The sequence below is a fragment of the Pleuronectes platessa genome, chromosome 5 (genome assembly GCF_947347685.1).
Source record: "Pleuronectes platessa chromosome 5, fPlePla1.1, whole genome shotgun sequence".
Taxonomy (NCBI): Eukaryota; Metazoa; Chordata; class Actinopteri; order Pleuronectiformes; family Pleuronectidae; genus Pleuronectes; species Pleuronectes platessa.
In genome coordinates, this window is record NC_070630.1 from 6810053 (window position 1) to 6882141 (window position 72089).

Sequence of the window (72089 nt, forward strand, 5' to 3'; positions counted from 1 at the left end):
AGCAGATTAACCCTCCAGGGGCCTCTGGTGCAGAAATATAAGGTGGGTCCCTGGGTCTTGTGTACGTATAATTAGTTTATGGAAACTTGACGAAGCCTAGCAACACTAACTCCCAACCGTAGCATTGACAGAAACTGCACTTTGAGACTAATGCACTCTGGCTTGTGGCCTCTGACAAGGTAAGGAAAACATCTCAATAAGATGAGTATAAGATGAATAACAATAATCAAGTGTTAATAAACAAATTGAGTGGTTGCCTGGTCAACCCAATAAAAGGAAAAGGAAGATAAAATACAGTGAATGAAAAAAAAGTGATTGTCAAGTGAAATAAAAACAGGAATTAAACATAAAAGTCTTTATATCATTTGTTTATGTTGCCTTCTTGTTGAGAGCTTTCCACAATCCAGTCCATGTTATACATTTCTTATGTAAATGCACTCTGTTACCAAATATATATATATATAATGTTTTTGTCTGTGATTTTGAATATTTGTATATGTAGAATTTTCAGATTATAAAGCCTTTTAATGTTTTGCATGTACTTCAATAAGTGAAATGAAGAATCACTTTAAAATGTCTCGTGGATAAAATTTTGAAATACAATTGAAACAAAAATAAAAACTTAAAAAATAAAAGATTCATTGAGTAAACAAAAAATCAGGTATTGAAATAACTTGTCGATATGAGTCATGAATTCAACGTGGCTGAACCCACAGTGATGCATACGGGTCTCTATCTGCTTCAGATATGTGACAGCTGTCAGGTTCTGCAGTAAATCAGACCTATAAACCAGTTATGTTAAGGCCGCTCTGATGTAGTCGTAACAAAAGAGCACATGTCCAGACGGTAAGCCCGAGCACCAGTGATACATCATCCCGACAAACAGCTGAGTGTGACAGGCTCATCTGTCCCAGTCAGGAGTCGTCTGCCCGTCAGATAAAAGACCGAAGAGGAAGCAAATCAGAGCCCAACAGATGATCAGACATTATAAAACACTCACTGATTTGTGATAGATTGAACCTGTAGGTGTCCAACGTGAGGTTGACTTCCATGACCACTCATCTGCTCCACTCAAGGATTAAGAACCAACAACAACAACAGCCTGGAGGTGGTCCGCCGGCTGGGTGAGCTCCGACACCGAGGCGGGCAACGGTCACATGACGAGCACCGTCACATGCACAAACACACACAGTTGGTGGTAGCAGGGCTGTCAGACTGCACGCACACCACCGGGTCCAGCTGTTTACAGGAAGCATGCGGAGGGCGTCTGGCCAGTCGGATTAAGTGCCACGTCTTGGGCCTTGTGGAGGTCAGAGACTGACGGACGCAAGCAGGTGAAAGAAATGGAGCTTTGGCACTAAAAATACAATAGTGGACGCAGAGAGAAGCAGACGGACAGACATACTGACAGACAGACAGACAGAAGTCCCTGAACGTGATAGATGGTGAAATTCTTCTGTGATGTAACAACTTTTTTTTGTAGCAACTCCAACGGCACAGCTCTGTACGGACGGTGGTGTTGGTCTGTCAGTCCACAACTTCTGTTCAAACTGAAATACTTCAACAGCTCTCTGACGGACTGCTTTGACATTTTGTTCAAACATTCATGCTCCCCAGAGTTTGAACCTTAGGGACATTGGTGAATCCCCAGACTTTTCCCCTAGCGCCACCATGAGGTTGAAATTTTTTCTTTTAGAGTGAAATATCCTGATAACGATTGGATGGATTGGTAGGAAGTTCCCTACAGATGATAAAGGTTCTGGGAAATCACCATGAAAACCGTGAGTCAAAGATTTCACAATAAAGTATTTCAACATCCTCGAACTAAATTTTCAAATCTTGTTCTGGCATTCATGGTTTCCCAGAGTATGAATCTTTAAGACTTTGGTCGTCCTCAGACTTTCTCTCCAACACAACAATGGGATTGAGATATTTTATTTATCAACAACAACTGGATGGATTGGTGTGAAACTTCCTAAGGATAATCAAAGTGTTTAGGAATCATCAAGACAACTGTAAGCTACAGTGAAGTGTCTCAACATCTACTGAATGGATTCTCAAATCGTGTTCAGACATTCTTTTATTGATCAGTGACTTTCCCTCCACTTTCACGAGCAGGTTGACATACTTGGTCCAGAGCAACATTAAATGGCTGCCATGAAGTATTGTGTCACACAGGAAGAATCATTGGGACTCTGCATGGGTCCTGATGTTTCCTCTCTCACCACCATTTGGTTAACATATTAGCTTTTTATTGAAATACAACCCCCACGGACCCCATTCAGACTTTCACATCTTCTGAGTCTGGAAATGGGCAGAACAATGACTGCAGAGCCTCACACCGTGGAAAAAAACATCTACTGACAAATTACAGTAATAAATACACACTGTGCTTACGTACATATTATAATCACATTTAAAGCACTATTTCCACTCTGCGCCATATATGCTTGTTTACAATGTACATAAACTATTTCAATAAGTATATAGATAGTTGTGTGTCTATTTTGTACATTATTGCTCATTAATACATTTGAATGTATATAAACATTATATACTGTACCTTCATTCAGCTTTGCAGCCCTGGTCCTTCGCTGCCCGGCTCTTTACATTGAGCGCAGCAGTAAAGACTGAAGTCACATTCCTCGTGTCTGTGCACATACTTGGACAATAAAGCTGATTCTGATTCAGCTCTTCGGTGGATTACTCTGAAATTTGATCCAGGTGTTCATTATGACTTTTCATCGAGCGTCGCCACCATCGGGGAAACATTTAAATCAGCTGTACTTTGCGTTTAGTGCTAATTAGCAAATGTAACATGCACAAACTATGAGGATGAATCTGGTAAACATTAGACATGGTTGCCATCAGCATGTTGGTATTTTTAATGCATACACTGTATGTTAGCAAGACTCTTTCTCTTGTTGTGTGCAGAATGTAAACTTCCTGCACACATCCTGCACAGAGATGGTCCTGTGCAGTCATATTTCACTCCGTCCCATTCAATTGTGTGTTGTTGTTTCCTTTCTTTATACCCCTATGGACATTTCCCAGGGAGCACTGCATTGTTTTGCGGGGATTAAAATTCACTGAAGATTATATCTGCCTCAGCACTGCAGAACAATGCAGAGGGACGTGGGGGTCTCCCTGTCACGGCCCAGTAAGACAGATGCCCACCCATTCTGATCAGAGCCTGTGTTATGCCATGAGCCCAATTAGAGGCTAATCCATAAGAAAAACTCTGAGCCTCGTATGTAAAACCATGGAACTGTCTGCCCTCTGCACTTAAACATGTGTGTGATTTTTGTTGTCTTTAAAAGTGCCTGTTACAATGTGGCAGCGATGGTCAGTGTGCCAAAGGGAAGAGGGACTCTCAGGATATTTTCTCACCGTCCACATGATCCAATCTGTATGTTTATACTATACCTTACTTATTAGACCCCAGGGAAAACCACTCCATCATCCCCGGTTTAATTTTATATTGTGCAATGAGATATGCTGCTCTCAGTACTTTTCTCTAAACTGTCTCTGGAAAACTTTCTGAGTCAGCAAATACAAACTCCTCTTAAGGCTTCAGAGCAGCAAACTTTTCCGTGGCAGCGGAGCAGGCTGGGAACAGCTCGCACGCAGGATCTCCTCCGTGAATGGACCTCAGTGCAATCTAGAGTAACAATGTGGCTCATTGATGAAAAACCTTTATTGTCTTTGCTCGTGGTCCCGTCGGAGTCGCCGCACAAAAGGGGGTTTGTCCCAGTGCCCAACCTCTCGTCTTTGTCGGAGGTACTCCCCCCTTATAAATCAATACAACGGCTTAAAGGTGAGACGGACAAGAGGATGTTTCGCATAAAGACAAAACATTTCACCCTGAAGTTTTGTTTTGATCAGCGAAACTGGTTAATCTTCACTTTCCTATGAGGAATGCTGCACAGGCAGAGTTTTCAGGGATCAACACTGCAGCTTCCAACAGATTGAGACTGTTTACGTTACGACTGTCGTGTCGGTGGTAAACTGCATTCAATGCTCCATTGTGCTTCACAATGAAAAGCTGCTCTTGTGGCCTATGCATGAATCACACAAGGAGAGTGAAACAGCAGAAGTCTACGAAACAGACCTGAGGCCACAGGCTTTTTGTTTGTTTTCAATTCAATACAATTTTATTTGTGTAGTGCCAAGTCATAATATACATTATCTCAAGGCACTTTAGTTATTAAGGTCGAAAACCAACAGTTGCCACAATGAGCAGCACTTTGCCGACTGTTTAAAAATAATGAATGTAACAAGTAGAGAATTAAAAGAAACAGACAGAAAAAATTTAATGTGGTGTGTGAGTCTTAATCTGAGGTCCTTTTCATAGATGCCTGAAATCTGAAATCGGATCACACAATTTTCCTAAGCAGGAGTTGTCGTTGGGAAATTGTCGAAGTTTCCAAATGCCTCTTTAAAAATCGTGCAATAGAGCACGATTGTTATTATCCGGCAAATCTAAATTCAGACTGGACTTTTCTTTAAGCTCTGCTTTGGTCTCCACCAACACCTGAGGGCAATATCCGGCTCCACCATGTCACCTACACCTAGATCTTGGATCATAGGCTGTAGGACAGCTCCTCAGAAGTGAAGCCAAAACTTCTTGTTTGCCCTCTGTAGTAAAGGTCGTAAATCCTGCCTCCCCCATGTTAGCAGATGGCACAAGGGGTCAAACTAAAAAGTCTGATAACATCGGACTCATGTAAGTTTAAGTGTTGATATTTCCAGTAAGTATTAAACATCTTGATTGAGACTGACTGAGCATGTGGATCGGTAGTTACTCAGAGTCTCCACTACAAAATCACTCCTGCACAGACTCTGGCTCCAAGTGATCCCTGTATCCACGGTATTTTGGCTTCATTTTCCCTTTGAGACCAACTTTCCTTTTTACTCTGTTTTGGTCTCCACCGAAACCAGGGGGGAGTATTTGGCTCTCTATATTCTTTGGATAACGGAGTTTTCTTTTGACTGCAGCAGCCAAAAACTATAGGAAACAGTGAGTGAGAAGTAAAACAGTGAAGTGAAGGCTGGAACCACATTAAACAGCTGCACAGATCTGAGAGGAACTGAGAGGAACTGCAGAGTCGGGTGACAACTCTCTGTGGGTTCCTCACTACATGCGACACCTTCCACATACAAGTCGCCATCGATCTATTGTCAATATGAGACTATTGATCAGAGCAGCTTTGGGTTGAAGCGATGAGAGGGACCTGGCTGTGTGATTGTTTCATCAGCGGACAATACAACACAATTAGCTTCGGTCTATTCTCTTGAATAAAGAGGCAACATCAACACCAGCTTATGACTAACAGAGGCCGCAGACAGTTTTTCCCCAGTGTCTCAGCTGCAGGTGGCTGCTGCCTTGAAGCCTCACACACTTCACACCAGGGAGAGGGCCAGCGAGACCGCAGGCCATGTGACAACATTTTTGTTGTAACTGCTCCGCACTCTCCCACCCTCTGCAGCATTTCATTATTTCCGAACCCATGAGCTCAAACAATTTGTCTGTTCAGCTCAGTCAGCTGTGGCCTTTGATGTGAGCTCCCCGGTGCTGCGGCCGTGTTCATTAGCTAACAATCAGTGTTTCTGGAGAGGAGCAGGAGAGTGGGAGCACAAAGTGGATGTTGCCAACTCTGTTTTCCTCAGTCCGGATTAATAAATCAAGACGAGTAACAAAGGAAAACAAAGAAAGAAAGAAAGAAGAATAGTTCCTAAAGGTTAGAGTTTGATGCCGCAGAACTTCTTTGGGTGGGGTCTTTAGAGAATGTAGAAAAGGAACCGCTGCTGTTTAACGAGGTAACAAAACTAAACGCATTTGCTGACAGATTCATTAAGTGTGAAAAAATGCCCCCTCGCAGCCATCTGCCAAAAACTTAAGAAAGGAAAAAGGAGCGGTAACACAAGCCCACCAACACAGCGTTATTTACCCACAGCGCCTGCACAAACATGCAGACGGCAGCAGTGATGGATTAGGCCGAGGTTACCCCAGCCATGTTAATAGAGTGAGTGCTTTCAGGCTGGGAGGACATGGATGCTGAAGTGATGAAAGTGAAGTCCAAGAAGGGAGATTTCTGCCCAACATACCTGAGAGGATTAAGTATCTGGTTTCTCCTCCTGCTCCTAATCTGGACCAGAGGGGACAATTGTCCCCCGGGTGCAAAACAACAAATATTTATAGTGTGTGCCACCTCCAAAGCCAGGTTAACACTGGGAATTAAACTGAGCCACTTAAGAGCGAGAGGGCCTGGATTAGAGATGCCATCGTAAATTCCTTTGTAAATGTTTTGAGGGCATTATTTAGGTTTGAGAAGTTCAGCCAAGAAGTAAGTGCCACGTCTTACCCTCTGAGGACAGATGGGTGACGGGAAGGAGATGTGGGTGGTCAGTTACCTTCCAGTCGATGCAGGTGTGACAAAGACCCTCTGTGATGAAGAGGGTGCTGAGTTAGACAGGACGGAGAGTTGTGTGAAATGGATCAGTTGCTGACTATCACAGGTGTGGACAGTGGAGGAGGCTGAAGGTGACAGAGACTGATGGTCATTGGCCTCATAAGTGACTCCTCGACCTCATGAGGGGGGGAAACATCTCTCTGAAAAACACTTATCGATGAAAAACAGAAAATGCTGGACCGGCTCTGGTCATTTTACTTAATCAATCATCTAGTGTCTTCTTCTTTGTTTTGAAAAAGTCCACAATCCAAAGATATTCAGATACTAGATTAGATCATAATGTAAAAAAGTAGCTAATCAGCATTTGAGAGACACAGAAATAACCATGTTTTTGTATATATTCATAAAATAAGATTTAAACCAGATATCACACCATGTTGTTCTTGTTATATGTCTGGTGGAAGATTTGGAATTTGATAGAAAATATATATAAGAAAAAAATATATATTAAATATATATTACAATAAATACTTAAAACTGATAAAAGTGTGTCGCCTGGTTAAGATATATATACTATTAAAAAATAATCTCCGGAATTTCTGTCAGGCTGTTTGCATCCAGTCGAGCCAAAGCTAATTTAATAACAATAAAAAATAGAAAAATAAATAAACTTTCAACCAAATCCTGTGGCCATTATTCACTGACATTTAATCATTTTACTCAGATAACTGTTGTTACTAAGTGGTGGTTATCACAAGAACAAACTTAAAAGTAAACCTAATATTAAGCTTTTTGTCAAACTGCTTATTGATTCATTGATTGATTGGTTCACTTCTACACTCATGGCTGTCAATGAAATCCTGACTGTGAAACAATTAACGTTAGTTTCACCTTAGTTTTAGATGTCACCTCAACGTCCTTCAGTAGCCTCTCTGGAAATTTAGTTTGTGTCACATGATCTTCCGGAGTTTGCCGGTTATGGAAATTGTTGACATTCAAATTAAATGTTTCCACTTTTTTAAGAATTTCTTCCTCCATGTTGTTGTTGAGAGTTGATGAACTCAGAAAAAACAGAATGAAACAAACAATCTCACAACAATGTCCCTTTAATGTGTTTTCTGCAGGTTTCGATTAAGTCACTAAACAGACTCTCAGTAGAAATGAGGACGACTGTGTCATTGGGACTAATAAATGCATCTTAATCTTAATGCATCTTAAACTGTATAAACTACAGAGAAATAAACAACTACAGATGCACAGCAACTGTATCTGCAGAGAATGATCTGATGAAAAGCTCCAGAACAGACAGGTACAGCTTCAAAGGTCTAGAAGTAACTAAATGTTTTAATAATAGAGAAAACAGGAGCTACAGCCAAACTGAACATGTAGAATCCAACAGTGAAAGTGATTTTCATCAATAACAATAAAGTAAAATACTGAGACGCTGAAGGTGTTTGTGTCATTCTCAGTGTTTTGTGTGTAGTAAATCAAAAATCATCTGAAAGCAGAGTTCCAGGACACGGTTGAGAGCAATAATGGTCTTTTATTGCAAACAGAAGGAACAAAATACAAGCTACTGCACTTTCATCTCTGATTCCTGTGAGACATCGATCATTCAACCTACAACATACAAAAAACAATTGGTCAGAAACGCTCGAGAACAAACGGAGAGATGCAGTGAAAACAGGATCGCCCTCTACGTTAGCATGAGACACTCCTCGGACGCTTTTAACATGAACTAATACTCTGTGAAAATTACAGACCTCATACAAAAAATAAGATTTCATTTCAATAATAATAATAAAAAAAACAGCCAGCTTATTTACAGGATAATAATATTTTCTTTGAATCTGGCTTGCCTCATTTCCCAGTGAAACTCATCTTTTTTATTTTCTCAGTAACCGACTTGTTACACGTGTCCTTTCAAAGTGTATAAGGCATGACAATCAACCTTTTGTCTGATCTGATGCTTCGATAACAGAAAAACCTAAAATATCAAAGTTCACTGATGTTAACGACGTGAAATCCTTTCTGTAATTGTCTTTTGTTTTCTTTTAAAGTTTCTGTGCATTGCTCAGCCCTTCTAAGGCACCGACTATTCAGTAGGGGAGTCCAGAACAAACTGTACACAAACATAGAAAAATCAAACCGAGAGGACTGCTAATCCTACGCTAACCTATTAGCCGTATGTACATGAATATAAACAGAAGTGATGAGAAATAATGATCGCGGTGGGCAGCGAATAACTTAATTTACATGCAACCGGTCGATCGAAACTCATTCAAAAGGAACATTCGTCGCTTCAGCTCGTTTTTGCTTTAGTTTTCGGAGATCAAGTCGAGTGGACAGCTACGAATCAGCCCCCCCTTTGAGAAAAGAATAACGTGTACATGCAGGAAAGGATGTGCAGAGTATCACAGAGTCAAAGCACTTTCGTTGCCGAGTGCGATGAAAGAGAGAGAGAGAAACAGAGTTAATTAAAAAGCTGAAGGTTTGAGGTGAGGACAGCGCTTTGACTCTGGCCGCAGTGGCAGATGTGTGGCGGACAAGCGTGTGCGTGCGTGTGTGTGTGTGACGATGAGAGCGAGAGCGAGCTGCACAGATTAAAGTGGTTTATTCTCAGACATCTAAACCTTCCACCAAAGCCCTGGCATGGGAAAACATGGGTGGAGAAGGGTTAAAAAAGAAAGTGCACCCACAGTCTATAAAACCCCAATAAGAAAGACGGAGACCTCAAAATATACCCGACCCCCTCCCGTCCCGATCTCACTATTACACACATATATATGGTTCCAACGAACACCGTGATTGATTGAACGGGGATGTTTCCAAAAAGGGTAGGTTTGCTCTTTCATGTGAGGATTTAGCAGAAGCTGCTTTGATCCACGTGTCGTTCCTGAAAGAAAAGAATATCTCCAAAGTGGAAAAGTGAGAGGTGGCATCACGCAGCGAGCGATGAGATCACTCATGATGTCAACGCTTTTGTTTCAGCTCGATGTGGCCGTGGATAGTTGTTTGTAAAGGAAAAGGAGAAAAACTACATATGAATCCCTCGGGGAGCCGTTGGAGCAGCAGCTCTACCCTAGGTGGTTTCTTAAAGCACTTTTTTTTCTCCCTCATGGATTGAGTTTCTAGTTTCCATGATTGCTGTGCATCCTCCGAGGAGCCAAACCCCAACACTAAATCCTGTTCTGTGATCAGAGGTGACGTCAGACCCTCTCAATGTTTCCAATGTATTTGAATATACTTCAAACTCCTCCAAACTAAAGCCCAAGTCTGACTCTGTGTGTCTCTTCTTTCTTTTTCTCCTTCAATAAGTTTCACTTCTTTGCTTCTTTACCCCCGTGAATCACGGCTGTGGCGTGTCGAGCGGCAGCAGTGAAGCTGTTGGTGGTTTATGGAGCCACATAATGTTGGATGATGACAGCTGCTGTAGTCCCAGCTGGTATTTATAACACTTTGCTTTGATCCCCTGCTTAAATAAAAAGCTATAATGACCAATTGGTGTTAGTTTTGCAGTCAGAGCCCGGAGGATAAGAAGGAAGGGAAAATGGAGAAGACAGAGATGCAGCCTGTTATCATGGATAAGTGGAGAACGCCAAGGCCCAGTCGGCTTCTTCTGAACTTTGCTGACAAGAGTAATAAGAGTTGTGCTATTTTACTGCGAGAAAGTGGCTGCAGGAAGACATGTCAATACTGATAAGTGTATTTGATTAATGTTATAATTACATTTTCATTGATTTTTGATGCTATCTGTGCTCGACACTTTCTCTACAGCAGCAATTTAATGTGTCTACATTCAGTAATCCTCTATGAAGTTGTATTTGTTGGTGGAGGCTGCAGCTGAATTCAGCTTCACTACCTGAACACAAGTGATCAATAGAAAAACAATGCATCAATGAAACCCAACTCAAATACATCAGCTACTTTTTTGTCTCTACAAAAACAAGGAGCTGCATTAAGTTACTGCTGCTGCAACACACACATCCTCCTGCCGCTGCTTCACATTACATGTATTCATCTGACGTAACATGCAGTGGCTCTTATTGTGAAACAGCCACAGGAAGCACAAGTGTTAGCACTAACTGCGATTATTCATCGACCATGCATTTGTAAAATGAAAAAAAAAAAGAGAAAAAAAAGGGATTTCCAGCATTTTCAGTCATTTCTCTGTAAGGCAACTTTGTTCTGTCCTGTTTTTTTTGTGTGGAGAAAGAAATCAGATCACAGTTGCATTTTTCAAAGAACAGTTCATCAAAACAACATGAGTTTGTCTGAAAGTAGAGTTACTTTGACTGGGAGTGACCTCTCTCTCTGTCAGGTGACACAGTTACCACTTCATGGATCATTTACAGAAGATATTCAATGTTTTTTTTGGTAATGTCTCATCTTTCTTTTACCGCAGTACAACGCCCGTGTAATTCTCCCTTTTAATCATGTGACTTTCCCTTTAGCTTGATGATACATGTTTGTTTTTCGGAAAAAAAGAAAAACCATGCAATAGAATTTGCTGTAAATACTGGTTGCGGCCACGAACATATCACCCGTGTGAAAACGCTGTCGACAGACCACTTTTTCGAAATGCCACAGAAGATGTGAGGTTTTACGGGAGCAGAGCTGGGTCAGTCAGGGATATAAATATTTCAATAACGAGGGTTTGAACACCTGACCAGTGATCTGATGCCAACACAAACAGGCAGAATACAAAACCTCAGTCAGATCAGTTCAAACTTCTCTGAATGTCAAAGCCTCTGAGGACTGCGCAGTCCAGCGTATTTGTAGATCCGTGAAAAGCTACAAAAGTGTAATACAATCCCAACACACCCTTAAGGTGAAGTGTTTACAATCAAGGCTGAGCAGTATTGATAGAAGAGCTTAAATGTGAAACTCAGCAGAGACACTTTATTCATCCTGTAACTGAAATGACACAACTTTTGATCTTTTCTCCGTCCTGTGTTAGATTATCCTCAGTCATTTGTCAGTTTGTTGTTCCTTTGCTCCTTCGCTCAAACGTACCACTCCCGGCGTGAGATCACCGATCCGTCCATGTGGGCCACATAGTCGCTGTCTGTACCATTGTCATAGCAGTCCTCCGGTATGTAGGGGGAGCCGTTGTTCACTATGGGGCTGTGCACGGGAGGCCCGCAGGGGTGCATGTTTTGGGTGTTGTAGATATCGGGGTAGTAGTTTCCCTCCTTGAGGCCCCTGTGGACATCTCCCTTGTCAGACCAGTCGTCCCTATCCTTGCGCTCAGGGGTGTAGTCAGGGTAAATGATGTCTCCACCCAGTTTGGGTTTCAGCTCCTGGCTGCCCTTGCTGGTCTTGTCCCCGTAGACCTCCTGCAGCTCATGTGGCTGCAGCACATCCAGCTGCGACTCCTTCTGCATGTCCGAGGGTCCCAGGTACTGCTTGGTGTAGTAGTCGCCCCTGAAGGTTCTGCGCTGGCGCATATAACATGCCCCACCCAGGATCAGCAGGAGGATCAGGAACAGAACTCCACCCACTGCCCCGCCTATGATGGTACCCAGGCTGCTGTCGGTTAAGGACGCCAGGGTCGGGGACGTGAACAGGGCTCTCTGCTGGTCCGCAGCAGTGCCGGGTCCAGAGGTGTCGTGGAGCCGGGATGCAGTGGTGCTGGGGGCTGCAGTGGTGGGGGGAGGATCTACAGAGTGAACATGTGATAAAAGTATTAAAGACAGAGAGAACGGATGGCAGAAATTATAAACTGATCGGCAGACTGCACTTAATGTTCTGTAACGACTGACAAAGCAAGTGCGAATGGTTTTCAGATGAATTTATGACGTCACTGCTCAGTATGAGAGCAGAGACATGTCTCCCCCGAGACCAGAGAATCTGTTGAAAGCTGCGCTGCAGAGCAAAAAGGAGAGAATGAGAGAAGCAGAAAGAGGTTAAGTGCTAAATGTCAGTGTGAGCATAAGAGAGAGACACAGGGAGGAGGACAGAGGACATGCACTCATGAGCATTTGAGCGGTGGTGATCACCCCTCCCCCTCTCTATCTCTCTAAACCGTGCAGTGGGGAAGTCATGTGAGAAGATGCAACGCCGTGTGATCGATGTGAGGTTCCTGAATCTGATTTGTCCTCCTGTGACCGAAGGTTGTGATAGCAGCCAGAGCCGCAGATAGAAGAGCTGTGTGGAGCTCAAGGTCAGGATAATTGTCTCCATTCTGACCTCCAGCCTCTGGGGCTAAGAGCAGCCTGATACCACTAGTTGATCTCTGCACCGGCACATCAAAGAGCCGACTACAAAGCAATATGACTCGCACTAGGAGAGGTCTGCAACTCCGGGAGGTTTTCGGGTAAGAGTTACCACAACTGGAATCCCCGTTGAGCAATAATGATTTCCACAATTTGTGTAACTGAGTAAGAATCTAATTATCTGCAATTACACGATGTGTGTGAGCTTCTAGGATCAGGGGTAAATGTGAAAGAATGAGAGATATAGGTCAAAAAAGTGATACACTGACAACCGTCTCATGAAACTGTAGTAAGTGTCACTCCCACCCTGCAGCGGGACCTTTCAAAAAGTTATGAGCATCTGTAACCATGTAGCCGATCATCTGAGAGGAAAGCAGCCAAAAACCACAAGGCTGCAGAGACAACTGGGAATGTGCAACAGCTACACCAAAGCAGCCAGGGAGGGGGAGGAGGAGAGGGGATACAACAGAACTCAACCTGGCTATCTCTGCGGGGGAGGGAGGGAGGGAGGGAGGGAGGGAGGCCAGAGGCCGCATGCCCAAGTCTTAATATTTGACAAGAGAAGCAAGATAATTGCTCAGTGCAAGTTCGCTCTGGACAGGATGTCAGCTGTTCATTCGTTTGGGACTCTAAAGCAGGCCTGAACACAGATGGAGACTGACAGCACTTTTTTGGGGGCTTTTCCAGCTTTTCTCTCTCGACAGTGAGAAACCAAAAGGACTCTGTGTGTGTGTGTGTGTGTGTTAGCGGAGTACGTATCCAAAAGCAGCAGTTGCTTTGTTTGGAAAAGGATTAAAAGGAGCAGAGGAGAGAAGAAAATAAGACGAGATGCAGAGTTCTCAGGATCCACACCCTGAATTTACAATGATGAACTCAAGCAGCAGACTATGGACAGAAGGAGGAAGCAGACAGGAGAAGTTTAGCATGCTGAACATTTTCTGAAAAGAACTAATGTCAACAAGTCAGCGGACTTTAAAAAAACATTAGCAGGGATACAACATTTTTGGGGATTTATGGAAATCCCCTTCTCATGGAGAACCGCTTCAGAAGTACAATATAGTGATGAATAACACTTCGTGGGGTACACACAGTACTTCTGTGAACTGCAAATCTGTGAACACAACTCATTATGTCCCACTGTGAAACCCGACCTTAAAGACAACAGAGTAAAAGTAAGAGGCTACACGGGAGCCTACTTTGTCCAACCAGCGGGGTAAATGCCCTCTCCCTTATCTGAGAAAATCTAATGTTGCCAAAACCACAACGCAACAGGTTTGGTAGCGATACTCTTTATCTGCACTCTGTGCACCGCTGTTGCCAGGAATGTGTGAAAGTGGATCTGGTCTAGAACATCTATACGGCGGCTTAGCTCTGCTACAAGTGTTGAAGTGGGCAGATCATACCGAGAGCGTAATCCTACATCAGAGAGGCGGGATGCATGTCAAACGGCCCCGAATTTTATTTCATTTAGTTCATTTATTTAAATAAGCAGATGTTAGAAAGAGGGAAAAAAAGCATCTGTTTTAACATTTCAGGAAAGTGAAGAGGTCAAAACGTACCTTGTACCCAGAGGTTTACATTCTGACTGCGGAGCCCGATGTCATTCATCACTTCACAGCGATACACGCCAGAGTCATTGCGCTCCAGCGGACGAGTGAAAGCAAAGGTATTGTTTGAGATCTCAACACCATCCGGCATCAATCCATCCAACCTGCGCAACAAAGGAGAATATATACTTCAATACAGCACATCACAGACAAACATGCATACAAATACAATATGTTTAAGAGACACAACTTTCAAACCACTCCATCACTGCTGTGTTGGTTCAGTTGGCCTGTTTGGCCACTATTATACGATGACATGACTGAGGTAATTTGAGCTGACGCCACTTCCATCAACCAAGAGGGAGAAAGATTTCTACATGAACACAAGGCAGGCCTAAAACAAAAAAGGAAATAAAGAGCTTGGCTGTCTAGACTTCACTGACTGCTGTCGGCCCAAATGAAACCATATTTCTTGTTTTCAAAGCAAGATGATGACAAAGAGCTGCCAATAGACCACTGATGCATGAACCATTTGGAATCTTTTATTTATAGCAGTCAGTCTTCGATGGGTGCAGCCGGGCATTCGACAGCTCCGAGGGTCGAGGCTCCAAAGTTACACACAGGAGCCTCCTCACTGCCTAATTTAGGTTTGTTTAAACACAGTTAAGGTCAATGCAACTTGACCCATTAGCAGCTGATATCTTGTGTAAAATTTTGTTAGGTGCTTTGTAAAACTTATATACTTTTGCGAGTTTGTTGCTAAACTGTTGATCAACAAATACCATGAAGATATATGGAGAACAGTCGATAATAAACTTAATTCAAATCTAAAATGAGCTGCTGACAACTTGAAGAAAAATAACAAAATATTTTTCTAAATCCGAGATGACAGACTGTATGTGAATGCATCTCTATGATTGTACTCCCAACTTTACCACTGAGTACTGCAAAGGGTACAACAGCTGTGTCCCCTGACATTGGGACAGAGACTGCTGCAACATTTACAAGAAACTATTAGACAGGGGTAGCTGGAGTTCAAAGGGCACAAGTTGTTGTTGTTTCACTGGTATTAGCAATGAGAACCAGGTTTAGAGTTTTCTGAGACACCAACAAGCCTGTATACTTGTATTAAGATGCTTAATACACTATAAAGGCTTGTTGTGCTTTAGCTTCAGACATAAAGGTTGATGCTTAATGTATGTTTTTATATTTTGTTTGCAGTTAGTACAAAACCTACGACAATTGACATGAAAAGGTTTTCCTAAAGGGTTTTAAGGAGAAGGGATATTTTTAAGGGTTACTGACCTGATCCATGTGAAGTGACGGGCAGGTGGGTTTGATTTGGCACCACAGGTGAACTTCACGTTCTCTTGACCCACAAACCAGTTTTTGTCAGGTCCAGTTATTGATACCACTGGAGCAACTGTAAAACAAAATATAACTCTTAGAATAAGTACAAAAAGGGTTCTGATTACAAAAAGCTATGCTAAAGTTATGAAGAGCTCATTTGTTCTTTAAAACCTTTTGTGCTTTTTGTCAGCATCCTAACTACCCTTGGTTACTTAAAATAGCGAGGGCCATGTAGACCAAAAATGCATTTTATTTATTTATTTTTTCCAAAAGGTAAAATAGTATAATAATCAGTCATTATGATCGTAGCAGCCTGATGACAAATGAGCTTTCTCATAAGGAACAAAGTCTGCATTATAAGCAGAGTAGAGAGCAACGGGAAAAACAAAAGCTGTGCAGGACTGCAGAAAGCTCCAGGACCCGCTGGTGAACGCCAGCCAAGAAAACAAACAAAGGACTCTGGGTTGCTGGAAAGTTAGAATATGACAGACTCACTCACACAGTAGATGCGCTGCAGCTCATAATAAACTCTACTGCCTACCTACCATGACAAAGAGAACAAACAACAAAGAGAGGCAGGGGGGGATGCCCAAATGAAACCCGGCACATGCCACTGTAATAAAACACGGCAAACACTGACTTGGATATCCAATTGTTCATTTTGATTTCCCTGGAGGACAAATGAGGAAGTCATTACAGCGCACGGAGAGATGTCTCGGCTCATCGTGTCCACTGACCCTTTTTGTGCAGTTCAACGTTAAAATTGTGCTTCTTTTGCACTTAAAATCCCTTGCCTCTGCATCTGACATGATTTATTGAGCTGGAAAGTCTTGTTCTTCCCGTATTAACCTTGGTTTTTCTATGTCTCCGTCCGCTGCCCCCCAACAGTCTCCTGCTATTTGTGCTCCAGCTGAGCTCTGATCAATATTTCATAAAATACCTTCATTAGCCTGCACTCACACAAACCGAACACGCTAACCCACACTTCTCGCCAAGGAAGTGCGCGTCAATGATTATAACATTAAGAGAACTCTTAAATGGCCCCTTTAAGGGCAAAGGAGGAAAGGTAGTGAGCAGGCTGTTCATAAATCAAGCTACCAGCGTGGGATGATATCAATAACATATACTGTGCCTTTAAGGACTATACAATTCAAGTTTTAATCATAATTATTATTTTGTTAACCCCATAATCATTGGCATTATTTCTCCCAGGAACAAGTTATTTGGCTGCAAATTGATTAGAATATAGACGTTTCAGTCAGAAAAATGTCAATACACTGTACAAGTGAATACAATTTACCTTTTACTTCACCTAACTTAACCTGCTGGGTTGAAAGTTATAAATTTATACCATAAAACCATCCAGACGAAGGATTTGAAGTGATTTGTATCTTCGAACATTTTCACTAGTTTTGTAGTTTGTTGCTTTTGTCTTCAATACATTTTCCATCCTCCTGAACATATGTATTGCTCTTGGCTCAGAGTTCATTCATTCCTACTGAGGACTACATTTCAAAACAGTGTCAGGAATATATACGTTCAGTTTTTTGGCTGACTTTTCGAATATGGATTCAATGTGCTGGCGATTATTTACAGCAGGAAGGTGTATGTGGGAGTGACTCAAAATAAACAGCTGAATCTATTTTCATCACACTGAAGGAGTACTGTATGTTACCCAGTGCAACAACAAGGATAATTTGTGTTGTTCCTTTTTTATACAATTTACACAGTAACCTTTCTTGTCCAGAATGTGATTTAAAAAAAAAAAAGTAATTGTGTGGTGAAGGACTTATAGGTAGTAAACTTTTGAGCAAACATTAATCTCTGTACCTGACAAACAGCTAACTTTGGTTTAAATGGCTCCAGAGTCTTACAGATTGATAGTTTCCAAACAACAGTGGTTAACTATGTCACAAAGGAGCAAACTACAACAAGGCCAATGCTTAGTAGAAGTAAATCATTTGACAATAAGAGATCCTTGAAAATCACCAGATTTATCAATTCAGATGAGAGAAAACACAGCAAAGGTTTTATAATCCAACACTTACACTGTACGTTTAGCATGTAGGGGATTCGGAACTCTGTTTGTAGGGTCGGGTGGCGCACCACACAGGTGAGCATCTTCCCCTGGGCGTAGCTCTGCGGCTGCCACAAGTAGTGCACCTGTACGGTGGTGGTGCTGTTGGGCTCATCCTGACTTTGCTTCTCACTGCGCCCGTACAGCTCCGTCTCCCAGAAAACCTCAGCGGCGGGTCGGCCGCGCTCGGCGATGCAGGTGGCCACCAGCGACTCGTTGCCTCCATCCAGCAGAGCTGTGGGGCCGGCGGACACGTACACCTTTGGCTCCACTGTAGATATAGTGAGAGGAGGAAGAGGAGAAGGAGGGGTTGGTGGAATGTAGAAAGTATTACAAAATGAATATGGATTGTATTGTATATGAATAAATAATGTCCATCATGTTGTATATGGGCAGAAGGAAGTGGCCTCAGTGTACTTAACTGCTAAAGAGCACAGATTGACTTCTTCCCTTTCACATATGCATTAAAAATGGATGAACCTTGCTACTCAATCATATGGAGGCATTTTAAATGGAGACATACTGTAGTTGTTTTTATTGCTGTGTGTGGAGCACACAATGTGTTTCAGAGATCCACTTCGGAAGCATCTATTAGTCCGACTGTATTAGTACAGTTTCCAACAAACCTTTTAGCTTGAGAGTCAGAGCCCGAGGCGGCTGCCAGTCAACCTTGTCGTGTGTTTATATCCGACAGTGTTGTACTGGAAGAAGAGGAGCTGAGTTGGAGTACGCCCCTCTGTGCTCTAGAGCTGGGGTAATGTTACACCGGCTTCCTGGGAACAACTGGCGGTTCAGACGTTACAAAGATTTTCTCAACGGAGAAGCGAATCTGATCCGTGCAAGAGGGATGTGACCAAAATAACTCAACCCCACTTTACCTGTTGTACAAAACTGCACAACACTAAATCCTCTGCTGCACTGATAAACACACAAGGCCCTGTTTAATAATCACAAAGAGACAAAAGGAGGACGAAAGGAAAGTCCAAATTCAAAAGAGAGTCCTCTGGGAGGAGGAGGGGGGGCGACACAATTGCAAGGTATTAAAGTGAAGTGGCAACACAGATTACACAACGTTACACGTCCATGTACCATCGCTATCGAATTTCCCTCTGAGGTTCATCCCTTCTTCTTTGTCTCGCAGTGCGACACCTCCTCCAAGTCTGACCCTCTTAAAAGAGAAGTAACAGCTGTTCCACTTACAGGCATGTTGACAGTTTTAAAGGCGGCACGTGGGGGCACACACCGTCCTAATCCACAAGACGAGGCCGTAACCTTTCAGTCGGCTGCCACCCGGCCCTTCCACGCAGGTCGGGCAGGAAGCCCAACGACAAATTCAAATAACCTCTGACACCCAAAAATAACCTGGCGTCTCCTGTACCCAGTGGAAGGGTGGGGACGCCGCACTCAGTCGTCCACCTCACATTCTTCCCTCACTTCTCTCGGCCCCTCCTCACTGGCCTCGGACTATAAACAGTAGTTGTTCTATGTTCGGAGACGAGCTGGCTCAATCTCTCTGAATAACTAAATCAGAGAGACGTGTTAATTCGGAGTCGCTGTCAGGAAGGGAGGGGAAACGCCTCGGATGAGTGTAATGGCTTCGGGGAAAAGGGGAAAGATTTCCACTCGGTACCCAAATCCACTCTGATCCATGTGGAACACTGACGTCAGAGTGGGAACCCCAATAAATAAGGGATTTAACTGGAGGAAGAAATGTGAATAAAGGTCTAGACCAAAAACTATTAACTGGTATTTTTAATATTGAAATGAGGCCATTTAGTATGATGACATAAAACACTTCTGTAATGCTGAGCCATTAAAAGTTTGGATTTTGTGATGAAAAGGCAAATTCAGTGCAAATGAAGCCACACCTTGATGAAAGTATTAGCAGGTAAGCTGCTGGCGGAGTCTGGTCTCATTAGGGGATATTTAAGAGAAGCATGTAAACAAATTATGAACTTTATGACTCACTACACAGACAGTGGGGGGGAAATCCAGAATCATGTGAACAGACAGAAAGGAGAACTGAAAACATTTTCACAAAAGGGAAACTGATGACACTCTTCAGATTTTCATTCCCATCACTAAGCAGCTTTTTTTTTAGTTTTTATCTCTGCGAGGTTGATCTTTCAGTTTAATAACTCAGCAGAAAAAAAGAGCTGCATTACAGGCCACATGAAGGCGCAGCAAACTTTAAATCCAAAAAGTAAAAATGGTTTACAATTTATGGATGACGCTCAAATGCTTAATGTAGCTCTAGAATTATGTGGAGTGGTGCTGCTTATCACTTACATCTTGCCCACTTAATGTGTTGTTTTTACCAAAGTCAATTGTTGTTCAGTAGATTTCCCACTGACCTGTCAGCGGTTCAATACAAAGGGTCATTCAATATACAGTATGTGTTAGATTTCCTCATCTGGTTCCTTCCCTTTGCTTACTGGCGGAGACCTTTGGTTTAGTGCTGTAGCAAAACTCCTGCTGAGAGTATTGTTCATGCTTCGGCCTTTTATAAGAGATGAAGTAAATGAAAGTGTGGGGCCAATACAAACACTGTGTGTGGAGTGATGCTGATTAAATGCAAGAATAGGTCTCTATCAAGTGTGACTTTTGAAATCAAGTCAATGTCCTGTGCACCTGTTAATCATTACAATGCCGTGACTTTGGTCTATTATTCATCGGTCAGAGCCTTTTTCTTTGCTTTGCATTAGTTCATTTGAAAGGAATGAACATGAACTCAGGGGCTTTTTTCATAAACTGGAAAGAAAAACTGTACAACTAAATATTCTGTTTATAAGAGCACTATGTTAGTTAAATTTAGTTTCACATAAATACATTGCTCATTTACTGACGTGATAATCCAGAACGTTTTTTAGATTCTGTTGATGCGTTACACACACACCTTGTTCTTCTAAACTAGCTCTCAGTACAGCAGATACCTCCACCACGGTTCAACAGTCCTATAAATGATTGACTAGTCATTATAGTAAATATATTAAAGAAGAAAGGAAATCATCTGATAACCTTAATCATTTACTTAACATAAAACACACAAGCTGGATACAGTGGCTTGAGTCCTCCAGCAGCAGCTGCGAGTTCAGTTCCCACCCGGCCCTTTGCTGCGTCTTCACCCGTTCTCTCTCACAGTTTCACAGTTGCTGTCCATCTACCCATGAATGGAAATAATGTTTAGCCCCTTAATCTGCATCTGCACCAGATGTTAATGGGGTTTTCCCAGGCCCAGGGCCCATCCCTTGTGAGTTTGGTGGTAATAGTTTGTGAGTTTTGTGTAAACATGCTAATTAATAAACAGTGAATCCTTAACCTTCTTGGCAGGGGTAAAAAGGTACACGTCAAACCAAGAGACGAGGAAGACTTGGGGAGTTGAATGTGCTGACTTTAGATCTTGAGACTGTGGACTGTGATGTGCGCTTTCTAACAGAAATAACTCGTGGGATAAACTGATTCCCACATGACATGTATTGAATTGCAAAGAACACATATTTTCAGCATAATCACACCCTAATCCCAAAGAAAAACCACGCCTGAGAAACTGCAAAGAGAGGATAGCAAGGTGTAATTGAACTCGGTGAGGTCCCAGACACGGAGGCTGTCACAGCATCGCTTAATGTACCACTCATTAGTCATCAGTCTCTCTCAGTCCCTGGTGGGAGGCAAGAAGCTACTGCCTATAATGCAATCTCCTCCTCTCTGCTCTGCCTGAGATCCAGCCACCTAAGGTAGGAACGAATGCTGACGCACACAGAAAGTTCAGCATTCAGGCTCCTCAGAAAGGAGGCGGTATTGTGTTGATGCAGTCTGGATCCTGCACGTACACATGGAGGAATAGGACTGTTAACAATTACAGATTTGATCAATTTATCACTTTACGTTTATCATATTTGGATTTGTGGTAGCAGTAAATAACAGATCTTGGTATAGTATGTATTTAATGCTGAAATTCACAGAGCTTGTTGGTTTATTGGTCATTTTTATGCACTGTAGCCATGATTGTTTGTGTGTTTCATTTGGGGGATCATCGATAAAAGGGAAATAGCCTTGACATACATCTTAAAACATTCTTATCAAGATAATTAATCAGTTAAAAATTGCACTGCAGATTGCCAAGTTTGTGATGCTTCTTCTTTGGTGCCCCTGGACATATCAATTACTCTAAAATATGATTTCATTATCTGTGACAAAAAACGAAGAGGCCAGAACTAACAAAAATCCTCACCGTGCAGAAGCTGCACATTGTTGTTTTAAGGTAAGTAGCAGCACTTTCTTACAGCTTGGTTACATGTAATTTAAGATTCTTTCAGACGTGCGCTGAACTCTGGATAATCTCCTGAGATTATCCCGTGGGGGTGTATATGAGAATGCAAATGTCAGAGTCAGTTCCTCCGCACAATCTCTTGAGTTTCTCCTCCACAGTCAAAAATAAACATCATGTCCTGCCTCCTGCACGCTCTACCTAGATACCAACCTTCATCTGAACACTGCACAGAAATATCTGTTGTTGTGACCAACACGTCTGACTCTGAGAATCTCCTGCTGGGTTTTTCTTGTTAAAAGCAATGTCCCGAAGAGTTTAGAACCCCACTGTCCACATGCTTTCCGGAGTTCATGTCTGCAAACAGCTTTAATGTCACACCCTTCAATAAAGTTGTTGTCAAGTGAAAATAAGTTGCATCACGTAGGGACAGTCTGAAGTTGTTTTTGATAAATGAGGACAGACGCCTTCTATTTCAAATGGTTATACCCTCTGTGTATTGTATGTACTAGTATGTCAGTGACCTTAAAAGCAGGTAAGACTGAAGTGAGTGACACGAGTGAGACCACAGCAGCTTCTCTACACATCAGTTGATTTCTGCATGAACTTTAAAGTTTGGTTGCTCTGGGGAGAAGTTTGTTCCTCCACTAAGCGGTCACCAAACACTTTCCTTTCTCAAAACTGAATGTGTTTAAGGAGTGATTTGAAAACAGCATGAGGAAGCACTCCAAGCAATGAAGATGGAAGTGAGACTGCTTTACTTTACCTAACACATTGACGAAGGTTGACGCTTGTGTATTGCCCAGAGGAAACGTTGCCACTTTGCAGATGTAGGACCCGGTGTCTGCAAAGCCAACTTCTCTCAGGGTGATGGTCGCATCTTGTATCGAAGGGGAGACAAAGGAGACGCGCTGGATGTACTCGTCAGAGAACGAGATTCCATACTTGGGGTTGTACACTGCCAGGGTTATGGTGCCTGATGGAAGACGACGTTCCCAGGAGATCTGTGTGAGACTGAGGTTGGAGCCCACCTCTATTCTGCAGCCCAGTGTGATGTTCTTCCCCAGCACGGCATTCACTGTCGCTGGGACGATCACGTGGTTGCTGCTCACGCCTGCTGAGAGAAAAGGAAAGATAAGATTCAGATAAACAGCAAAACATGATTTGCAGCAGTTATAATGAAACTGGAAGATTGGATTTCTCATGATAGTGTCGCTTGATTGAATTAATGGATTAGAGCAATTGTGTCCAGCGCTGGAAGGGAAAAAAGTCAGTGAATTAAAATCTATGTAGCTTCAATTTGTAAGTTTCGCCACAGACGATGTGCTGTCACCAGTTGCTGAGATAATCCAGGGAGTTAATGGGGAGAAGCTTGCTGGCTTTTTAGAGTGCTGGGAAATAAGACATGAGCGGAAACTGAAATGGCATCCACACACAGTGAGACACACAGACCGGCACTCAAATGAGATTCCACGAAACATGTGCTGTTGCAACCTGTGTGTTCTGGTGTTAGAAATACACGAACCAGCAACAGTAAAATTCCTTGTTATTGTCAAAGCAGCGGTTTGACTTAGATTAAAAGGAAACTCTTGATTATCTCTCTAAAAGCTGTAGTAAACAACTTCATACATGTATTCTCCTCTGCCATCATCAATATAACTAGTTGTCCCTTGGTCACATTAAGATCCATCGTTTGTTTCAGACATGTTTTTCCTGGGGTTGAAAAGGACACCAGACTTCATCTTGGTCTTGGTAACTCTGAGAGCTCCGCGTTCCTCCTTAATAAGCAACACGCTTTCACCGCAGGACACTCAGACTGTCCCTCTTGCTAATTATCGGAGCACCTTTTAAGCAGGAAAGGAAAAATATCTGGAAGGAGATGAAACAACACGAGCAATTTAATGGTTTAATTCCTTCTTTTTATAAGGCCCTTACTTTGACTTGAAGCCCACCGCCAGTTTATTTTTCAAAGAGGTATTTTTAAAACAAATGGAACATATATATAAACTTTGTTTTGACCCTTAATGGCCATTTTGAATGCAATGATGTGCTGATGTTCTGTAACTCCAGACAAGATGAGTGAAAGACCCTGAAGGGAGTGTGGTTGTGTTCATGATGTGTGAGCTGGATGGACAGTAAACTACATGTCACAGTTGAGAGGCGCATTACGAAGTTGTAACACACAAAAATGTAAACAATAATAACCAACTCAGTGGCGATGAATGCAGCATCTTAAATTAAAGGTCAGGAATAACTGCTCTAAATGAAAAATTTAAATTGCTTTTTGCGGCATAATCACATAAATGAGTCATTGATAGAAACATGCACGCTTTGAGATTTTTAAGAGGCTGTGCAGAGATTTACAACGGTGGTCCAGACTCAATTGTAGAGTAGGTCCACATTAAACTTTGGGAAAATGTTTTTTTTATGGATTACAAGCACACAAAAAAAAGGTGATTTCATTCAAAGTATTCCAAACAGTGCGTTTCAGTTTTCTTGACGTGGATTCAGTTGGAGTAAGCTATATTTGGGGGCCATAAATTTCCACTTTGTACATCGTCTCGGATGTGCATGGAGTAAAGCTTATAAAAGTGGTCCACTGGCTGGTATTTTCAGTCTTTGGCATGAATGTGAGCGGTAAGCCACAGCAATGCTATCTTGGTTTGGGAGAAATATAGCCGAGGAGGCTGAGTCTCCCTGTGCTCCATTACATCCCCTGTAATTTTAGTGATTACACACACACACACACACACACAGGGGGAGTTTCTCTCCTCCAAAATAAGGAATAAGTGTGTGACCATATGTGTAAGAATGAGGCATTTTGCTTGAATGGCTGCTGCATTTTAAATGCACGTTGCATTGTGTTGTGAGTTTCATCGTGTGCTCGGACACTCAGGCTCCCCTGTTTGTTTGTTTTCTTTCTCTGCTGACCTACATTTCAGAAATGTTTTCCTTGTGTTTCTTGCCTTGCTGTGTAAAGTAATCCAGCATAGCTCTCCACTGTATTTAGGCTTTTGACCTATCAACCTCAAGTGTTTAACTCAGCAGGCCCCATTTCTCATCCACTTTGGAAAGACTATCGGGCTAGTCAGTTTGGGTTAATATTCCATTACTCCACAATAATTTAGAGATATGTTTACATCTGTTTCCCACATTTGCATCGTGACCCGATCTATAAAAAAAAAAAGAGAGCCTGTGCTGCTATCATATGCTTTGCACTAAATGCGATACCCTGTGTTTGCATTGCATCTGCCAGAGTCCTCTACGTGCACTGGTGTGGGGGAGAACCAGGGCCGGAGCCATGTGGGTTTTTACTTCTCCTCTCTCCTGTCATCGGAGCTGACATGACAGCTGTTTGTTGTCACCTTACTAGTGCATCTCAGTTGTTTTGCTTGCAATTCATACAGCTGTGACAAAAGCTTCAAATAAATGTTCAGGGATACATCTATAACTGGAGCAACAATAAGGACAGCAGATAAACTCATGCTGCGATATTGGTTGGGTGAGCAGTAAACCGACATGCTTGGCATTTGTGACATTGTGTGGATGCACAGAGACACGTGTCTCAGACCAGGCTGCTCCGTAACATGCTCCACATACTGCAGCTATGTGACACGACACTCCAACTGCTACCGAACGCAGTTTGTCTATCTCAGTGTGTCAGCTTTCAGGCCTGTCAAAGCATTCAAAGAAACTAGACTCTGTCCGTGCTATGTTCTGTTTGTTTTACAGTAAGCAGGAAAGGAGGGAGAGAAAGGGGGGATGTGTTTAAAGAGGACTCCACCCTTACCATTAGGGGAGGAGAGACAGATGGCCTCTGCATGGGATACCTACGGCCAGGAGGAGAGTGGGGAAACTTGGCACTGCTTGCTGTGACCATGAACAACACAGCCAGGGCTCGCAAACTAGAGAGCCGTGAAATATTACCTTAAATACTGCAGGCAAATGAAATGTAAGCAGTGCGCTACACAAAGCGGTCATACTGTTTTCATCAAGGAACCAGGCGTAGAACCGAAGCACAGCTCAGGACTGTCCCCACTTTTATTGCTGGTTATCCATTACATCCACTAAACAAAAATAGTTTTGATTTTTAAGAGTAAACACAAGACGAAATCTATCTTGATGGTCATTTTTATGCAGTGTCACTGTTTTAATGCTTCATTAGCCATTTAGTCGACTCTTAAACAAAACACCCTGACCCAGAGAACTGGAGGAACCCTGGACTGCAAAACCTAATTCGGCTGCAGAGCAACAAGCTGCACTTTTACCCTCTTTTCCATGAGAAACCCGAGGAAAGAATGAACTCATGGGAAGGATATGCTTGTCCTTTGAAGAAATGCTTCATATTTGTTTCTTTTCCTACTGACATCACTAATTGCGACAAGCTGCTGGAAAGACGCAATGGCAAATCAAAACCTTCCTCTTTGCCTGGCAACGGACTCAAACATTCCACGTCAGCTACTTGATTAGCCAAAATCTCCACCTAGCCAGACCCGACCTAGCATCAGCCCTGACCTCCCCAGAGGAGGCCGTCTCCCGGCCAGAGAGAGAGATCCACGCACTAAAGCCTGCAGTGTCAGAACCCCATGAGACAACACTAATCCAAGGCCAGAAACATTCACGAGCTGCAACAAAATGGACAATGTGTCATGTTCATATAGACAAACTCCACGCATAGATTACAATGTCAAACAGCACTCAAGAGAAACTGATCTGAAGACCTCACAGGGGAAGAATGCAGACATGAGATTTTTGCAGGAGGAAGTGTGGTTTAGGACGAAGGCAATCGGAAACTCTGAGCTGGGAGAAGGATGAATAAGGACACACAACCAGCAATGAAGCAGTTCTTGAGAAAAAGAACCGGGGTGGACAGATGATGAGTTCAGCCAGAGTGTAAAGTGTGTAAGGAACGGATATAAAAATGGAAGCGGGCTGGGTCAATGGTTTTTTACTAAGTCGTATCAGCACATGACAGGCAGTGACAGCCTGACAGGGAACGGTTCAGACCACCATGTACGCTGCTGATCCAGGTCAAAGCTCACCACCGATGCTTACATGTTTAACATGTATAGCACAGACATGATTGTTACCTTGTGCAAATGTTGTGCATTTCTAATCATACAATCTCTGTAAACTGACAGTTCACTTCAGCTGCAGTACAGGGTTCAGGTCATTGAGTTATTAACACTTTTACATGCCTATCGGTTTGTTTGTTTGTCAGCAGGATTGTTGCAAAAACTACCAAACAGACTAATTAGTTTATTCTTGCAAGATAAGACGTTTGACATTTTTCTGAGATTTTCCCTCTTTTTCTGCACTTTGGGCCATTATAAATATTATTTGTGACTTCACACACATTGTGTATGTTCTCAGCAAATCAACGATAGAGGTCTGGGAAAGTGGCAACATTGCTACAAGTCCAATAAGCACTCAGAAGATCAGAGCGTAGTCGGTGTATTCGTACACTGTTTTCAATGTAAATAGCACATCTGTGGATGCCTCAATCTACAGCATGTATGGTACATCACAGGTGAACCAGGAAGTTGGTCTAAGATGGATGTTTACAATGATCACTTTGGGTCATAGTATCAACTTTCTCCATCACTTAAATTGGGCAAAATGTTTACACGCTCTGTATTTTAAGAAAATGTTTACACCAAAAACTGGAAGACGGTAGTTTTGGCAAGAAGACATAACATAGCCTCACCCTCTTCCCTCTGGCTCGGCAATTTGTGTGAGTAGGAGGAGGTCACAGGCTGAAGGGCAGTGTTTTTTGTGGTTTAATGAACACAGTAATTCATACTCCTCACAGGCACTGATAGTCTAATGGTTACATTAGCTGACTATTAAACTTCCATCTGATTATCAAGGTCACATTTCAAACAAATGTTCATTGACGCGCATTTGCAAACTGCATTAGCAAACTCTGATAAACCGCAAAGCAAACAACAGCCAAATGGATCTCTGATAGGGATTAAACAGGAGCTACATTCATAATTAAAAAAAGTTAATCATTCATGTTTGCCATGCAATCACCCATGATATCTAAGGTAGAAAAACGCAATACAAAGAAATAAACTGTGAGAAAAAATATTTAAAGACGGATCACTTGAGCACAGAAGCCGTCAGATGGGAAAATTATTTGAGGAAAATTAACAGGTCTTTGTTCCTCTTGGGAACTTTACTGATAGACTTCCACAGGGTCCTGTATTCTACTGAGAGTCGTCTGTCTGTAAAGTGCAAGCTCAAGGAAGTCAATGGGCATTTGTCTGGTATTGTTACTCTAAAGAGGTGACCATTGTAAAAACAACCCCTGCCCCCCTTCCCCCCAAAAAAAAAAATCAGACAATGCCTATAGGCCAAACACACAACTCCCAGACATTTGCTTTAAATTGTGCGAAACCTATAACTCTGTCTTAATCAGTTAGACCGGATGGGCCAAGCAGTGGTTTGCCTGTTTTATAGCATGTCTTTATCGTAAGGAATATTTGTGCAGTGTGAAGCGAACATTAGTTCCAACACCAGCTCTAATCTACCCCCTTCCTTCCTAGCTTTGTATCCTGTGAGGGTGTGAGGCTTTTTCACTGGACTAATTCATGGTGGAGACAAACACAGGCTGACAGGCCTTTAAAAAAAGGGCAGGCGGGCCCCTTTTCACATGTCACTGTCCTCTTCAGGACCCTTTTCTTTCTGCTCCCCCACACTAATGTGCAAGTCTGTGTCCTTCTCATCCGTGTCACATTTGATTAAAGATCAGTGCTTAATAGAAGAAGATCAATAGTGTTGACATACAGAGTGTCAGGATAGGTTGCAACCTCTAATCAGAGTCAACTATAGCTATGCTGTAGGACTTGTCAAGGACACTGTTTGCCAGTGTGTACTGAAGCTACACAAACATTCCGGCAGCCTCCTGCCTTATTGTGTGGGATTTGTTATTGTTTGTTACGGGGGTTTTGTGGTGTTGCAGTACGTGTACACAATGCTATGGAGACAAGAGTTGGGTAAAAATAATGGATGAAAAGTAAATTTGCAAAAAAAGCCTTAAGACATCCCCAATAAAACAAACAAGGGAAGGAATGTTTCAATCTGCATTGTGAGTAGGAATCATAATTTGGAGGGAATTCTTTTAAAGGGTAGAGACTCAATTAGAGCTTAAGTGTATGACATCCCGCATGTAGATGCTAATTGAGACACCACTGTGCTCACCATCTCTCCCAAATAGTGCTAGAAAGCTGCACAGGGAAGAAATGTTTGGGTCGTCCTCACTGTTCCTGTCCTCTTTGAGATAGCTGAGTGCGCTAAAAAAATAAATCTTTGTCTTGTCTCAGAAGTTGACAGAAATGTATTGTCCAGACATTCACTATATAAAACGACTGGCCAGACGTAAACACAACTGATGTGTCTATACTTTCAGAACAAGTGGCGTTTTATGGTCGGCCAAGAATCTGTTTCATCGATTTCAGTAAATTATTCACAACATCCGCTAAAGCCAAACAAAGACAGCATAGACAGGCTTACCTAATGATGACTGGAAGTCCAACCCTCTGTGATAATAAAGGATTAATTGTAGGTTGAACTCATACAGTCAAAACTGGCATTTCCTCAACCTTGCCTTACTGCTATCGTATCTGTGGGTTCCCGAAACCTACTGTAAAAGCGCCAACATGTCCAACACAGCTCGCCAAAAGTATGATGAAAACAAATATCCTTTTCTAGTATAGTGTGTACTCTCTGGTCTAACCAGCAACAGACCTGAGAGACTTAAAATTGGGAAGATTAGACTCAAGCGGCCACCATTCGGGCAGTACACATATTTTTCAACATTTAGTTGTTATTTTGAAAATTCTCTTATTTGCTGATAAATTCTCCTTCATTACGACAAATAGATTCGGCTCTTGTTAGGCGAGGTGGAGTGTTGGAAAAGAATGGTTTCTATACAAAATCGCAGTTTCCTGTGCCCTTGACTGGGTCTAAATGGGCTACTGTACTTTCATTAGGCCGATCTACCATCATAGAAGTTACTCAGTTTCCCACATGCCACAGAGCCCCCAGAGGGAATTAGGTTGTTTTTCTTTCAAATGATTCCCATAAATGTCCAGATTTCTCGTATGATGCCTATTTCTGCCAACAACCAGAAACAACATGGTTTTATTTAAAGTATCTACGTGAGGTTAGTGAATGTCTGATGTAGGCTATGGACACTGGGATTGTGAATGTGCAGATTTTCACAATGGCTAAGTGCAGAGATAGATGACTTTCTACATTTTAAACATAACCATTAATTGAACCCGTTGAATGAATGTAACTGACTGTTTTTTGGGGTTCACAAACCTTTTGAAGGCGACTGTTGCACCCTTCATTTATAAATTAGTCCATACTCTATTACTCTCTGATGGGCGAAGCTGCTTTGGACTTTCTCGAGCAAGCAGCAGCCTTCACAACAGGAACCTGCATCTGAACTGTGTGTATGCACTGGTCAATAACAACAGTAAGTAGTTTGGTCAGTGTGGCATTTTACCAACATTATTATGGTCAGAGAGAGGTCATTTTACCGAAACACCCACTCTTCCCGGCACACACTCTCACCCTGTTTCTGCAACAGATGAAAGCCGCACTGCTTTAGACTTACCACCCACTTTGAACAGTAAGAACAGAGAGATTTGGGAGCCTAGGTCACTTGTGACACGTCTGTGTTGATAAAAAAAGTAATCCAAGCTGATTTAAGCACATGTAGAGCAGAGGTTCTCAAACTTCTCCGCCTTTGACTCCAAAAATAAAAGGTGCCAGAGCCTTGCAACTGCAATTATCCCTAAAGGCGACTGAAGCATACAAATGATATGGAGCTGGTTCACACAAAAACATGTCAAAATGTTGCCTGTGGCGCTGCAAATTGATTTGCAACAACTTAAGCTGTCGCTAATCTCTAATAATCACCACAGCAGTCACATGGGGGCAAATACTTTTTTTTTTCCTTCCCAATTTTAGGTATTTTGTAACAATTATGGCTAAAATAAGCTGTTCCTGTTTGTTTTGAACTTTAACTAATCACAACCCCTTCAAGGGCTCCTGACTTCAAGTTTGGAAAAAAGTGATCTACAGTGACCTCACAGAAGGACAAACATATATTGAGGAACAAGTCGAGCCTCAAACCCACTCCCCAATGTACTGTTTATGATGCCATTATACTGATCTACATCCCATAAACCTAGTTGATTAAAAAGAAGCATACCATTAGGTGTATACATACAAGACATAACTTCTAGTAAGAAATTAAAGAGGTCCTCCCACAACTCCATGTGTAAAGTTCACAAAGAGTAAATTATCTAAAAGACTGAAAAAAGGGCAGTAAGACAACATACAAATGTATTTATCTGGGACTCATGTTACGTGTCTGGTTTGACATACTGTTCCCATAATATTCTGCTCACTTTGATGTAGAAGACAAATATTTTGAAGACATAAAAGCAATAGTACCTCATTTACTGTCAGCTCGGGATTCTAGTGTAAACATTACTGAAAAATATATAAAAGCCAATAGTGCATTATTTTTTTGAAAGCCTAAATAGAACTGTCCACTTGTATTATTCTGATCCCTTTCATAATGCGTGTAGAGGCGAGAAATAGCAACAACATTGAACAATAACGTTTGTCAGAAGAGAGCAGTTATCTTCCACTCCTACCCTGTGTGACGGAGCAGCTAAAAGACAGCTATGATTCAGCTACCTTCATCAATACTGAACGATGGCTGAAGTCTATTTGATCGTCTTTGTTGCAGTTTGAATAACAGAAAGGAAACGTATTCAGCCTTACAGTATTAAACTCAAGGTATTAATACTGAAGCATTGAAACTTATGTAAAAGGCCATACGGTGGACATAAGCAGTGTTGCAGAGATGGCAGTGGAATACTGAATCATTTGGCTGAATACCAGCAGGGAGTCAGCTATGCTATTCAAGGCATTACTGCAACATCTCTGCGTCAAGCACCAGAGCTGCTGGGTGTGATGGGATCTGACACAGGACTGAGGGCCGGGGAGCTGACGCCTACAAAAAAACCAGTTCTGATATAATGGTAAAAGAACATCATATCTGGTTTTATCTGTCACAGGGAAACACTCAGAGAAGCAGTGACTGAAATGCAGAAAAGCTCCAAGAATTGTGAACCGTCACTCATGGTGAGGCCATTATTGTAAATAATGTATGCAGTGAACATTTTCCTGCTCACTTACGGTTTTGGGACCTGTGATCGTGGGAAAGTAAGTCCAACACTAAGTGTGTGTTTCATTGCTTAAATAGCTTGTATGTCACAGCCAAATGGTTCAACGCATCAATTTGTCGATGGGTCATAATAGAGGCTTCACTTGACAGGTAGAGAAGTCCACAGCATCAACTTTATGAGAGAATTGCAAATGTCTTCAACAAAAGCCAGAACGGTGGTTAGCCGACTTTGCTGAAATTGTCCAGATGTCTTAAACAAAATCCTCATCCTCAGTGAGAGCGATGGGTTAGGGTTTTCTAAAACATTAAATTATAATCTGTTATACTTTACATGACAAGGGTCTTGTATCATACGTTTTTCAGAACATCTGATAGTAAGTAGTTTGTTGTGGTGGTGATAATGCAGCTATAAGCTGTTTGCCAACTGCAATTAAACAATTAAGAAGTACATGTTACTACCAGGTACCAGTTAATTGTGTGTGATGTAGTTAGATAAGATGCGTCTGTACAAAAAGTAGAAAAATTCAGCACAAAAGACTATACAGTCGCCAAAAAGTTCTGTGTGTGTGCTTCAAAGAAAATAAGAAAAAGTAGTGAAGTCGGAATGGGTCTCGCTCTCTCTTTGAGGATTTTTGCTTGAAATGCCCATCCCCACAGATCAGAGGGTTGGACAGATAAACATTGGGAGCGCAGAGCTGGGATGTATGTGGGTGTAATCCTGACTTTACAAAGAGCAGATGAGCGACCCAAGCAGCAGGTGTGGTGAAAACATTGGTGGTAAAAACAAGAGATTCTTTTCATCTGCTACAGTAGACTGTATGTCGCTGCTCTTTGTGTACTACCAGTTGAGACAACACCACAGATTAGTTTACTCTCTACAATCAGCACTGCCAGTATTTGACTGGTGGGTGTTAATAATCTCCCACCTGGGTGGTAGGGGGTGTGTCAGTGCATACAAGCAACTGTGTGCTCGTCCCAAACATCATAACCACCCGACAGCTGAGTGACCCAAACAAACAAGACCGAGCGGTGAAAAGCAGCCACACCTGTTTCCCATAACCCCGGTGCTCCTCTCCCGGGGGATTCGACTGCTGACTGTGCACATCCTGCGTCTATACCTCTTTAATATGGACTGTGAAGCCACATTGTATCCCAGTGACCCTAGCCTCAGTCACACACTGCGATCTGCTCTTTGAGGGGAAAAAAGCCTGACTCCTGAAAACAGCAGGCAAGAAATGTTTCTCTCTGTTCATTCACAGTCGCTAATTAACCATGGAAATATCTGGAACCATTTATACCGGGCTGTTTCCGAAGACTCATTGACTGAAGCAGGCAATTCCTGTCTATCCAAGATGTCTTCAACAGACAAGACATAATAGCGAAAACACAGTGAAAATAGCCCTGCTAATATTAGCATTTTGTATTTTTTCTAAATGTTCCCCCTCTTCCTGAGGGTTTCAAACGGCTAATTACCATATACTGTTTTCCTAATGACGGGTAACTCCCTATGTTGGTCTGAAGAGGAAATAGAGACAAATGTTAATGCCACCAGAAGCACCATAATTGACTCATGAAACCAGACGGTTGGGTTGAAAGGTTCAGGCTGGCACGGTTCTATATTTGGGCCCTTTGGACCCATGGAAAGTTCAACATTACTGTGACTCTCAATGTTGTCAAACTTCCCTCACCTGTCTGCGGCACTCAGCCCCAAAGTCACTCAGTCATAAATAAGCTGTGAAGACTTGAACGTTAAGACACAAATTTGTTGTTGTTTCTTTTTAAAGTTACTTTCTAAAACAGTTGCCCTTTAGGTTTAAGCAAATGTCACTCAGACATGAGTAGATGTGCTTTGCATTGTTCGGTTTGCATTACATCACATTTGGTGCTAGCCTGGGCTCTGGAACTGTGTATGTTGTATGGATTCAAAATAACTCACAGTGGCCATATTAATGAGGATATAGGTACATATCAGTCAGTCAGAGTGTAGGGCTAACTTGTTTGAAACAATGAAGCTTTGGCTCGTAGATTGTAAATAAAGATTGACGAAACATCTCCACTTCCTCCTGTTGTACAAAAACTCAGCTATAATGCCTGTTTAGTCAGGGTCACTCAGGTTAATGCTAAAAAACAACTCAATTACCCTCATTCCTAAGGGAAACAGTTGGCTCAATGTATTCAACAACCGACTGCAGTGTCATAAAAGTTTTTATTTATCCCTGTGACAGCCAAGTCCATGGCTAAAGCCAAAACAGGAGGTCACAGCTCTGAGTTGACTAATGGACCACCAGGGAGCAAGTTGCCATTCAGAGCCACTGACAGTCGGTAACATCTGTCGGGGGAAGAGGAAGCAAAAGGGTGGAGTCAACAGAAGCTGGTGACCACAGCCTGCTCCCTGAACCCCACACACAGCCTCCACGTCCCACAATAAAGCACCAACTCATCTGCTGATGGCAGTTGTTAAAAAAAAACAAAAAACACTGCATGCATTTAATGTGATTAGGCGTTTTCAGTCTGCTGCTTCACAACTGAGATTCAACATCAAATGGGCGGCTGGGATGGAGGCAGCAGCTGCGACCCACAGATGTGCTGCTCAAACCTACTTTCAAGCACTTTCTTGATATAGCACATGACCAGTGGATAATTAACAGCAACCAACAGTGAAATTTTGGCATCTGTGGATATATTTAGTCAGCACATCACAAGTCTGTCTAGCTTACTAAGTCACAGTTATGGATAATCAACTATCATTTGGAGAAGACTGGCTGGAGGAACGGTAAACACAACAACTGAGTCAAGTAAAATACTTTTATAACTGCAGATTTCTTAGCTTGATAAAACGTTGAAATGGTTTGGCACATAGCTGTATAGTATCTCTCCATTTATAACCTGAATTTACATAAAACAATACGTTTTCCAACAACCACCCTTCCAAAAAAGATCCCAAAAAAGGATCTTATGACCTGATCTACCCTTTAACATGTGGTGGCACGCTATTAGAATTCGATTTTCTATGACAGACCTGCTTTCTTGGCTTCGCCCTCCTGTGATTTATCAACCAATGAACCACATTAACAGGAGTTTGACGACCAAATCTGCTCTGTCAGTGCGCTCTTTTTTCAAATCTATTTCTGTTTTGAGTCTGTAATTTCGGTGGCTCCATTACTACATTATTTATTTAGATTGTGAATCATGCGGCTCCGAAAGAAGAAACCACAAAACTATGGTCTTCAATTACAGACCTCACAGCCTGTAGCCACGCCTCGAATGAATCCCCTCCTCACAACGCCGTCAACATGACAGGGAATCCGATAATAACACAGTCAAGGAAACTGACAACACTATTTTGTGTCACAGAGTCCGTCCCCCCCTGAACACTTGTGCCTCAGACTCATGGGCTCTAGCCGTGTGTTGTTGAGAGGCCAAAACTTACACACACTTCCAGATACAACAACAACAACAAAACTAACCTTCTGCTAATTAAGCTGTCAAGGTGACGATCTGGACTGAAAACCTGCACACACATAGCACCGAGCGTGTTTGGAAACTCATCAGCTTAGTTCGCAGCAAAGAGTTGTTTATCAGTTCGCTGTGTGTGATTTATGAACCAGTGTTTTGCGGGTAGGGACGAAAAAAGTATGGTATGAAGAAGAGTCTGTAAAAGTACGTGTTGTGTGAGAGAGGGTGAGACAGAGATGACACTAGTGGCAGCAGCAGAGACAATACATACTAGAGCTTGACTGATGAGTCTGCTGCGGCAAAAATAAAATCAAGAAAAAAACATCTGCCGATTAGTGTCTCCAATGCATTATTTATTGCCATATAATCACCACCATGATAACAATTCATTAAAAAAATACTTTTTGAGATTATTTCCAAATTGTTTGGTTAACTTATCTGGCCCCCAAAATATCCATTTCAGTCTGGCTCTAGTTTACATACACATACTATATAAATTGTCATATATCAATATCAGTATTGGCTTAAAAGATCCAGTACTTGTTCAGCTCGTTAAAAAAATTGTTTATTTGATTATATGATAAACATAAAATCAGTCTGTGCCCATTTTAATAATTTGAATAACTTGTTTTAAGTTGAAAACGCCAGATGGGAGATTGAACTTTCAGGGTAACCTTTGATTGAGCGATAAATGGAGAGTATTAACTTATGATTAATCCTAAAAATAATCATTGATAGATTGGGGGAGTCTGTCCAGGTATTAAAATTAGCCATGCAGGACTTCTTGGTAGAAGCTATGGAGCATGACATGTAGAACACAAAAAAACAAATGGTGCATTCCTGAGCAGTATTTACTCAGGTATACATCCATCTGTGTTTGCCCCCTCTTTTGTCTTTGCAGGACATGTGTTGTAATCCCAGGCTCAGGACTGGGATATGGTCGGGCCCACCACCAGCACCCCCCCTCTCTCAGCTTCACGGCCCGGGACGGTATGGAGGCTGGAGGGTGCTCCGGTTGGCATGCAGCCCAACTGCAGGTCAATACTTCCAGAGACTGTACGACTGCAGTGCATGCCTTGAAATATGTCTTCATTTCCCCTGCCACCCCTCACGCCCAGAGCAGAGGGGGACCACCACCTGGGTCCAACCACTTGGCAAACTTTTCACAAAGGAGCTCGTCTCTGCTCCCCATAAGTGACACCCATATTATTTCATGTCGCTTCTATTTCTGGACACCGCTAACAACTGCTGCCTCTCTGTGACTTTGGAGTCGTTTGAGTGGGAGAGGAGGCAGCCGGTCTCTCTCTCTCACACACACACACACACACACACACACACACACACACACACACACACACACACACACACACACACACACACACACACACACACACAGTAACGCTAGCGAAGTCATGATGTGACACACTGCACTACTTTATAATGTGCAGCCGGTAAGTCTCCTCACACACACACACACACACACACACACACACACACACACACACACACACACACACACACACACACACACACACACACACACACACAGACAGTTGTCTCTCTATAGTTGAGAGGACACTCATTGGCATTATGTATTCCCTAGCCCTTTACCCGACCCATCAAAACGACTAACCATAACCATCAAAACGAAATGAATAACCCTAACCATCAAAAGTAAATATCTTACCCTACCATCAAAACTTAATACCTAACCCTAACCATCAAAACTAAATGTCTTACCCTAACCATCAAAACGAAAAGCCTAACCCTAACCATCAAAACTAAAAGCATAACCCTAATGATCAAAACATAATGCCTAACCCAATTCTAACCCTAAACCCATGTCTTAACCCTCGAGCAGCCCATTGAGTTCATGAAGACGAGTTAGAATATCCACCACAATGATGGTATTGAACCAGAATTGGCCGTCATACCTATAGAGACACACACACACACGCGCACACGCACACACAGTCAGAGTACCGTTAGCTAAGTCATGATGCGACACACTGGAACTACTTTTTAAGAACCACTAGCTAAACATCTGCGCGTTCTGAACAACACAACTCAGCCGGTGAAGTTGTGTGCTGTCCGGAGCGGGCTCGGGGAACACGTTAGCTCATGTGTGTAATTAGCAGTCCACCGTGTGGCCGTGAGTTCTCCTTAACTATTGTTAGAAACAGGAGCGGAGAAGAGCGAGCGACGTGTTCCAGGAGCGGCTACTTTCCCCCCGGGCGACGTAATGTCAGCGACTGCCCGCGGAATCAGAACCGTTAGCTCGGGAGGGAAGCTAGCAGTCCGCGGACGGAACCTCTCCAACACGGCGGCTCGGATCCGGGACTGTGACGGACACACACGCTCCCGCAACTTTCCCCCGGTGGCTTCGGGAGCCGCGCGGCGCGAAGAAAAGCGACAAAGAAACCGTAAAACTCACAGGTGAGTCCGCACAGGGTGAGGAGCGACGCCAGGAGCCGCAGTCCTCCGCGGGCTGGGAAAGTCCGTCTACGCGCTGGTGTTTCCTCCATGACTCCCGTGTGTGTGTGAGTGTGTGTGTCTGCTCCGCTCTCTGATTCACTGTGCTGCTGCTGCTCTCCATAGCGACCGAGCCGCGTGGGCTGGACTACTGCACACACACGCACACACGCAACACAACACAACACAACACACACAGACGTCACAGGACCCCGGACCATTCCCATCTGATTTTACGTGTCTCCATATTTTTTGTATTCAACAGTGGCGGAACTAGGTTTTGTCCAAATCAGGGGCCGTAGAGGCGCACAGGCTCTGGATGTATACTGCTCAAATTGGGGGCGGGGGAGGGGGGGTCAATTATAAATTTGGTGTTGGAACCTTTTCACACAGTGGACTTAGTGTTGAGAGTTTTCCAAGTTTGACAGAACGCGTCACACTCGCAAATTCAACCAAGTCCTTGTAATATAACTCTGATATAACTATGACTATGATAATAATAATAATAATCATTATTATTATTTAATTATTATTTATAATGGGTGCCATGTACATACTACGCTGAAGCACACATGCAGGTGAGGAGTTCCTGTAGGGGGCGCTGTGAACGGACGATGCTGCAATTAAACGCAATACTGAAGATTATTTTTATGAGATGAACATCCGAGTTTGCTTTAGTAAATGGGCAAACTATGTAGTGTTTTGTTTTTTGGGCACAGCACCTAAAGGCAGCACCAAAAACGAAGCCTATAATATTGTTTGTATTCTCAGTAAGTGTTTGGTTTATTTAAAAGAGAAGAGACTACTGACAGGACAGGGGCACTTCAGGGGCCAATCCAGGGGCCAATCCAGTTTCAGCTAGGGGTCACAGTAAGCCGTGGCTCTGCCCCTGATATAGAAGAACAAATATGAGAAACCAAAGACATGAACTTTTCCGAAAAACTATAATCGTACCGTGTAAATTCTGCTTGCACAAGTCAAGAGGAAATGTGTCATTTGTTTCCGCCTTTAACTTTACGGGAAAAAAATGACAAAGCATTCCTATGTTAACCTCTCTCTATTTGTAACCATCTAATCTTTAATTAAACCCTATTTAGCGCCGCCTGATGCCTACAAATCTATTGTGCTACTATGCCCCCAATGGTTCTTAAACGTTATGTTTATTATGTTAATAAAGTTTTTGTTTTAAGTCGTTTGGCATCTGCTGTCATTTTTTTAACTTTCGTTTCTCTCTGTTGTTGTTTTCCATCTCGCTTTTGTGCCTGTCTGTTGTCATTGGTGTATCTTTGTGACTGTTTTATGTCTCTGTGTGGTTGTTTTGTGTTTCTTTGTGGTCACTTTGTGTCTCCTTGTAGTCCCTTTGTTTTGTTCTCAGCCATTCGTGCTTGTTTGTGGTAATTTAGCACCTCAGTTTTAACATTCTTCAACTATTGGTGGTTGTGTTGTGTCTCTTTGCAGTTGTTTTGAGCTTCTTTGGGGTAGTTGTATGTGTATTTGTTGTAACTTTGAGTCTCTTTAGCTGTTTTGTGTCGTTATGGGGTCATTTGTGTCTTTTTTTTGTCATCATGCGTCTCTGTGAAGTCATTTTTTATTAATTTCTTTGGCTTTTAAACACAACATAGAAATTTGATCTATATCTTTCGTTTAATAATCTAAATCTATAAACTAGTCACATGAATGTCATGGAGTGAAAAGTACAATGCAGTATTTGCCTCTAAACTGTATAAAGTATAAAGTTGCACAAGATGAATCTCAAGTGAAATAAGTAAATGTACTTTACTTGTACTTTACTTATTCAGGTTAGTGGTAGTAGTAAAAAACATAGCTATCTTAATAGCGTAGGCCTAATAATAGTAGCTGTAGTAGTATTTGTAGTAGTAGTAGTAGAAGTAGGGTCATAGAAGTGAAATTAATCTGAAACATTCTTAATTTCTAAACTTTGTAAGTCACTGGATAAAAGTGTCAGCTAAATGAAATGTAATGTAATGTATATCAAAGATGGTTGAAACTGATTTATGTTTCCTGCTTGTCCCTCATTCATGACACATTTTAAAAGCATTGACTTTTGCTGTGGGATACGAGGAAGGTCGGATTACCAGCTGGATAACATGAGCAGCTGCCTTAAGGCCACGGAACCTCAGGGGGGGTCAGAGGCTCCTGGTTCACCATGTGGCAATTAGTTTATGGAAATCTGATTAATTGAACATTTGTTTGGTAATATCATTTGTAACACCGCAACACAATATAAACTGGAATGATTAAAGCCCTGAACTGACACCTGCATTGTTATTCAAATTGGATTCAAGGCTTTTCTTGTAGATGAGTGTCAAGTCTAGCTTTAAGACCTTTATCATGTCAAATGGGCCCAATAAAAATCACATATTATTAATGCTTAGGCAGACTGTGGGAGGGACAGGGTTGGATGAGCCCATAGAGGATTAATCCCACACTGAATAGAACTGAATATTCACACATAACTAGATAACTGTTTAACACTTAGTGCAGTGGCCTCACAGCGAGAAGGTTCTGTGTTTGATCCCTAATGGCCAATCAGAACCTTTCTGTGTGGAGTTTGTACGTTCTCCTTATGCCCCTGTGCACGTGTGGGATTTCTCCTGCTTCTTGCCTCAGTCCCAACACATGCAGTTTAGATCAAGTGGAGAATCAAAGTTGCCCGTATGTGTGAATGTGTGGATGGTGGATGGATTCTACGTGTTGGTCCTGTGACCAGCTCAGGGTGAGCATCAGGGTGAACATCAGGGTGGAATCCCCATAGGATGGATGATTAGCATTTGCATATAGTGGAATTCTGTACTGTCTATTCTCTTTCTCATAAAAGTAATTAAATAGAAGTGAAACTTCAGATCGAAGTTCAGAATTCCTCTTCTTCTCGAAGAAAACTGATATGACTCGCACACTACACGGCAACAAACATATTTATATTTTTTCTGACCAGTGACTGAACAGCTAAAGGTCTATTGTCCTGCTCAAGGAGCCCATGTACCTTTTATCTGTCTTGGCAGGTTCTCTGGGGATCAGACTTGGGAACAAGTAGTTACAAACCATTGAATGTTTTCATACACAGGGTCCATATTGAAAGCTGATATAAGTATTGTTTTCATTTGACACAAATTGAAAAGCATAGATGACACAAGTTTAAATAGAAGAAAAGCTTTCCTTGATACTAAAAATGAAAAGTGAAGCTACAAAACCAAGAAATAGAAAGTTAAAGAGCAGCCAAAGAGGAGAATATTGTATCTGCATTTGTAGCCTTTACACTAACACGATGAGGAAGACAGAAGTGATTGTTGTGTAGGAGTTTGCTGAGGCATATGTTCTGTATAAATGTGTAACCAATGTCATGAAACTATTGTAAAACTCTGGGGGAAAACAGGAGGAAGTGAATGTGAAAGTTGATCGAAACCCCAGGAGATGAGGTGCTGAAGGACGAAACAGCCTCATGCAACTAAGGCATTTGGCGGATTTCTGTTTCTGAAAGAGCGAGGGAATTTGTGTCTCAACACAGACACTCTGTGGCTGCTCTGCCCTGAAACAAAGTGGTAATGAAATACTCCCCTGCATTGTTCTTTTCTTTGAGATAATTACAGCTTTCACACATTCAGTAATCCAGCGCCGCATGCAGCACGGTGTTATTATCGTGCACTGTAGCTTGATAAACCTGCTCCGTCAGCAGTTTTAGGCGGACATCATATTTAGTCACGGAAGATAAGCAAAAATTCTCGTCTCAAAGTGGTTCCCACATATTGAGCTCCCCGCTTCATTCTGCGGTGACATCTTCATGGCCAGTGTTAGTGTACGAGTCCTCACGAGGGGATGTGAACTCTGCAGGGAGCCTCCATCTTTGGCAAAATTCTCCACGCTCCCTCTCCGAGGGCTACGGCCGAGCTTCAGTGTGATTAAAGCATGACCCAGGATGTGTCACCACACTGTACCCCCTGCCTTTATACCCTCTGGTGGTTTATTTATACCCTCAATGAGCCATAAATCCCCAGGTGAAAGTGCTGCCCTTTTCACCGATCAATCTCCCCTCCTGGGCCACTTTGCATTGGAACTGTAAAGTCAGTGCAGCGAGGATGCTTGTGTCTTTATGAGATGATAAATCACGTCTTATTTTCGTCCATAAAACAATTAACGTGTTAACTATATCACAGATTTGGATGAAAAACTTTCAGCACGGATCATTTCATACCCCAGGCGGAACTTGTGCCGCATAAATGCTGCATAAATGCTCAGTCCCCCCACATTAGTGATAAATAGTTTATGAGCATTTACGGCCCATGACCTTTGTAATTGTGGTTCCCTCATTTAGATTTTATGCTGCAAAAATACTTCTAGGTAAGCACTATTGCATTTTCTTCCAGTCAGGCAGGGCTGCACTGGCACCAGCTCTTCTGTGACCAGTGTGTAAACGTCCGCACGGTCTGTGGGACATTTGGTTTTACAGTCTGTGAAAACAGTCTTTGTTAAACACAACATTCCTCACTAGCCGGTCCTTGCACACCTCAAAACCTCACACACCAAACACCCCCACCCCCCACCCCAAACACACACACACACACACACACACACACACACACAATCATGGTCTCATCCCCTGCAGAAGCCTGACCATCCAGAGAAGGAAGAGGTCACCTCACTGCTGACGCTACACACTCGTGCCTGCAGCTCCACATAGGTCTTCCCCATAATGAGCTCCCTCTTACAATGACCTCTGCAATGCATGCCGATCTTTGGAAGGCATAGGAGACAATTAGGAGAGTGTACATGTTACAGAGCATATTGACACTGCTGACAGATAAGGCAACTGTATTTGGAGGCAAACATGTAGGTAATGTGTATATTTCTAAAGTGTAGTTACTTTTCTCCAATGTCTATGTGCTGAAGGTGCATAAGCGGGAAATGAAGATGACAGAAGTTAATTACAGAGTTTGTATATAAATTGATTATAGTTCATGGCGATTATACTGCTATGTAGATTATATGCACATGCTGGCTTGAAACAAAAAGCCACATGCAATTGTAGGTATATGCACCAGTGTCTGCAGTAAACGCCAAAGAAAACTGTGTAGCTCCTAACTTTTATTATCAAAAATATGTACAGCATAAAATAATAACGACATTAAATACAGTTCCATTGATGCAGAAACATAATATTGTATTGGAGTAGATTAAGATCGCCATCTGCTGGAATTAAAGGGTAGGTTCATCATTTTTAGGCCTGTAAGTTGCAACCATGTGAACACACTTAGGTTTGCTTGCTGCCATCATTCCTCCTTTTCAACCTTTTCAAAAGGCCTGTTCAGATCTCATGAAGACAAATATCCGCAGTCTTTCTTCTGTGTGAAAGTACAAATATTTTCCAGAATTCATCTGAGGCTTCCAGAGGACTCATTGGTCAGAGTTTGACAAATCAGGCAACATTTCCTTCACAGGACGAGGACTTTGGATTTTGTCAGCCTCGGATTGGAGGGACAATTACTGCAAGTGAAGCCAGCCTTCATGTTCATGAGGGCATGTGACTATTTTCTAAGACAAGGCTTTGAAATGTGACCCTATCATTAAGCTTATATAGCAGATATGTAAAAGAAGGTGAACAGAATAACTCTTCATGAGTTAATCTGGGAAATTGTTATGCAGCCTGTTAAGTTCTACTTGCTGTCCCACACATAAGCCTAAACCTGAATTAGACTAATCAATATAACAGGTTGCAATCAAATCTGTCCAGTTATGGATTACACTCTTATTTTTTAACGGTTAATAAAAGAAGGAAGGTTTGTTTTCTTTTCTGTGAATGTGTAGACAGAGATGAGGTTGTAGATGAAGTGACAACAGCTCGGTGCTGAGAAACAGCCTAAAAGCTCCGTGGGAGAAAGTCAGGACATGGGTAATTTGCAGTGAAGGTAGAGGTGTTGAGTGAAAACGAGAGATACAAATAACAAGTAAAGCAACACGGCCTTTGTAGATGATGGACTCAGAGGAGCAGGTGAGAGGGAGTCAGAGGGAAATTCAACTGCACCAACAAAACTTCACATTGAATAAAAGTGTTATTTTGCCAATTGTGTGGTGCGTCTTGGTTTCAGGGTGTTTGTAAATAGCTTCGGTCACGTAGGCAAACAAAATATTTACCACTGCCATCCTCTGGCAACAACATGAGGTGGAAACCTTGTTTTAACTTCAATTCTTTGTACTTGTTAAATATTTCTTTAAGCTTTTGAATCGGCAGCATCACAAAATTAAACAATAGTACCACAATACAGAATCTGAGCCACGCCAGTTTTATATTCTTTATACTGTTTCTTGTCTTTATTACAATTAAGTCCGACAACATATCAACAAAAAATCCACTGCAGGTCAAATCCCAACACAATAAACAGAAGAGAGAAAACAGAAAACCGCACCAGCAGTTGATAGTAGTCTTCAATGAACCAACCCGATGATTGGTGAGATGTCTGTGATCATTTTGTGTGAATCAATCACTTTGAGCTCATTGTATGATGAATGAGACATTTTAAATCAGAAATATAGACCCACAATGGAAGAAGATAGTGTAGGAATGATAACATGTTAGTTTTACTCTCTGTTTTCTGATACATCTGTATGTTTGTTTTAGTCTTCTCTCAGATAAGCTTCAGGCATCTCCTCCTCATCATTATTCTGTACGGAGGCAGGCTGCTGTGCCATCCTTTGAATCTCCATTACTTTGGTCTCGGCCAACTTCTTATCTGCATCCGCGGACAGCTTCTGTGCCTTCTCCACCTGCGACAGGGCCACCTCAAGGTTTGAATTCATCGTGATGGACGCATGGTCGGCTCCTGGAAACACAAAGAAGTAAACACAAAGTTCAAGGGTTGAGATTACACCACCTCGAGTTCGGGCATTAGTGAGGCGCTGCTGTCCATCATCTCCATTGTGCTTCTCTCAAAGTTCCGCTGAGTGGCAGCAAATGATCCATACACTGTCCAAAGTGTAAGACTGACAGCTGATGAATAAGACGGGCAAAAACCACAAAGTACAAAGCTTGGAGAGGATTATTCAAAACTTAACACTTATACTGTTTTACAAGAGCCCTGAGAAAACCGGTCTCTGCACTGCAAATCCTAACACATAACATCCTTGAGTTACAACACACACAATTGATCTTCTACACACCTGATGTGTATGCTGCCTCCGCGGCCATCTCACACATCTTGACCGCGCTGACCCAAGTTGACTCGAAACGCTTGCATTCATCCTGTCTGTCATTAACCTGACATTACAGAGAGAAATATAAAATGTCAAACAGGCCTGGTGTGATATTTACAGATTGGTTATCTATAAATTACCTGAAAAACAGACATGTTTAGAAAAACTTTTCAACGGAGAGAGCAACAGAAACAAACTAACCTCTGCCCGCTGGCCAATGATCACCTGCCAGATTGAATCCTCCTCGTCTTTAGTCAGTTTTCCCAGTGATGTCAGGTATTTTCTTTGCAGAGCATTGAGTATGTGCACAGCCTGTTCACAAACAAATGGAGAACGTGCACATTTACATTTAAATCAAACACCAACTATGGTTACAGATGAGCACGTAAGAAGTTTTCCGGAAATGGACATTTCTTTAACTGTAGTTGAAAAATTCAGATTTTTCTTTTAATTTCCCCTGTCATGTATTAGGAGTAAAAGCCAATCACAGAGATCTTCATTCTGAAATCAAACCACAATTCTCAAAACTGCTTATCTATCAATTAAATAAGTGTGGAATTATATATAGTTATAAATATTGGTGTTTTGGGGGTGACGTATAGACTCGACCCTCACCTGCTCTGCTTTCAACCCCTGAACTATTTTAAGTTTACAAACTGACAGATATTAATTTATATATACACATATAACAAAAGATGTTACCATACATAGGAATTCAATAAGGAAAAAACTGTTAACCAAAAGACTTACTTTTGAATACTCATCGATGGCGTCTATGAGAGCTAAGGTGGCCTGTGAGAGAAAAGTGGTTGAACTGTCTGTAACCAGAGATGCTGCTCGTCTGATCAGAGAGTCATGAGAGAGCTGTTCAACCTGCAGCACAGACACGGAGGGAAACACAAAAATATGTCAGGACAAACTAGTGTTTCAAGAATCACTCTGGTCCTTAAAGTATGAGTTCAATTCAGAGGAAAATAGATACACTTTCACCTAATTTAGGTAAAATTACAAAGACACTTTTAGGAAAATGTACTTAACATTTTAAAAAGTGCACATTTGTCAGAGTTGTATTTTATGTATTATATGTACATGTATATTACATTAAGGGATTTTTATTGATGACGCATTCATGTGAAAATATTACACGGCAAAGTAACAAGTAACAGTTAAATAAATGAAGTCTAAAATATAGGCTATGATACCTCAAGATGTACTAAAGTTTTGCATGTACTTACTTTTCACCACTATAAAAAATACAGAAGATAAATGTGTCCTGTCAGTTTAATTCTGTATATGACTGTAGTCATTCTTACATACTTCTGTTTCTGGCCGGTGACAGTCTCACCTGTTTGAAAGGTACAGCACACAGCCCACCGCCGACGGCCAAAGACGCCAAACTTGTGTAAAGAACATTTGTCCATTTCCTTGGTTTATGCACTGTGGTATTTTTACAGTTGAACAGGACCCGAGCAGAACTCCTGAAGAGAAACAAATTTTTCTAAATCAGCACAGTCTTTTTCTACTAACTTAGCATTGGAAATTCATTATCATTTTATTGGATTAGGAATTCATCACCAAATTTCATTGTATGATTTGGATCAAGGACAATGAGGGAAATTGAAAGGTCTCCATTTGTCATTAAAGGAGAATGAACTATGACAAAATAAAGTAATGCTATAATATATGCATTTAGACGAATCACATGTTAAATGTTTAATGAGGAACGCAGTCATATTTTTAATTATACAGTAAGAAAATGGTATAAGGGCTGTAATAAAATTTGTGGCTGATTTCCATTTGTTGATAGTTAAAAAAGTTATAGAGCTGTAACATCCATTTTAATTTATCTGCTGAATACTGTTTTCCATATATCAATGTATGAATTAGTCTGTAATATGTCAGAAAATATTGAAAGATGCCTGCTATAGTGTCTAATAACCCAAGATGGTGTATTAAACGGACTTTTATACAAAGAGTTAAAAAATAATTCACCAAATGATCAATGAGAGAAGCTTAAACCTGCAAATACCAAGTTATCGTTATGGAAGTATAGCTCTCCCCCAAACATTTCAGTTCTATTCCCTATACATACCCAGTATTTACAAAAATGGTAAAATAATTCCTCCTTCCCTCAAAGAATATCCAGTGGTGACTCACTTCCCTATTTGTGTTTGTTTACATCAGCTGTCTCTTCATTTACAGGATTGTATTTGTGTCTGACTTCAATCAGGAAGTTGCCATGTGACTCGGAGGGAGTTAGAATATAACACGAAAGTAACACTTAGTCGTCATATAGGGACAAAGATGTATTATATATTTATTATTGTTCCACTTGTGTATGATTCTCTAACAACAATGCACACAGTAATGTCGATGTAAAGCGAATGAAAACAGATGTGAGAAGTCAGCTCCGTCGTCCGCGCGCTGTTATCAAACTAAACCTTCTCGTTCTCCCGCGTTAGAGTCAACAATAGCTCGTGACGTTTGAGATGCAGATATTTCACTGTGATATTAACAGTTCATTGTTGATTCAGTTTGTTTAACTTGATCTGTCTGACATAAACATCTCACCTGAGGAAGTAGGCGGCTCCCCTCCTGACCGCGGCCATGTTGGTCCGTCACAATAAAGTGCTCGCTGAATGAGCAAAGGTTCCGCCTGATGGTGAACACTGAAAAACTGGTGCCCCCTCCTGGTCAAATATGATATAATATAATATACACAAGTGGACACAATTGTTGGTACCCTTCCGTTAAAGAAAGAAAAACCCACAATGGTCACTTAAATAACTTAAAACTCACAAAAGTAATAATAAATAAAAATTTACTGAAAATTAACTAATCAAAATCAGACATTTCTTTTGAATTTTGGCTCAATAAAATCATTTAAAAAAACAACTAATGAAAATGGCCTGGACAAAAATGATGATACCCCTAGAAAAGATTGAAAATAATTTGACAGTAGGGACATGTTAAACTAAAGTGTGTCCTCTAATTAGCATCGCAGGTCTCTTCAAACTTGTAATAAGTCTATTTAAAGGGTGAAAAGTAGTCACTGTGCTGTTTGGTATCATGCTTTGTACCACAAGGAACATGGACCACAGAAAGCAAAGGACAGAGTTGTCTCAGGAGATTAGAAAGGAAATTATCTGCAAGCATGTTAAAGGTAAATGCAATAAGACCATCTCCAAGGAGTGTGATGTTCATCTGACTACAGTGGCACATATTATTCAAAAGTTTAAGGTCCACGGGACTGTAGCCAATCTCCCTGGACTTGGCCGCCTGAGGAAAATTGATGACAAAATGAAGAGACGGATAATACGAATGGTAACCAAAGAGCACAGAACAACTTCCAAAGAGATTAGAGGTGAACTCCAAGGTCAAGGTCCATCAGTGTCAGATCGCACCATCCGTCGCTGTTTGAGCCAAAGTGGACTTCATGGAAGACGACCAAGGAGGACACCGCTGTTGAAAGCAAATTATAAAAAACGAGACTGGAATTTGCCAAAATCCATATTGACAAGCCACAAAGCTTCTGGGAGAATGTCCTTTGGACAGATGAGACAAAACTGGAGCTTTCTAGCAAGTCACATCAGCTCTATTTTCACAGACGCAAAAATTAAGCATACAAAGAAAAGAACACTGCACCTACTGTAATACATGGAGGAGGCTCGGTTATGTTCTGGGGCTGCTTTGCTGCATCTGGCACCGGGTGTCTTGAATCTGTGCAGGGTACAATGAAATCACAAGACTATCAAGGCATTCTGGAGCTAAATGTGCTGCTGTCAGGCGTGTTGGTTTATCCTAAATATGAGAAGATGAGCCAAACTCGGTTTGTTCAATCAAGTACTTTTTTAGAAAGTAATGAAAGGCAACAATCAGCAAAGCAATGGGCATCCAACAAGTCGCATCAGAACACGAGACCCATCAGAACGCATCAAACAGCCGGTGCCTGTCTATTTTATAACAGTAGGTCTTGGTTCTTCCTCCTCGAAAGTGCGCAGGCGTAGGCCATCCTCTTGGTATTGGTATAAGGAAGTGACAAGGAGCCACTCCCAAGGCCTTGACACAGCTGATGGCATGAGGGCCAATGGTGTTGACAATTGGAGAAAAGATTATTGTGTTCTCGCTATATCAAAACAATATTCTGTTTGTACAGACATTCAAAACAATTTAACGAAAACAACGAAACAGAACTGTGACGCAGACACATTCTAATTTCAGGATTACACACTAGGAAGGAAAAGGTTATTTATTAATCATTTGTATAGAAGGCCTTATCTGGCTCAAACTGCTTCTATCTTTATTCATTTAGAGTTGAGTCAGACAGAGACTATAAGTAAAATATTGAAATCCTAACACATCCCAGTTTCAGAAACTTGGTCTCAGTCGCAGGTCATGGGTCCTCCAACAGGATAATTACCCGAACACACAGCTAAAAACACCCAAGAATGACTAGGAGCAAAACATTGGACTATTCTGAAGTGGCCTTCTATGAGCCCTGATCTAAATCTGATTGAACATCTGTGGACGGAGCTGAAACATGCAGTCTGGAGAAGACACCCTTCCAACCTGAGACAGCTGGAGCAGTTTGCTCATGAGGTGTGGGCAAAAATACCTGTTGACAGGTGGAGAAGTCTCATTAAGAGTTGCAGAAATTGCTTGACTGCAGTGATTGCTTCAAAAGGGTGTGCAACAAAATGTTAAGTTAAGGGTACAATCAATTTTGATTCTGTTTAACCACAATTCAAAAGCAATTTCTGATTTTCATTAGTTAATTTCCAGTAAATCCTTATTTATTATTACTCTGTCAGTTTCAAGTTATTTCAGTGACCATTGTGGGTTTCTCTTACTTTAACGGTAGGGTACCAACAATTTTGTCCACGTGTGTAATAGAATATAGTATAATATATTATAATGTAATATAACATAATACACCACAACAGAATATATTTTGATACACTATAATACATTTAATACACTACAATTATAAAATAATTTCATACAAAAAACGATAATGGATTATAATGCTTTGTTACAGTTTAAACTTACAGCATGTAGAAATTTAATTCTTAGTTGCACTTGGTTTGATAAATGTTAAGTTCATTTTTGTGGAAAAATAAAAAAGCTCCATCCTCTTGATATACAAAAATTTGCTCCTTTTCATCGCGATCATTTCAATAAGTCTCATTTATTTTAAATAGTTTTAAGGTTTGCACTGTGCAGTAAATAAAATAAGCAATGAGGACGTGTTATCTTGGTAATAATGATTACATTTATCTTTATTTCCTACCAGACAAACAATCAATTGATCAAGCAAGAAAATAACCACTGAGCTGCAACTGAAAAGCTAGGATTGATTTGTTGCACCTTAACCAACTGTTTTACTTTTAAAATGCTGATCATACATTCATGATGATGACATAAAGATGATGTACACTGTATATAATAAATTATTTATATAAGTTGTCAAAGAGGAATATATGCTCTCATTTGTGGTTTGTGGGAGATAAAAATAACTTTTAGACATTCCAAATAAAAATATTATGTTATATATATATATATATATATATATAAGACAAATATGGATCCATCGACCAAGGCCATTCATTTGCATCCAATAATTTCATCATATTCTCACAGACAATGAGACAAATTTGTAGTTTTGCAATAAAGAAAAATAAACTTATCTCAAACTTGTGTCATTCATCCTCGCCCAGAGCCCAAATAAACACCAACACCTTAAATAATTAATGAACCAATTAAGTTGATGAGTTACACAGGGGTTTTGGTGGCTCATAAGAGAATAACAAGGATCAGCTCATTAGCATCACTGTTGTGTTTAGAGTCTAAATCCACATGGAAAAAAAAATGACTTCAGAGTTTCACCATCAAAACAATATTCCCTCTTGAAACATCTGTGTCTTCTTGGTGAACAGACGAGAGCCACTTTAAAGTATATTCTCTGGACTGGTAGTGTGAAATTCGGATAAAAAGTATATGGAATATAACTTTTTATTGTACATGACACATACAAATGTATGTCCAATGAACATTGTCCAAATGTAAAAATCTATTTTAAATGCAAAGCAGAGACGACTCAAGATACAAAGAATATGTTATCAATAAGGCTTCTAATCTTCCAAGAGCTTTGTAATATTAAAGCCCAACTACTTTGGACACAAAGTCTCTTTCAAGCACATCACATTGTAACTATGGAAAATCAATGTTGGCAGTAACTGGTGATGACAACTCTTTGGTGGTTAAACTTTTATTTTATCTTCCCCTTGTGGTCGTGGCAACTTTGAATGCCATGTTACTCCAGGGATGGTTTGGTAAAATGAAACCTCTTATATCGATATATTTTTATCGCATTTATATAACTTACATTATTTCTCATATACTTCTGATGTGTATATAGTTTTTTTGTTTTGATCCTTGTAAGTTCTACTACTAGCTTTGGAGTCCTTTTTATTGAATTTATAAGGCAGGTGTCACAAAACAATTTTTTTTTTTGTGGTTACGAATAAGACATTTACGCCTAAAAACGAGGCATTAATTACAGACTCATTTTAGTTCAGGTTTTCATCGCACTTTTCCTCCCTCAACATTTTGCTATTCACAAATCTGGTTGTGTATAATTTTCTACATGTTGTCATCTGTGTACATTCTGGTCACACGTATTACTCTTCATCACCATCACATCCTCCTCCTCATTCAAGGCCTCAGCTCTGTGCACTGCTTTATTCTCTCACCGTCAACATCAGTATCTCTGAGCTTCTACAAACAACACAGGGTTTCCTCTGAGGGGCTGTTCATCTTTTCACACGTGGCAGGGTCATGTCAGGTCTGCCATCGGTCAGCTTTACTTCCTGTTCATGAGCATCACCATTGTGTTGTCCTACGCCAAGATAATGAAAGTGTCCGTGCAGTGTTAAATCTGTGAAAACAAGAGGACATTAGATCGGTGCATTTGCCAACACTCAGAGTGGCTATAAATTAGAGGATATAACCTACATGTATAATAATGTATCAAATGAGAACATGATAAAAGTAACAATGTAACAAAGAGGTTGTTTGTTTTGATTCTACAAATAATTATTATATCAATCACCTCAATTTTCATTCCATGTGTAACAGGCCAAATTAACCCCTGCCCAGATTAAACCTGGGTAGACTTTTTGCGCCCCTTCTATTTCTCGAACCAATATTTTGACATTAAAAAATATATTTAACATAAGGGGAACATTTTCCAAATATCGAAAGAGGTAGGGCGTTTTCAGAACTTGCTGGCGCAATGATGGGTATGGGTTGAGTGTGGGTCGAAAGGACCGATTAATTTAATTCATTTTTTTGTTTAGTTTTTTTCCAAACTTGCATGCACCTAGTGCAGTACATTCTTAATATCATTGGTTGAATGTTGCCCGGTTCTGTATCCCTCCTCCACTCCCTGAGATGCCCAGACATGCAAGAGATGTCCTAACAAACGTTAGATGATGGCTGAAGTTCAAGCACTATGGACTCTGGTACTGCAAGAAAATAACAGATATCTGGACACGCTTTTATTATAACTTGACAGAAAATAAAACACATCGCACTGCAATAACAGGAGAGAAACCGTTAGGCTTAAAAATATGTTGGAAGAACTCAACAAATCTCAAGAGGCACCTGAGAGCGCACAACCCTGTAATTTATGCTACAGTAAATTAGCTAGTAACTACTAAGAAGTGTGTAACTTTGAACATTAATATTGTAGCAAGGACCTGCTAGTCTTAGAAGTTGAAGTTTGAGGACATAGTCATCTTTGATCTTTGTGGAAAACTAATATTTTTTCGGTTTTTCTGGTTGAAGTATAAAAGTCTATGTTTTAGAGTTTTGTTAGCTTTCTCACTTAACTAACCCGACAAAGCTGAACCCCTAATAAAATGTTGAAAATTAAGTAATTCTTGTGTATATGACTCAACACTACGTATATCATGGGGGTATAATCTGGCCTGAGGGGTACGAATTGGCCAAGGCCATAATATACCCAGGGTATAATCTAGCCTAGGCCCCTTTAACCCCAGGTATAGTCCAGACTGGGGGTATACTATGGCCTGTTACACCGGGTTCCAACCAATGACCAGCACCAACAAGAATTCAATGTTTGATGGAAGAGATGTTGCAGCGCTCCTGTTGTAGGATCAAATAAGTATTATCTTAAATGTGAACATTTAGATTCAACTTATTTAATAAAGACACATGTAAATAGTTGAAACACATGAAGTTTCAATTATGTTTTGAGTGTGAATCCCTCCAACGGACAAAGTGAGTAACTATAGCTACTGTCGCCTATGAGGTGTGTTGTTGGCGAATGTTGTCGCTCGTGACTCTGTTGTGATTTAACGTTCATGTGACGTTGTGTTATAGTTGCTGATATAAAGCCCTCACACACAGTTCCTGCTCAGAAGGCTGCACAGAGCTCAGCTTAACACCTTCACTCCAGGGATGGTTTTGGTAAACTGGGTCTTGTGCTCTTATGTCTCCTTCTAATTATTTGTCCATGCACGATGTACTAAAATAATGTGTATTGTGTTTGATACCTGTGGATTCAAATAGAGATCATCCCTTGTTGAGTTCTGCATCAGGTTTTAGAGCTGAATGAAGTGTGGCAGTGTCTGAAAGCTTTTTACATTAGGTTGTGACAGCCAGAAAAATGGCTGCTAACATCACTACAGAGTACAGGATGAATAATAAGGTCATGTTGATTCAGGTCTTCATCGTCCTCTTTCTCTGCATTAACCTTCTGCAAATTACGACCTTTTTCTCCAAGGAGGTCTTCTACACCACCATGCGCTACGTCTTATTTGCTGTCTCACTAATGTCTGACTGTCTTTTTTTATTCCTGGCTGACATCCTGCTCATTTTGAGTTACTATCGCTTTACGATACAAATGTGGTTGTGCCTTATTATATATATGGTTTCGTCTCTGTACACTTTTGTGACACCGGTCACTCTGACGGCGATGACCCTGGAGCGCTACGTGGCCATTTGCCTGCCGCTGCGTCACGCAGAGCTGTGCTCCCCACGCAGCACTCTGCACGGCATCCTCATCATCCACAGCCTCAGCTCTCTGCCCTGCATCGTTGTTCTCTCCATCTTCTTTGCATCTGCCTCCTCTGCTTCCTACACCCAGGGCAGACTTTGCACTGTGGAAGTCTTCCTCATCCACATGTGGCAGGGTCACCTCAGATCAGCCATTAATCAGTTTTACTTCCTGATCATGTGCATCTCAATTGTGTTTTCCTATGTGAAGATAATGAGAGTGGCCAAAGCTGCATCAGCAGAGGACAAACAGTCCACATGGAGAGGACTCAGAACTGTGGGGCTTCATGCTTTCCAGCTGCTCCTGTGTCTCATCCAGCTGTGGTGTCCTTTCATAGAAGCTGCTGTGCTTCAAATCAATCTCATGTTATTTATCAATGTCAGGTTCTTTAATTACATTACTTTTATTCTTGCTCCAAGATGTCTGTCTCCTCTCATTTATGGCCTCAGGGATGAAATGTTTTTTCATGCCCTGAAAAGATTAGCTCTCTGTTGTTTGCGTAAGAAACACTGATCAGATTTGTATCGATTAACAAATTGTCATGATGTTATATTATGACATGTTTTGTTATTTAATTGCATCTCTGGCTTGATTGATATTGATATTTATAATAAAAAAATGTAATTGAAATATGAACTTGGATAGAAAAAATTTAAATGTTGATTGATTAACATCCAATCCCACTACTTGTATTTTTGATGACAATATTTGCAAACATTGTTTTAAAGTCAGCTTGCATTCATCCTGTCTGTCATTAACCTGACATAGAGAGAATTATAAAAACGTCAAACAGGCCTGGTGGGATATTTACAGAGTGGCTATCTATAAACATCATAAATGAACTAGCCTCTACCCGCTGGCCAATGGTCACCTGCCAGATCTTTCGTCATTTTTCCCAGTGAAGTCAGGTATTTTCTTTGCAGAGCATTAACTATATTTTAACTGTAGTTGATAAATTCTGACTTTTCTCTGAATTTCCCCTGTCATTTATTGGGAGTGAAAGCCACAGTCACCGAGGTCTTCATTCTGAAATCAAACCACAACTCTCAAAACTGCTTATCTATCAATTAAATAAGTGTGGAATTTTATATAGTTATAAATATTTGTGTTTTTCGGGGGTGACGTATCGACTCGTCCCTCACCTGCTCTGCTTTCAACCCCTGAACTATTTTTAGTTTAGAAACTGACATATATTAGTATATATAAACACGTATAACAAAACATGTTAACATACATAGGAATTCAATAAGGAAAAAACTGTTGACCAAAAGGCTGTAGACTTACTTTTGAATACTCTGTGATGGCATCTATGAGAGCTAATGGCCTGTGACCAGCAGTGTTGGGCAAGTTACTGAAAATTAATACTTAGTTATAGTTACTAGTTACTTCTTTTAAAAGTAATTGAGTTACTTCACCAGTTACTGTTCATCAAAAGTAATTAGTTACTAGGGAAAGTAACTTTTAAGTTACTTTTATGTCTGCTTTTTAAATGTAATGAATATGAACAGTACTGAACAGTCAAACACAATAAACATATTTTTTGTAATCAACAGGGCAACAGGCCTTCAAATAAAGCAGTAGTACAAAAATCCCTTTTAATACTTAACTTAATACAAAATAACTGTCTCAGTCATTTAACAGTGTTTTTTTTACCACATTAGGCCCAATGAAATAAGTGAGGAGAAGCTTCTCAAACTTATGATCTGAGAGCCTATTTCCTCTTTGGAGAGAGAATCAGGCTCACCTTGCATACCTGCCTGTAGATCTCACGGAGCGGACAGATTTAATACACACGCCAACGCTGTCAGTGTTTCCCCTAGGTTTACAGCTTTTTTTGGGTGGGGGGGCCGCGGAAGCTCTCTGTCCGCTGGTGGGAGTGTGCTCACCTGTGTGTGTGCGCATCGGGATGGAACTCCGCCGTGAGCGATACAGAGAGCAGATGAGAAATCTAAACGCTCGGCCATGTGGCGGGGGGGGGCTGATAAAACAGAGGAGGCTAGAGAGGCGGGAGAGAGGGAACGAATGTTGCGACGGAGCGGTACAGAGTCTGTTAATGTGGTAGGTTTGTCAGTTTGAGATAGTGGGAGAGAGTAAGAGATAAAGAAATGGTCAGAGACATGAAGTGTGGTTACGGTGAGGTGAGCTGTTGAACAGTTTCTGGTGAAAATATAGTCAAGGTGGTTACCGGCTTTGTGAGTAGGAGGGGGAGGACTGAGTGAGAGAGCAAAAGAAGACAGTAAAAAGAATAGGTCAGATCACTTCTCTGTCTGGATGTTAAAGTCACCCAGAAGGATAAGTGGAGGGCCTGACAGTTGGTCTGGGTGTGTGGGTTGAAAGAGAAGGCAGAGGAGATAGCAGCTGGGGTGAATGTGTTGTCCGATGTGATCCAGGTCTCAGTGAGAGCAAGGAAGTCAAGTGCTGGGTAGCAAAGCCAGAGAAGAGGTCTGTCTTGCGGGTAGCTGACTGGCAGTTCAATAGGTCCCCTGTGACAAGATGTTGGGTGAGTGTGGAACGGCTGGGATAGATAAGAGAGGAAAGGTTACGGCATTGGTGTGAACGAGTTTAAGGCCTATACTATTTACGAGTAGAAATGTGCATGGAAAGTATAAACATATTAATAAAATAAAATATCGGCTTAATACTCCCCGAAGACTCCAACGAAAGACCCCTTTGTCTTTATCCTCCGGGTCTTCAGAGACGCTGTGCTGACCACACCCCTGCTCATGAGTCAATCAGGCACCAAGTGGTGATGGCCCAGCAATAGAAACTCAGCAGAGTTCAACACAAGAGAAACTTGTCACTTTAATCAGTGATCAGGTGAGTGTCACAAAATCTCCTAATTTGCCAACAGCTGATTATGGACAAACGACGGACCCTTTTTCATTTATGTGTTGGGCCAGAGCCCAGCGGATGACCACAAGACACAGGTCAGAGGTTATCCAAAGAAAATCTAAACAAAGGCCTGTGTAAATTAAGGCCTTGTGGAACATTCTTATCCACCTGTGAGTACTTTTTCCTGGCAGTTTCGAGAAACCCCAGCATGTTTCAAGGCCCCCGCAGGAACACGGAACCCCTGCTGGGTGTGACCACACACACACACACCAGTAGATACTCAGTATTACATGTGTGACCATTGTGATAAGTGCTGCTGCTGCTGTTGCCTTCTTTGAAATATTGGAGTTTGTTAAATGAAGAATCATTGAAATAACATTAACTTTATTTCCCCTTTTGAATAAATACTTTTGTAATTAAAGTATTTGTATTTCTGTGATTATTTGTACATGTGTATGTGAATGCAGCTGGATTACTATAGCCTGTGCTCGAACTTAAAACCCTTCATTGTTTATTATATAATCATTAATATTAAATATTGAGATTATTAATTTAACTTTTATCACTTGAGACTGATAACTATAGTTTGACTAGTTGGTCCCTGTAACCAGGGTGGTGCCCCGCAACGATAAGCATTAATTACAGATTGTTTCATTCTTAATTGATCATTTTATTGTTTTCATTAATTATTTAACCATTATTAATTGATAACTGTATCATTTCTAATTAATTATTTTACTATTCTTAATTACTAGCTTTATAATTTTTAATTATTTTTAATAAATAATTTCTATTTTAATAATCATTTCTCATGATTATTAATAATTAGCCAACGTCAAATCTACTACTACTATTGCACAACATATGGTTCTCCGAAGGCTGTGGGTGCTGAAATAATTCACCGCCAGAACAGTACGTGGTGCAACGTTTTTTTTGGGGTCTAAGACGATCTTAGAGAAGCCTACCTCATGACGTCTTTATATGTAGAAGAAGTCCACGATTGTTTATTTACCTTCTCCCGGCTTTCCTCACACACAGTGAACGATGGCAACTATCAGAAAAGGCTGTTGATGGAGCTGGAGCTGCTTGACATGGAAGAGGACTTGCTTAACACAAGCTTAGAGAATCGTAATTGACTCTGAACATGCGTAGAAAGGACAGTTTTAGCTGAAATAAAGTGACACCCAGCGGCTCAAAATGCTTATGTTATCGCTTCTTAGCGCAGTGGTTCCCCGGTCTTGTTTCCAAACTGCGTTGCTAATGTGGCTTGAAGCTACACGGAGGCAGATAGCTTCCTCTCCAGCTTCCACACACAGTCAGCAGGGACTCTTGATACTCACTACTACCAATGGTTTGCTTCTAACCTGACGGTATTTGAGAAACAGTGTCATGATAGCTGTGGAATTAAAGACGTGACAGCGGGTTTTTGCGCTGTTACCACGGCAGTTAGCATGGTGGCTAGCACGCTAGCGCCGTCATGACTGGGCATTATAACCGTATGTGACCGTTAGTGCTCTAACCAGCCACCGTAAGCCGGACAACTCCGCTGGCTTAACACACTTGTCACATTAATCGTAGAATCGCAGTTGTGTTTAGGCTTTTTGTGATATAGATAATATGGACTACCATATATCATATACTTGTTTATATATCATACCATATATAAACAAAATCCTAGCTCAGGGGTCTCAAACTCAAATTACCTGGGGGCCACTGGAGGCATTATCTGGGTGAGGCTGGGCCGCATCAGGTATTCCACAAAAAAACTTTGCTAAAAAAATCCAAACTTCTCAAATGTCCTTATTAACAGTTATTTAACTTCAATGGGTTATTCTGAACATGAATAGAATATTGAAGAACAAGAACGGTTCTTCTGAACATGCTTTATCTTGCCTACTTCTTGCTGCCAGATCCGGTACCTCTCGTATCGAAAAAAAATTATATATAAATTATATTAATATGAATATAACATTTTTTTCGGTGGATAAATTACTAATTTGTGGCCACGCAATAACTAGATAATCTAATAAACTATATATAAAGCTTTCTTAACAACAGCATCACAAATTCATAAAATAATAACAAATGCAGACTTCTAAGATGAACCAAAATAATTATGCACATAGTCATGTACAGTCTGTGGCTCAGTGCGTAAATGTCACCACCAGAGGATGAGGGAATTTAAATCATTAAAATTCATCCACACATATCAGGTGTAAATAATAATGTAAAACAGCCCAGACTGTAAAATGTAGGTATTAGCTCAATGACGTGTTATAAACTGCTGTGGTTTAGAATAATCTGTCTGCGTAAAGTGTGTGTGTGTGTGTGTGTGTGTGTGTGTGTGTGTGTGTGTGTGTGTGTGTGTGTTCCGTTCGTTTTCTCCGCTGGACACAGAAGTCGCCTTTGCTCAAGATGCCACTTTATTAATCACTGACACAAAGACTGATACCGTCACTGCAGTATAGCCTAAATAAGTCCCACTGCATTGTAAGTGGCATGTGTGTACTGTCTTAAGCGTCGTTTTATGTGCGTTCCGGGACCTGTGCTCGTCGTACCTGCGCTGTCATATGTGCTTCGCGTTCCGGCACCTTGTGATTTACAAATGAAACACTGGATACATCATGACCTGCGCGAAAGAGGGCGGAAAACTATGAATTTCACCCTCCTGCTCTCCGCACATCCAAAGCCACCCTTTTCTCTTCCGGCTCTCTCGCGCACTCACTCTCACACACACGACCCCGCCCCCCATGTCACTCACATGCATGCTGCATTCACTGGACAGGCACACAGTAGGAAACCAGAACATCAGAACATTGTCCCACACAGAAGCTAACTAAGCGGGGTTGCTACAATATAAAACTCGAGGGCCGCACTAACACAGGGTGACCAGATTTGAGTTTGTAAAAAAGAGGACACTTCGTCGCGGGGGGGGGGGGGGGGGGGGGGGGGGGGGGGGGGTATGCGTGGGGAGGTGTAGTGTATAGCATGCCGCACCATGACCATGTGAATGCATACAAATGTCACAAATGAAATGACAAAAATGACACAAATGACTATATGAACATCTATTTATTGAACTTTAACAAAATTGCAAAGTGCAAATGTAAAACAAATCTTTTTTGTGGCATTTAAATGTGTCAATAATGATAACAAATAAAACATTCTAAATAATAAATTCTTTATATGGCCACATATTAAAATAAGAAAATTAAGAAACTTTTCAGTCCTCCTCATATATTAAAGCAATAATGATAACAAATACAATATTCCAAATAATAAATTACTTATATGGCCACATATTAAAATAAGAAAATTAAGACACTTTTCAGTCCTCCTCATGTGGTTGGCCATATTTCTCTGAAGACTGAATCTTACCCAGGAGTTGGCGATTGCCTATCAAATAGGTATGAAAGTCCTTGCAGGTCATGTTTTTGAAATTGTACTGGGTGCACAGAATCCCCTTCAGTGATTCAACAGACAACCGATTCCTCTCCTTGGTCCATTGGGCTTGCATCAGTGAAAAAATTCGCTCTACATTTGCATTGTGAGCAGGTATTGCAAAAAAAACTGTGCAATCTTGAGCAGCTCTGAATAAAAATCTACACTTTTGGATTTTTCCAAGAATTTGGTCCACCTCTGGTGTGCTTGAAGTTCACTGAATTCTTCATCGCTGTTACTTCTCTCAATAAATCTCTTAAGATTGGTGACCTGATCGAAGCACTTTGCATCATCAATTGCCACCCCCTTTTCAGCTAGGTGCCTGATACAGCCCTCAACATCATTCCAGTCAGGTATCTCACTCAGATCCATCCACATGAAAGTGGAGAACTCCTCCATGGGCGCCATCCATCTCTCTAAGTAACCAAGACACGCACTGTACAGGCCCTGTACTTCAGCACTGAAATGGTCACACCTTTGACCAAATCCATTCTTTTGCTTTTGTGCCAGCATGCCCTTGACTCTAAGAGGCATGAAGTTGTTTGTCTTCCGTTCATGAAGCATGGTGTGGACCTTGTCAAGAATTTTTTTAACTTCCACAACTGAATTGTTCTCCCTCTCCATCTCCTGAATGTGCGTCTGAAATATACACATGAGAGAATGCATTTGCCATAGGTAAATCTCGCTGAACTCATCTTCAAAAAACTTTTTGAGCAGCATGGGTGGTTTTTCCTGAGACAAAAAGAAGGCTTTCAAGGCTGGATACATCTGCAGCAATCTCTCGATACCTGGGAATAATGAAAGCCACCGTGTCTTGCTGTTAGAGAGGAGAGTTCTGTACTCCACATCAGCAAACTCACAGTACTCCTTCAGGTTCTCTGTGCTTCACGGCATTAACAATGGCTTCTGTCTTGGTGCGAGCACTTGAGATTTTTTGAGCTGTCACCGAATCTGGGAAACCTTTCTTAGCAAAGCAGATGTGCAGTCCATTGATCTGTAGCTGTTGTGATGCTTTATTGTGTGAAAAGCGAGGGTAACCTCTGCAGCCGTAACAGAAGTGTCGAGTAAAGTCTGTCATTTTACTCGACGAGCTCTCTCCTCTTGCTGCAGTTTTGTGTTTTGCAGAGTGTACGTGAGCTTCCAAATCGCTGCCACCTTTATTTGCCACTGACACGTAAGTGCCTGCTCTGCATGTCATGCACTCAGCTTCCGAAGCATCACGGCTGAGGCGAAAACATGGGTATTTTTTTTTTAGTTCGTCCGTGAACTTACATTTACGTTTAGGCATGGCTGCAGATGTAATGTGCTGTTGTAAACAGCGCACGGAGTGGAAGCGGCAAGGTGCTCAATGTTGCCAGATTGGAAATGGCAAAGTAACGTTCCAAAGGCTCAAAATAGTCGTATTTGGAGGATAATTATCGTGGCTCTGGCAACCCTGAGATCGGTCGCCCAATGACAGACTCTCTCTACAGTCAGCTCGCGCAAGAAGGTGGAACGTAAGGGTGGTACCATTTCCAGAACTTGGAAGGCCGAAATAACTAGTAGGCCATGTGAAAGACCCAGAAACACAAATATGCGACGAGGCAAAAAAAAAAAAAAAAAAAAAAAATTATTAATATTTTTTTTGCGACGAGGCAAAATACCGGACGTTTTTGGAATCCCTGCCGGACGCATTTTTTAGGTCACGAAAAGAGGACATGTCCGGGAAAAAGAGGACGTCTGGTCACCCTAACTAACATTAAACTTTCATATTAAGATGGGGGCCACAAAATAACGTCCCGAGGGCCGCAATTGGCCCGCGGGCCGCGAGTTTGAGACCCCTGTCCTAGCTCATACAATTCAAGGTAAGACCAAACAGGAACAAATATCAATCTAGTTAACCTGAGACACCAGATACAATAGTAATCCAGCAGATGTTGCGTGTGGAAATCGAAGGAGAGGAGTCGTCGTTCTCAAGTTGAAATTAAGCAAGTTTATTCAGAGGTCACAGGTCAGGAAAACGCGGTGTCCAGCAATTGGACATGCATGGGTCTCTAGTTCTATGCAGAAGGCTACACAGGAAAAGAGGCGCTTAAACAGAGTGCGCACATAGGTTACATATTGATATATTGGGCGTGACTGGGGTTCGTCTTGGATTGGTCAAAACTAGATGGAGGCCGCTGCATCTAGACGGGGCAGTGCCTCATCCTCTTGGAATGTCGCGTGATGAAGATATCGTACTTGCAATCCATTGTCGTGGTTACCAGAGGTCATAATGTTCCTGCCTCAAAGCAGCTGCCTTAGTGTGTTGTGGGGGAGAGATTTTAGGCCAAGGTCTGCTCATTATCTGCTGTTGGTGTTCTACTTTGGGTGTGTGTGAATTATAGTTGCTGATATAAAGCCCTCACACACAGCTCCTGCTCAGAAGGCTGCACAGAGCTCAGTTGAACACCTTCACTCCAGGGATGGTTTGGTAAACTGGGTCTTGTGATCTTATGTCTCCTTCTAATTATTTCTCCATGTACGATGTACTAAAATAATGTGTATTGTGTTTGATACCTGTTGATTCAAAGTGAGATCATCCCTTCTTGAGTTCTGCATCAGGTTTTAGAGCTGAATGAAGTGTGGCAGTGTCTGAAGGCTTTTTACATTTGGTTGTGACGGAGACAAAAATGGCTGCTAACATCACCACAGAGTACAGGATGAATGATGAGATCATGTTGATTCAGGTCTTTGTCGTCCTCTTTCTCTGCATTAACCTTCTGCTAATTACAACCTTTTTCTCCAAGGAGGTCTTCTACTCCACCATGCGCTACGTCTTATTTGCTGTCACACTAATGTCCGACTGTATATTTTTATTCCTGGCTGACATCCTGTCCATTATGAATTTATTTCGCTGTACGATACAAATGTGGTTGTGCCTTATTATATATATAATTTCGTCTCTGTACATGTTTGTGACACCGGTCACTCTGACGGCGATGACCCTGGAGCGCTACGTGGCCATTTGCCTGCCGCTGCGTCACGCAGAGCTGTGCTCCCCACGCAGCACTCTGCACGGAATCCTCATCATCCACAGCCTCAGCTCTCTGCCCTGCATCGTTTTTCTCTCCATCTTCTTTGCATCCGCCTCCTCTGCCTCCTACACACAGGGCAGAACGTGCACTTTGGAAATCTTCATCATCCACACGTGGCAGGGTCACCTCACATCAGCCATTAATCAGTTTTACTTCCTGATTATGTGCATCACAATCGTGTTTTCCTATGTGAAGATAATGAGAGTGGCCAAAGCTGCATCAGGAGAGGACAAAAAGTCCACATGGAGAGGACTCAGAACTGTGGGGCTTCACGCTTTGCAGCTGCTCCTGTGTCTCATCCAGCTGTGGTGTCCTTTCATAGAAGCTGCTGTGCTTCAAATCAATCTCATGTTATTTATCAATGTCAGGTTCTTTAATTACATTACTTTTATTCTTGCTCCAAGATGTCTGTCTCCTCTCATTTATGGCCTCAGGGATGAAATGTTTTTTAATGCCCTGAAAAGATTAGCTCTCTGTGGTTTGCTTAAGAAAAACTGATCAGATTTGTATGGATTAACAAATTGTCATGGTGTTATATTGTGAATTTTTTTTGTTTTTTAATTGCGTCTCTGGCTTGATTATTATTATTTTAAAATAAAGAAATGTTTTCCCAGTGATGTCAGGTATTTTCTTTGCAGAGCATTGAGTTTGTGCACAGCCTGTTCACAAACATAGAGAGAACTTGCACAGTTTACATGTTAATCAAACACCAACTATTGTGACAGAGGAGCACATCAAAAGTTTAATTGTAGTTTATAAATTCTGATTTGATTTTTTATTTCCCATTTGACAGATATTGGTTTATATATACACATATAACTAAAGATGTTAACATACATAGGACTTACTTTTGAATACTCATCGATGGCGTCTATGAGAGCTAAGGTGGCCTGTGAGAGAAAAGTGGTTGAACTGTCTGTTACCAGAGACGCTGCTCGTCTGATCAGAGAGTCATGAGAGAGCTGTTCAACCTGCAGCACAGACACGGAGGGAAACACAAAAAAAGTCAAGACAGACTAGTGGTTTAAGAATCACTCTGGTCCTTAAAGTATCAGTTCAATACAGAGGAAAATAGATACACTTTTACCTAATTTATGTAAAATTACAAAGACACTTTTAGGAAAATGTACTTAACATTTTAAAAAGTGCACATTTGTCAGTGTTGTATTTTATGTATTATATGTACATGTATATTACATTAAGGGATTTTTATTGCTGACGCATTCATGTGAAAATATTACACGGCAAAGTAACAAGTAACCGTCAAATAAATGAAGTCTAAAATATAGGCTATGATACCTCAAGATGTACTAAATTTTGCTTGTAATTACCTCTACCACTGCAAAAAATACAGAAGATAAATGTGTCCTGTCAGTTGAATTCTGTATATGACTGTAGTCTTTCTTACATGCATCTGTTTCTGGCCGGTGACAGACTCACCTGTTTGAAAGGTACAGCACACAGCCCACCGGGCTCCTGAAGAGACATTTTATTGGATTAGGAATTCATCATCATATTTCGTTGTATGATTTGGATCAAGGACAATGAGAGAAATTGAAAGGTTTCCATTTTTCATCAAAGGAGAATGAACTATGACAAAATAAAGTATTGATATAATATAAACATTTAGACGCATCAAACACAACTTATCTTAAATGTTTAATGAGGAACACAGTCATCATTTTAATTATACAGTAAGAAAATGGTATTAGGGCTATTATGTAATTTGTGGCTGATTTTCATTTGTTGATAGTTAAACAAGTTATAAAGCTGTTACATCCATTTGAATTTATCTGCTGAATAATATTTGCTATAGATCAATTTATGAATTAGTCTGTAACCTGTCAGAAAATATTCAAAGATGCCTGCTATAGTGTCTAAAAACCCAAGATGGTGTATTCAACGGACTTTTAAATATCTCCCCCAAACATTCCAGTTCTGTTCCCTCTACATACCCAGTGTTTACAAAAATGGTAAAATAATTCCTCCTTCCCTCAAAGAATATCCAGTGGTGACTCTCTTCCCTATTTGTGTTTTTTTACATCAGCTGTCTCTTCATTTACAGGATTGTATTTGTGTCTGACTTCAATCAGGAAGTTGCCCTGTGACTCGGAGTGAGTTAGAATATAACACGAAGGTAACACTTAATCGTCATATAGGGACAAAGACGGGTAATATATTTATTATTGATCCTCTTGTGTACGATTCTCTAACAACAATGCACACAGTAATGTCGATGTAAAGCGAATGAAAACAGATGTGAGAAGTCAGCTCCGTCGTCCGCCCGCTGTTATCAAACTAAACCTTCTCGTTCTCCCACGTTAGAGTCAACAATAGCTCGTGACGTTTGAGATGCAGATATTTCACTGTGATATTAACAGTTCATTGTTGATTCAGTTTGTTTAACTTGATCTGTCTGACATAAACATCTCACCTGAGGAAGTAGGCGGCTCCCCTCCTGACCGCGGCCATGTTGGTCCGTCACAATAAAGTGCTGGCTGAGTTAGCAAAGGTTCCGCCTGATGGTGAACATTGAAAACTGGTGCCCCCTCCTCGTCAAATATGATATAATATAATATACACGTGGACAAAATTGTTGGTACCCTTCCGTTAAAGAAAGACAAACCCACAATGGTCACTGAAATAACAGAAAATTAACTAATCAAAATCAGACATTTCTTTTGAATTTTGGCTCAATAGAATCATTTAAAAAAACAATTTAATGAAAATAGCCTGAACAAAAATGATGGTACCCCTAGAAAAGATTGAAAATAATTGGACAGTAGGGACATGATATACTAAGGTGTATCCTCTAATTAGCATCGCAGGTCTCTTCAAACTTGTTATCAGTCTGTCTGCCTATTTAAAGGGTGAAAAGTAGTCACTGTGCTGTTTGGTATCATGGTGTGTACCACAAGGAACATGGACCACAAAAAGCTAAGGGCAGAGTTGTGTCAGGAGATTAGAAAGGAAATTTTCAACCAGCATGTTAAAGGTAAATGCAATAAGACCATCTCCAAGGAGTGTGATGTTCATCTGACTACAGTGGCACATATTATTCAAAAGTTTAAGGTCCACGGGACTGTAGCCAACCTCCCTGGACTTGGCCGCCTGAGGAAAATTGATGACAAAATGAAGAGACGGATAATACGAATGGTAACCAAAGAGCCCAGAACAACTTCCAAAGAGATTAGAGGTGAACTCCAAGGTCAAGGTCCATCAGTGTCAGATCGCACCATCCGTCGCTGTTTGAGCCAAAGTGGACTTCATGGGAGACGACCAAGGAGGACACCGCTTTTGAAAGCAAATTATAAAAAACGAGACTGGAATTTGCCAAAATCCATATTGACAAGCCACAAAGCTTCTGGGAGAATGTCCTTTTGACAGATGAGACAAAACTGGAGCTTTCTAGCAAGTCACATCAGCTCTATGTTCACAGACGCAAAAATGAAGCATACAAAGAAAAGAACACTGCACCTACTGTAATACATGGAGGAGGCTCGGTTATGTTCTGGGGTTGCTTTGCTGCATCTGGTACCGGGTGTCTTGAATCTGTGCAGGGTACAATGAAATCTCAAGACTATCAAGGCATTGTGGAGCTAAATGTGCTGCCCAGTGTCAGAAAGCTTAGTCTCAGTCGCAGGTCATGGGTCCTCCAACAGGATAATGACCCGAACACACAGCTAAAAACACCCAAGAATGATTAGGAGCAAATCATTGGACTATTCTGAAGTGGCCTTCTATGAGCCATGATCTAAATCTGATTGAACATCTGTGGAAGGAGCTGAAACATGCAGTCTGGAGAAGACAACCTTCCAACCTGAGACAGCTGGAGCAGTTTGCTCATGAGGTGTGGGCCAAAATACCTGTTGACAGGTGGAGAAGTCTCATTAAGAGTTACACAAGTTGCTTGATTGCAGTGATTGCCTCAAAAGGTTGTGCAACAAAGTATCAAGTTAAGGGTACAATCATTTTGATTCTGTTGAACCACAATTCAAAAGCAATGTCTGATTTTCATTAGATAATTTCCAGTAAATTCTTATTTATTATTCCTGTGTCAGTTTCAAGTTATTTCAGTGACCATTGCGGGTTTCTCTTTCTTTGATGGAAGGGAACCAACAATTTTGTCCGCGTGTGTAATATGTGTTATAATATAATAAAATGATATATAACATAATATACCACAACACAATATATTTTGATACAATACAATACATTATAATATATTTGTATACAAAAACCCATGAAGGTTCAATGGATTATCATGCTTTATTATAGTTTAAACTTCCAGCAAGTAGAAATTACATTTTTAGCTGCACTTGTATTGATAAACGCTTAGTTCATTTTTGTGGAAAAATTAAAAAGCTCCATCTTCTTAATACGAAAATTTGCTCCTTTTCACCCGCGATCATTTCAGTAAGTCTCATTTATTTTAAATAGTTTTAAGGTTTGCACTGAGCAGTATATAAAATAAGCAATGAGGACGTGTTATCTTGTTAATACTGATTGTATTTATCTTTATTTCCTACCAGACAAACAATCAATTGATCAAGCAAGAAAATAACGACTGAGCTGCAACTGAAAAGCTAGGATTGATTTGTTGCACATTAACCAACTGTTTTACTTTTAAAATGCTGCTAATACATTCATGATGATGACATAAAGATGATGTACACTGTATATAATAAATTCTTTATATAATATGTCAAAGAGGATTATATGCTCTCATTTGTGGTTTGTGGGAATTAAAAATAACTTTTAATCATTCCAAATAAAAATATGATATCATATATATACAGTGCCTTGCATAAGTATTCACCCCCCTTGGACTTTTTCCCATTATGTACTGTTACTAACTGGAATTCAAATAGACTTAAATAAACTTTTTCCCGTTTGATCAACAAAACATGCATAGTACTTTGGAGGTGCAAAATAAATTTTATTGTGACACAAACAATAATGAGAACAAAAAAGTTGACATCTGTTGGGTGCATAAGTATTCACCCCCCTGTGTCAATACTTGGTAGAAGCCCCTTTCGCTGCAATTACAGCTGCAAGTCTTTTGGGGTATGTCTCTACCAGCTTTGCACATCTAGAGATGGAAAGGTTTGTCCATTCTTCTTGGCAAAAAAGATGAAGCTCAGTCAGATTGGATTGAGACCGTCTGTGAACCGCAATCTTCAAGTCTTGCCATAGATTCTCTATTGGATTGAGGTCTGGGATTTGACTGGGCCATTTTAAGACATTAACATTCTTTAATCCAAACCATTCCTTTGTAGCTCTGGCTGTATGTTTAGGGTCATTGTCCTGCTGGAAGATGAACCTCCGCCCCAGTCTCAAGTCTTTTGCAGACTGCATCAGATTTTCTTCAAGGATTTCCCTGTATTTGGCTTCATCCATCTTTCCCTCTATTCTGACCAGTTTCCCTGTACCTGCTGAAGAGAAGCATCCCCACAGCATGATGCTACCACCACCATGTTTCACTGTTGGGATGGTGTGCTCAGGGTGATGGGCAGTGTTGGGTTTTCGCCACACATAGCGTTTTGCATTGAGGCCAAAAAGTTCAATTTTGGTCTCATCTGACCAGAGCACCTTCTTCCACATGTTTGCTGTGTCTCCCACATGGCTTCTGGCAAACTCCAAACGGGATTTTTTATGGATACCTTTCAACAATGGCTTTCTTCTTGCCACTCTTCCATAAAGGCCAGATTTGTGGAGTAGACGACTAATAGTTGTCCTGTGGACAGATTCTCCCACCTCAGCTGTGGATCTCTGCAACTCCTCCAGAGTAACCATGGGCCTCCTGGTTGCTTCTCTGATTAATTTTCTCCTTGTCCGACTCTGGGTTGGGTGGACGGCCTCCTCTTGGTAGGTTTGCGGTTGTGCCATATTCTTTCCATTTTCTTATGATGGATTTTATGGTGCTCAGAGAGATGTTCAAAGCTCTGGATATTTTTTTATAACCTAACCCTGCTTCATATTTCTCCACAACTTTATCCCTGACCTGTTTGGTGAGCTCCTTGGTCTTCATGATGCTGTTTGTTCAGTAATGATCTCCAACAAACTCTGAGTCCGTCACAGAACAGGTGTATTTATACTGAGATTAAATTGCAGACAGGTGGACCCTATTTACTAATTATGTGACTTGCAAATGTGACTTGTGAATGCAATTGGTCGCACCAGATCTTTGTTAGGGGTTTCACAGTAAAGGGGGTGAATACATATGCACTCAACACTTTTCAGATTTTTATTTATAAATAATTGTGAAATCCATGTAATATTTCCCCCCACTTCCAAATGATGCACTATTGTGTGTTGGTCCATTACATAAACTCACGATGAAATAAATTTTAATCTGTGGTTATACCATGACAAAATGTAGAAAAGTCCAAAGGGGGTGAATACTTATGCAAGGCACTGTATATATATATAACACAAGTATGGATCCATCCACCAAGGCCATTTATCTGCATCCAATAATTTCATCATATTCTCACAGACAATGAGACAAATTTGTAGTTTTGCAATTAAAAAAAATAAACTTATTCTCAAACTTGTGTCCTTCATCCTCGCCCAGAGCCCAAATCAACACCAACACCTTAAATAATTAATGAACCAATTAAGTTGATGAGTTTCACAGGGGTTGGTGGCTCATAAGAGAATAACAAGGATCAGCTCATTAGCATCACTGTTGTGTTTAGAGTCTAAATCCACATGGAAAAAAAAATGACTTCAGAGTTTCACCATCAAAACAATATTCCCTCTTGAAACATCTGTGTCTTCTTGGTGAACAGACGATAGCCACTTTAAAGTATATTCTCTGGACTGGTAGTGTGAAATTTGGATAAAAAGTATATGGAATTTAACTTTTTATTGTACATGACACATACAAATGTATGTCCAATGAGCATTGTCCAAATGTAAAAATCTATTTTAAATGCAAAGCAGAGACGACTCAAGATACAAATAATATATTATCAATAAGGCTTCTAATCTTCCAAGAGCTTTGTAATATTAAAGCCTTTGGACACAAAGTCTCTTTCAAGCACATCACATTGTAACTATGGAAAATCAATGTTGGCAGTAACTGGTGATGACAACTCTTTGGTGGTTAAACTTTTATTTTATCTTCCCCTTGTGGTCGTGGCAACTTTGAATGCCACGTTACTCCAGGGGTGGTTTGGTAAAATGAAACCTCTTATATCGATATATTTTTGTCACATTTATTTAACTTACATTATTTGTCATATACTTCTGATGTGTATATAGTTTTTTGTTTTGATCCTTGTAAGTTCTACTAGCAGCTTTGGGATCCTTTTTATTGAATTTATAAGGCAGGTGTCACAAAACCTATTTTTTATGTGGTTACGAATAAGACATTTATGCCTAAAAACGAGGCATTAATTACAGATTCATTTTAGTTCAGGTTTTCATCGCACTTTTCCTCCATCAACATTTTGCTATTCACAAATCTGGTTGTGTATAATTTTCTACATGTTCTCATCTGTGTACACTCTGGTCAAACTTGTTACTCTTCATCACTATCACATCCTCCTCCTCATTCAAGGCCTCAACTCTGTGCACTGCTTTATTCTCTCACCGTCAACATCAGTATCTCTGAGCTTCTACAAACAACACAGGGTTTCCTCTGAGGAGCTGTTCATCTTTCACATGCGGCAGGGTCACCTCAGATCAGCGATAAGTCAGTTTTACTTCCTGATCATGTGCATCACAATCGTGTTTTCCTATGTGAAGATAATGAGAGCAGCCAAAGCTGTATCAGCAGAGGACAAACAGTCCACATGGAGAGGACTCAGAACTGTGGGGCTTCACGCTTTCCAGCTGCTCCTGTGTCTCATCCAGCTGTGGTGTCCTTTCATAGAAGCTGCTGTGCTTCAAATCAATCTCATGTTATTTCTCAATGTCAGGTACTTTAATTACATTACTTTTATTCTTGCTCCAAGATGTCTGTCTCCTCTCATTTATGGCCTCAGGGATGAAATGTTTTTTCATGCCCTGAAGAGATTAGCTCTCTGTGGTTTGCGTAAGAAACACTGATCAGATTTGTATCGATTAACAAATTGTCATGGTTATATTATAAAATGTTTTTGTTATTTAATTGCGTCTCTTGCTTGAAAAAATGTAAATGTAATATAATCAGTTTCGATATAACAATGAAAATGTTGATTGATTAATATCCAATCCCACTACTTGTATTTTTGCTGACAACATTTGCAGATTTTATTAAACTCAGCTTGCAATTCAACCTCTGTCATTAACCTGACATTATAGAGAGAATTATAAAAACTTCAAACAGGCCTGCTGTGATATTTACAAAATGGCTATCTAAAAATTGCCTAAAAAAAATTGACATGTTTAGAAATACTTTTCAACAGAGAGAACATCATAAATGAACTAGCCTCTGCCCGCTGGTCAATGGCCACCTGCCAGATTGAATC

General features: G+C 41.0%; 4 protein-coding genes across 5 annotated transcripts; 2 read left to right on the forward strand and 2 right to left on the reverse strand.

Annotated features, from left to right (window-relative positions):
- Positions 1-7936: 7936 nt before the first annotated feature.
- nectin3a (nectin cell adhesion molecule 3a) lies at positions 7937-38151 on the reverse strand. Of its 2 annotated transcripts, none has more exons than XM_053422959.1 (6): positions 37979-38151; positions 22639-22986; positions 17577-17876; positions 15484-15601; positions 14191-14342; positions 7937-12075 (listed from the first exon to the last, which is right to left on the reverse strand). In XM_053422959.1, the coding sequence occupies exons 1-6, from the start codon at positions 38067-38069 to the stop codon at positions 11420-11422; spliced, it is 1665 nt and encodes a 554-aa protein (XP_053278934.1). In that variant the 5' UTR covers positions 38070-38151; the 3' UTR covers positions 7937-11419. The 2 variants fall into 2 exon arrangements, with proteins under 2 accessions (XP_053278934.1, XP_053278933.1); XM_053422958.1 differs by having other exon boundaries at positions 22639-22989.
- Positions 38152-44311: 6160 nt separating this feature from the next.
- Positions 44312-47868, reverse strand: LOC128440000 (diablo IAP-binding mitochondrial protein). The gene is made up of 6 exons (XM_053422557.1): positions 47791-47868; positions 46565-46697; positions 45970-46092; positions 45421-45531; positions 45187-45283; positions 44312-44849 (listed from the first exon to the last, which is right to left on the reverse strand). Exons 1-6 carry the CDS (start codon positions 47826-47828, stop codon positions 44644-44646), a joined length of 708 nt encoding a protein of 235 aa, XP_053278532.1. The 5' UTR covers positions 47829-47868; the 3' UTR covers positions 44312-44643.
- An 882-nt stretch (positions 47869-48750) lies between these two features.
- LOC128440467 (odorant receptor 131-2-like) lies at positions 48751-54814 on the forward strand. The gene is made up of 2 exons (XM_053423194.1): positions 48751-48761; positions 53941-54814. Coding segments are annotated over exons 1-2 (876 nt in total). The 5' UTR covers positions 48751-48759.
- An 8441-nt stretch (positions 54815-63255) lies between these two features.
- Positions 63256-64128, forward strand: LOC128440468 (odorant receptor 131-2-like). Its single transcript, XM_053423195.1, has one exon. It carries the CDS (start codon positions 63256-63258, stop codon positions 64126-64128), a length of 873 nt encoding a protein of 290 aa, XP_053279170.1.
- Positions 64129-72089: the final 7961 nt, after the last annotated feature.

Bases quoted from the DNA above. Each gene is read 5' to 3' on its own strand.
- LOC128440000 (XM_053422557.1), bottom strand. From the start codon at position 47,828: ATGGCCGCGGTCAGGAGGGGAGCCGCCTACTTCCTCAG. The intron at 46,093-46,564 runs GTGAGACTGTCA...TCTGTGCTGCAG, and splicing joins GTGCTGTACCTTTCAAACAG to GTTGAACAGCTCTCTCATGA. The intron at 45,532-45,969 runs GTAAGTCTTTTG...GTTTGTGAACAG, and splicing joins CCATCGATGAGTATTCAAAA to GCTGTGCACATACTCAATGC.
- nectin3a (XM_053422958.1), bottom strand. From the start codon at position 38,069: ATGGAGGAAACACCAGCGCGTAGACGGACTTTCCCAGCCCGCGGAGGA. The intron at 22,990-37,978 runs GTGAGTTTTACG...CTTTTCTCTCAG, and splicing joins CACCCTGTGCGGACTCACCT to CAGGCGTGAGCAGCAACCAC. The intron at 12,076-14,190 runs GTACGTTTTGAC...TTCACTCTGTAG, and splicing joins TGTAAACCTCTGGGTACAAG to ATCCTCCCCCCACCACTGCA.
- LOC128440468 (XM_053423195.1), top strand. From the start codon at position 63,256: ATGAATGATGAGATCATGTTGATTCAGGTCTTTGTCGTCCTCTTTCTC.